This window comes from Platalea leucorodia (assembly GCF_965183815.1).
Source record: "Platalea leucorodia genome assembly, chromosome: Z".
NCBI lineage: Eukaryota > Metazoa > Chordata > Aves > Pelecaniformes > Threskiornithidae > Platalea > Platalea leucorodia.
Window position 1 is genome coordinate 50,742,172 of NC_138858.1, and position 72,089 is coordinate 50,814,260.

General features: G+C 40.0%; 2 protein-coding genes across 5 annotated transcripts; one reads left to right on the plus strand and one right to left on the minus strand.

Moving 5' to 3' along the window:
- Positions 1-206: 206 nt before the first annotated feature.
- LYRM7 (LYR motif containing 7) lies at positions 207-24,219 on the minus strand. 4 transcript variants are annotated; one of them, XM_082337094.1, is made up of 6 exons: positions 24,169-24,219; positions 20,942-21,014; positions 20,472-20,542; positions 11,091-11,193; positions 8,014-8,101; positions 207-225 (listed from the first exon to the last, which is right to left on the minus strand). In XM_082337094.1, exons 1-5 carry the CDS (start codon positions 24,184-24,186, stop codon positions 8,016-8,018), a joined length of 351 nt encoding a protein of 116 aa, XP_082193220.1. In that variant the 5' UTR covers positions 24,187-24,219; the 3' UTR covers positions 207-225; positions 8,014-8,015. The 4 variants fall into 4 exon arrangements, with proteins under 4 accessions (XP_082193220.1, XP_082193222.1, XP_082193221.1 ...); XM_082337096.1 differs by lacking the exon at positions 207-225 and adding an exon at positions 17,866-17,947 and having other exon boundaries at positions 8,024-8,101; XM_082337095.1 differs by lacking the exons at positions 207-225; positions 8,014-8,101 and adding an exon at positions 17,866-17,947 and having other exon boundaries at positions 10,607-11,193.
- A 3,480-nt stretch (positions 24,220-27,699) lies between these two features.
- On the plus strand, positions 27,700-32,153 carry HINT1 (histidine triad nucleotide binding protein 1). Its single transcript, XM_082335887.1, has 3 exons — positions 27,700-27,886; positions 30,935-31,039; positions 31,813-32,153. Exons 1-3 carry the CDS (start codon positions 27,776-27,778, stop codon positions 31,975-31,977), a joined length of 381 nt encoding a protein of 126 aa, XP_082192013.1. The 5' UTR covers positions 27,700-27,775; the 3' UTR covers positions 31,978-32,153.
- Positions 32,154-72,089: the final 39,936 nt, after the last annotated feature.

The following is a 72,089-nucleotide window of genomic DNA, read 5'->3' on the forward strand; positions in this document are numbered from 1 at the left end:
AAACACTTGACGCAGCGTGTAACTTGGCTTTTTGAAGCAGCATGTTCACAGTTCCACAGCTGTGCAAGCATTCAGTAGTGTGAGCCTTTGTTGAGTTTCCTTGACAATTTTGTTGCTCCCTACCAAAATGCCATGTGCAAGTGCAGGTTAGACGGTTTGAAGAAGGCTTTGCTGGTGCTCTCTGCAGCTTGTTCTGTGACTGTATCTTTCTTGACGGTTACCATCCTATACACACACGTACACACACACACACACACATAGTTAACTGTACTAGATACACTTCTTAGATAACAGCCACGTTGTCAGTAGAGATAGAACATGCAAGATATGAGCCACAAAGCTACTTTCTTTGAAAAGAAATCAATCACCATGGTGAAGATCTATATGGATATTCTCCAGGGTAAAAATTTAAAATGGCTCCAGAAATTAAATGAGTGGTTACACATTCTTTCTATTGATTTCTGTATTGGTTTTAGGCTACTACTTACTGACAGGCACCCAATGTGAACAAGAGCTTGGCACACTTTGAAGGTTATGCCACATCCTGCTTGCTTTACGCACAGAGGCGAATTCAATGAGATTGCTTCTGTGCACAAGGCAGGAAATATTTGCTCCCAAGTTCCTTATTTCCTTGGCAAACTCGTTATAAAACATGCTGCCAGTTCTGCAAGCATTTAAGCACTGCATTTAATTGGGCTGTTTATATAAGCAGGAATACATATTTGCTCAAATGCTGACCAGATCAAATTCTATGCCATAGCTGGAATTTTCATACAAAGTTATGCTTTAAAGAGGTAAGACACTCCTTACTGAAAGTCCTGTCCCATTGCTGCAGCAGTAATGGTGTGGGTGAGAGCTACACACCCAGGGGTTTTAAACCTGTATTTCCATACAGCACCTTTCTACTTCCTTGTTGTGAGATTGATGGTTAAAGATAAGCCAACAAGAAGCGCTGGCCTTTCTGGTTTTAATGGACTCAGGATATCCACAATGATTTACATGTTGCTTATTCAGCTATCTGGCACAGAACAGGCTGCTGTTAACTCTTCTTGCAGGTCAGCAGGGGCAGAAAAAAACATCAACCTCTCAAAAAGAATCATCTGAGATATTTTGCACATGCTTAGCATCAGTCCCTGTATATTGACAAAAAGGGAGCATTATGGTTCCAGACAGCAAGAGAATGACAAAAGACTTGAGGGAAGAAGACCAAGACAGACGGTGGCCAACAGAATGAAAAGATAAGAGAAAAAAGACATTCTTCTGTACCTAGTCTAAGACTGCTCTGATTATTGTACTCAAGCCAGTGTTTGCTGTGGGCCAACACTACATAGGTAAGCAGAACCAGAACTTCAGACTTACCAGAAACCCTCTCACAACCCTGGAACAGCTGTTAAATGAACCCAAAACATGCAGAGTGCTTCCACTGATTCAAGTAGGATTGAGTTTCCTCACATTTAACTTAGTGGAAATATCAGCAGAGTCCCAGCAAATGATTTCTAGCTGATTTTTTTCGGGGGTAGAATATTCAGAATCCATCTGCTGGGTAAGGATTAAATAACCCATGCTAATACAGTGTTAACAGTTAGTACTTGACAACATCTGTGAAATTGGCTCTGCACAGAGTTCCTGAAGGGCACGGGTAGGAGAAGTCAAATGCGCAATGTTCATACATAAACTATTGAGGCAATAGAAGACTAGCAGCTCGCACAATTTTCATCTTAAGTCACCTGGCAAGAAGACTTCCTGCTGTAAAGACCATGAGCTACAGAAGGTTATTACAGCAGGTGTACTCCCACCGAACCCAGTGCAGCACATCTTTTTTTGTACTTTCTCTGCCCTTGTCTCCTAATTTTCTGGTAAGCAATGATGGAGGCGTAAGAATCTCCTTCCCTTTGAGCTTCTGCTGCCTTCGGTGTGGTTGAGAACATTGCTTCTAAATTACTTTAACATACATATAATATAGCTGGTACAATTCATTATTCTCCCAGCACCCAGCTGAGTCCTCATTCCTACTCATTCTAATGTGTCTACTGCATATGCTTTAGTATTGTGGGAGGTGAGACTTCAAACATCCTAACAAAAAGGGTGTCCGCTTTCCGGAGGCAATACTTTACTAAGAGAAGGTACTGTGCAGAGTCTGACTGACATCAGTGAGAACCGTACTTCATGCTTTTCTTGATATTCAGCCTATATTCTCCCTACTTCCTCTTAGCCCCGGTTATAGGCTGTCAAACCATCCCAGCCTCACCTTACCTTCTGAGGGCATACATTTGAAGGGTAGTCAAATTGCAAAAGTATGCTATTTTACACCAGTCAGAACTATAGCTTATTCCTCTTCATTTCCTTATGTATATGGATACTTTCTTGGAGAGTACTGTTTAGCTAATCTTAGCTTATTCCTAACTTCACTTTGGAATGGATGTAAAACATTCTTTCTTGATATGTTTCAATAAATATTGTGGTAGCTTTTTGCACCTCTGTTTAGTAACCCTTAGCCATTTCCAAATATGAAACAGTCCTCTAAATAATTTGTGAAATAACAAATTTCTTAATATGTCTTTTCTTCTTGCTAAAATTTACAGAGTCCCATTACTTCCACAGAGGTTGTTTTTCTAGGATTCAATAGGATTTTAGTTACAAAACTGTGCCAGATGTTACAGGCAGTTCAGTTCAGATGCTTTTGTGCTTTTTTGTTTCTTTATAATTTCAGCTTTCCCTATTTATTTTCTTTCTTTGACATGGAGTAGAGGAAATGGCACTTGAGAAATCCCTTAGAGATCACCTGACTTACCTTCTGTGGTTTGAGTTACTGTATATTTGAATAAATTACTTAGGTAACTACTTCATCTGCTAGAAAATTAAGTTTTAAATAAATGGAACTGTACAAGAACAAGGTGATGAAATCTGCAGCAAGCTTTACTGGATGTCTTGATCACAGAAACAATGTTGTGTACTTTGTTACCTGGTTTTGGGGGTTTTTTTTGCACTCCTTTTCTCTTGCGTATTTGGGGTCTTCTGCTCTGAAATGATGATGGAATGCATGTGCCAGAATTTGCATGCTTTTTCTCCATTTTAAGTATTTGTAGTTTCAGACATTCATTGAAACATGGTTAAAAAATAGTGAAAGAAATCTCAACATGCATCTTAAAGCAGAATTTCAAACTATGAAATCTGTTGTAGGGGAATGGGAAGTAGGTCAAACAGCAGGCTGTGAAGTGTGATTCATCATTTGATGTAACTGGTGCATCATAATATACATTTCCCACCTGACAAAGGCAGGTAATGCACCTTTACCTGTCCCAGGTCTTTTGTCCTTGGAGTCACAAATCCCCTAAATTTTTTCTTTCACACAGTAGCTAAAGCAAAGCAGTACTGAGGAGCATACCTGCCACAGTTCTGCCTGCCTGAAGCCTTTCTCCATGGCTTCTTCTCTAAACACACATTAGAAGCATTGCAAAGTCAACCTCACAATTTCTAGAGTCCCTCCCCCTCCTCTCCCCCTCCCCTCTCTTTTCCTCTTTCCTCTTTTCTTCTTTTCTCTCTTCTTTTCTTCTTTTCTTTTCTTTTCTTTTCTTTTCTTTTCTTTTCTTTTCTTTTCTTTTCTTTTCTTTTCTTTTCTTTTCTTTTCTTTTCTTTTCTTTTCTTTTCTCTTTTCTTTTCTTCTTTTCTTTCTTTTTTCTTTTCTTTTCTTTTCTTTTCTTTTCTTTTCTTTTCTTTTCTTTTCTTTTCTTTTCTTTTCTTTTCTTTTCTTTTCTTTTCTTTTCTTTTCTTTTCTTTTTTCTTTTTTCTCGTCTTTAAGTATTTGCTTTGTTTGTCTGACATTAAGTTGCCATGTTTCATTTTCTCATACCTAACATGCTTATAATCTGTTTAATTCCTTATTTTGATGAAATTGTGAGAAGCTATAAGCTTACTACCTAAAGTGTGCATATCTATGATGTTACCAGAAAGTACTATGGGTACATTTGAAGTTCTTACATGATCCTCCTCATTATAACATTGAAGAGTTTTACAGTTGCCTTATAGGAGAAATTCTCTTCCTTCATTCTCCATAAGGAATAAAAATACAGGCAGAAGTCTCTGCAAGTCATTGCAGCTGAGTATTTATTTATCTAAATCCCACTGAATGCAACTGAAATAAAGTGAAAACTTAGGCAAAATTGTACAGAAAAATGGCTGCAAAACAGATAATTGACCCTAAGTCTTTCTGTTCAAACAAGTTACTTTCTGCACATGCTCAGTCCTAGTTACGACTGCAATGAAGCATAATCAAGTCCAAATTAAATAAATTCTTTGCCTTTATTATTTCTCTGTCCAATCCTCTGTTCCTCTTCAGTCCACATATAATCAGTCTTCCTTTCACCTCCAGTCTGCACTGCAGACTATAATTAAGCAAAGAAAATCTGACATTTATTTATAGTGGAAAAGTGTTTAAAGAACCATTTAGTACATTGACACTTTCGTTCCACTAGTGCAAAAGTTGTCCTTAATATTCCCTTTTTCCATTTGCTCTTCCTTCTATGAATTTTAATGCTCTCATCCTTGTTCATACACTCATTCATTTCGCATTTCATTTATTGGTTTGACAGGAGCCAACCTCACCTCAGCTACTATTGGACAACACTGCAGGGTCCAGTGAGACCACTTGTCTGCTTCTATTTCCACAAAGCATATTCAGAGGAAATTTACTGAGGAAACCACATGCATAATTAAATACTAGTGACCAAAAAAATCTGGCATGTTCTTGACATTAAAAGGAAATTCCTTCAGGGACTATTTCCAGCTAGGTAAGAATTCCTTCTTTGCACTTTCTCAGTATTATGTTGTTATACAGATCTGTTCCTTGCTGATCCAGTGTGACATGTTGGCCAAACTGCTACAGAAAGTTTGCTATATATGTAGCCTTTGAAATCACATTGAAAGGCATTACAGCCTGAAAGCCATACTCCGTGTTGTGACATAGCTAGACACAGCTAAGCGTGAAAAGTGGAGGTTTGTTCCTTCTCCGTCAGAATTTGTGCTGAGTCTCCAAAAATCCTCCAAGAAACTGACTTCGGGCTATACCTCTGTGTCAGGAGGAAATCTGAAGCAGAGGACAGCAGCCCTCGCAAACAGAAAATGTATGAATGGGCTGATAAAGAGCTACACAGAAACATCAGTGCTGGCTCAGCTGCAGGTGGACAGCAACAGACCAAAGATTATTATCTTAAATACACACTTAGAAAAGGAAGGAAGCACTGTGATGACCTTTTCATTTTTTCCTTTACAAACTGACTGGAAAAAGTGCAGAGTATTGTACGGGTCACTGCCTGCTTGTTTTCACTACCACGGTTTTGCTGCACAGAGAGCAGAATGACAAAATTCCCATGCTCAGCTACGGAGATGTCTTTCAGCTGGAAAGGGCAGTTCGGGGGCACATGAATCAACCTTCACACATAGCCACTGACCTCAGAGGACAGGGCTGCTACTACTACAGCAGCAGGTGAAACAGTAGAACTGTTGCCATTTTTATGGCCTGCCCTGTTTTCAGCTGGGATAGAGTTAATTTTGTTCCTAGTAGCTGGTATAGTGCTGTGTTTTGGATTTAGGATGAGAATAATGTTGATAACACACTGATGTTTTAGTTGTTGTTAAGTAGTGCTTACACTGGTCAAGGGCTTTGCAGCTTCCCATGCTCTGCCCGGTGCACAAGAAGCTGGGAGGGGGCACAGCCAGGACCACTGACCCAGACTGGCCAAAGGGCTATGCCATACCGTATGGCGTCATGCCCAGTGTATAAACTGGGGGAGTTGGCCGGTGGGCAGTGATCGCTGCTTGGGGACAGGCTGGGCATCGGTCAGCAGATGGTGAACAACTGTACAGTGTATCACTTGCTTTGTATATTATTATTGTATTATTATTATTATTATTGTTATTATTGTTATTATTGTTATTGTTATTACTACTACTTTTACTACTATTCTATTTTATTTTTACTTCAATTATTAAACTGTTCTTATCTCAACCCATGAGTTTTCTCCCTTTTACCCTTCCGATTCTCTCCCCCATCCCACCGGGGAGGGGGAGTGAGTGAGCGGCTGCATGGTGCTCAGTGGCTGGCTGGGGTTAAACCGTGACATGGCCTAATGCAGAGAATGCCATCCTCCCTCCCAGCTTCTACAGACTGTAGTTTCACTGGCTGTTTACCTAATCCTGACTAATCCTGTTCTCAAACCATAGCCTTTCAGGTAGATGAGATGGAAAGCCAGAGCACATACTGTGAGAAAAAGAAAAGCATAATTTGAAAAGTAGATGCTTTTACTCCTCCATCTGATGCAAACCGGATCACTGAAGTGCTAACTAAATGGAAATAGTTATGAACAGAGCAAATTACTTAAACTTATTGCTCTTTATCAAAGTATAAAGATGTGCCCTTCCTCTCTTTTCCTCTCCCCAGAGAAGAGGCACAAAAAAAAGTCTCAGGAAAGCTAAACTTTTTAAAAAAATTAATAAAGCTATAACAAAAGCTTCACTAGGGAAGTCTTTCAACAGAATTAGAGAGATCTGGATATTTACACCACAGATTTACTCCATACAAGAAACACATACTTTACACTCAAGATGACTGGATTTCTACTAGAGTTAGCAAAACATCAGACCTTTGTAGCTCTAAAATACCAGTCTTAATACTGAATTCATGCAATTACTGCTTTGTGTTAAGTAATTAATTTCACGTAAAGCTAAAGATCAAAGATTTCACAGCCCACCAAACTCCAGAGTTTAGGATTAAATTGTTGTAAGTAGTTTGGAAAGAGTTATCTAAGGCAGGGAAGTACTAGGACTCAGCTCTTCCTGTAAGTTGGTCAGCCTTTATTTTTAGTTTTCAATTGTCAATTTTTTTTTTCCCTTTTGTAAAGGAAGTGTAAAGAACTGCCAGTACTTTATTACTTTATTTACAGGTCCAGTACAATACAAACAGGACTGATGATGCTATGTGGCATTCAGACTAGTTCAGCTCCTTCAGCTGGCAAGACCTCTAAGAAAAAGAATAAATGCTAATGCTAGATTTAGTCACTGAAGTTGTCACAGGTTTGTTGATCTCGTATTACCTGAAATACTGCCCAAGAACTCAGCACCCTGGGGAAGGTACAAGCCACTTTTCCAGATTAAACTTTTAATGCTACTTCCAGATCACCTCTTTATGGGGTCACTTTGTGGTGTACAACAGCACTCCCTGTAAAAATAGCAACTAAATGCTTCCTTTACCAAAGTGCACAGGAACAGAGAAGGGGATTAATTTGGCCCTGCTAAATTATAAAAGCCACCTTGTTTCATCTGAAGACCATAAAGACTTCAACACAAATCCTACCCATGCAAACAAAATCAATTCATAGATTAAATCTATCACCTGTGTTTTATGAACGTCAGGCTATATGGCTGATCCCTATCCTGAGCTACGGCTTGCAGAAAAAAACCTGAAGAAACCTTGTATTTTGAAACTGTTAAATAAAGGCAAGGGAAAGGTGGCAAGAACAAAACCAAAACTTAATATTTAAACAGGAAATATTCCTTGGCTGTATTTAATGCTTTCATTAAAGCTACAGCGTACACAAAGTCAACACTTCATGAAAGAGAACACCAGGGCAGAAGGCTCTAACAGGCACATCTCTGGTAGACGATGTCAAAAGCTGAAGTGCTCAGAATTTTCTTAGGTGTAATCACTGAGGCAACATCTGTTCTACCAAACTCTGTGTAAGCATGGCACTACCTCGAGCACACCTGAAACTCGCCTTTAAAACACCAGGTCCTGCTGTGCAGCACCGCTAGTGTATCTGCACAGGTCACGAAGGCACCTCCAGACAGCAACAGCCCGTGGTTAGGCCACACGGACCTCTTGGCTATAGCAGCTGAACTGTAGCAGATCTGAACAAGCAGCAGGCCCTTTTCAACAGAATCTCCTGCCTGCCTGCAAACGATCTCTACAGACTTTTTTGATATAAGACATAGTTAAACTACAGTTTGAAGAACTATTACCTTTAAGGCTTTTCTTTTAAGACTGATGATGCATACTCTGGAAGAAAGGCACACACATCTGCTGTAAAATTCTGTGGTTTCAGTAAACCTGAAAAAGTTTAATGTGATTGAATCGTGTTATCATGAGCCGATTAAATTACAGTTTCTGTTGTAAAGAATCAACTTTTTCCCCTCCCAAGTCATTAAGTGAAAGCCCCTGTCATGTTTTAAACAGTTTCAGCTAACACTTCAAACTTTGCAGAGGGAATGCAACAATACTTCTGTCTTAACATTACTTATTATTGATATTAATTAAGGAAAATAAAGATACATATGAACACAAGGCCAGCAGCATCAAGAACAGATTCACACCCAGAGTGAAATGAAAACGGAAACAGAAGCTGGGGAGATGACTGGGTACTGGAACATGAACCAACAGGTAAGCATGGAGTAAGGGGAAGAGGAACAGCCACTACCACCAACTAGCACAGAAAAGCCTTTAATTACCAGCTGCTCGTTAAGCAGGTTTGTGAGAGTCTTTCAAGGTTGGAAAGTTAAATTTTCAGAAAGCAAACACCTGCTGGGCCCAGACAGTGACCAACTCTGAGATACTTCTAGGCTCAATGCCTTATTTGGATTGCTGTTTATCCTGGTCTGGATATCCCCTGTATTCCTATTTAAGATCACATTGAAACAAGAGCAACAAATAGGACTGTCAGTCTCTTACATTTGTAGTCTTTTGCCTATCAACTTGATTTTCCTCATCTCAGCACTGCAAAATTCAGTTTGTGTTTGCTGCCCAGGAATGCACAAGGACAGCAGGAACATGGAATGTTAATGCACAGACCATAAACATACTGCACAGGACTGTAAGGAGAATTGTTCTGAAGGCAGTTAAATTCTACCAACTTTTTTTTATCGTGTCCTTTATTTTCAGCATTTGTGTATGTTATTCAGGTGATTCATTCTGTATTTTTATTGCGAGTATTCAAGATGTAGGTAAGATGAAGCACACAAATGCCTGTTGAATCCCAGGCCTGATCCTGTAAGCTGACATTTCCACACTATCTTTCTATCAATGTGTTAATTCTTGCCAAAAATAAAAACTTAAAACACATGACAGCAGAACAATACCGAAGCAATAGTCACATGGGAAGTTTATCCACTTGCAGTTTCCTCAAACATCATACAAAAGACCGCCATCTGCTGTTGACATCGCCAAGTCTCTGAGTACATATTTTGCATGGCAACAGGCAATACTATTTTACATCACTACCAAAAGAGTGAAGACCTACCAGGTCTCATTTCTATGAAATCAGTCTGAAGGATAAAATCACAAATAAAATCACTCCCATAGCCTAAAGCAGTGGGTCTACGAGAGATGAATTCCCCCAATTCCAGCGTGTCATGGGATGTATACCTTAATGGTTGTGTAATCTGTCATTCTTGCCAGGCCCCTGTTTAACTGTTTCTGCTTAAAAATTAGTCATTTCGCCTCAGCTAATCTTCTGTTTTGTTTTCTCTTTACAGCTGCAACTACCCTCTATTTTCTCTCCCTTGCATACCCCTCTCATGCTCCTTATGGGAAAAAAAAAAAGTCAACATAGGCAGGCTGTAGAGGGATGGGAAACCAGACAACAGAATATGCCTTGTCCTTACGGAAGTAAACAGCAAAAGAGGCCTAGAACAGCACATCCCCTACAGACCAAGATAATCTGTTTTGTAGCGGAGCCACTAGACTCCAACAAATACCAAGAACGGCACCCATTTCATTCTGTCTCCCATCATTTGCCTGCTGCCTCGTAGCTACAACGCAGGGAGTATCAGTGCAATTGAAAGAAGGTTACTGACAACATATTCGCTGCTGGCTGCCCTGCCCGTGGCAGCCAGAGGCAACAGTTTTAAAGAAAGGAGTACTTATCGCACTGGTGTGCTGTGTGAGGAAAAGAGACTGGATGCAGGCACTAGTTTTCTGTCTTACTCAGTCAGTGAAGTCATGTCAGAACCACACAGATATACAATATTGACATCTTGGAGGCTTATTAAAAATAAACAGTATCACTGGGACCTGAAATAGAGCTGAGAGGTACTACTGGGCTATCTCACTCCTGTGTAAGGTATTTAGATCCTAGTATGGTGCCTGTTACCGATTTCACACAGAGAAGATTCTATATAACACTGTAGTTGTATTTAATCTATCCAATTAAAATGGAAGTGAACACATCATTGTGATGAATACCACAAGAAGCAAATAAGTCTCCTTTAAAAAAATGGCAGTGATAAGGGCTTAGTAAATAAACTCACCATAAATTCACTCTAGGCACATCAGATTACTTGTGACTAAGCAACAAACCTCTTTTCTTTGCAAATTGCTTCAGTAAGTCACTCTATAATCACAAGATAAAATGAAAACCTTAAATTCATAAATCATATGATCTAAACCAACATGGTTAGGTTAGGTTGTGGCTGGGTTCTCTTGTTCCGCTGTCATCTAAGAACTCAAACACCACCATTCCTGCTCATTCAAATGTGTGTGGCAGAAGAAAAACACTACACACACTCTCCCATCTGTAAAACCTGAATAATTTATTCAGATCAACCTTAAGAACTCTCTCAAACATCACAATATATTAGTGTACAATTAATGACCTCAGAAATCATGCTTTTGGCGCAAAGCATAAATTTAATGGTAAGTACCACAAGGTGTTTTTTCATTACTTCAAAGCAGCGTATGATTGACAATAAACTTATAAATAAATATTATCAGGATTAAGTGCTGCATTTAATTTGTATTTAGTTTTGAAAAACTCTGGATTGCTAGGAAACAATCTCTGTCTGACAACTGTCATAATTACAAACATTCCTGGCTGAAGTAACACAATGCAGCAGTGTATTTTTAAAGGAACTGTGCGTCTTGAGTTTCTGTGAAAGTATTAGTATCTTCCACACAAGAAGTGCAAGATGATATCACAGCACACAATAAAATCAGTGGTTTCAGTCTCAGTTTTTCTGGTAACAATATTTAATTGTTTTCAAAATTTAGCTTTAAAGCAGGTATCCACTATTGGTTTTCAGAGATGTCATTACAGGATATTAACCTTCTGGTGAAAGGGGCATATTTTCCTCAGGATTCGTGCTTTTTTGTTGGTTTATCAAAGTAAGGAGTGTTGTCTTGTAGCAGATCTTTCCTGGGTATGAGCACTGCAATAGAAAAAAAGCCTATAAGAATATAATCTTATGGAAAATAATATTTAAAATTCCTAAAGTTGTTTTTATATTTATAAACAAAAAATCAGGTTACTACACAAAATCAGGTTACTAAAATGAGAATCTGAACTTCTGGTAAGTGTACAAGCAGCATCATGGTATCAAATAAAGACAAAACTATACTAAAATTTTTACCTTCTGCTGGCCTTCCCCTTTTTCCTTTTAAAAGCATGGAAAATATTTTAATAGCATGAAGAATCCATAAAAAATGGTGAAGTGTTGCAGTAACTTTTAGCAGAGAAAGAACAGCAATTTTATCATGCGTGAGTCAGATTATGTTTACTTCAACAGGTCCAAAAATGAATACTAAATTTGACTTAGCCCTCTCCCTCAATGTCCTGGAATCTGATCTGTAATATTCATCTTGTCACAGGAGACCAACAGGAAAAGAAAGCATCAAATGAAAATTACGGCCACTGTATCATCACAGAAATGCACTGTGTTAGGGTTTGTCTAATTATACACCATTTTAACCTCTTCCCGACTCTTAAGTTCTTGCCATCTAGCTCTTCAGAAATCAGTTTGTCCTTTCTTCATGAAGGGAAGGAGCTGTGTCATGTCAGATTTGCTCCAGCAGCAAAAACTAAAGCACAAACACCTGAAATCATAATGCTGTACTTTGACTAGGTCAGACAGTTGCGAAAGGTACAGTAAACTTGTAAAACTGTGTGTTTGTGTGCATGTGTGTGTAGTGAGTCCCATTCTGTCCAAAGTGCACTGATATCCCATATCTTATAAGAAAGAAAACTGATTTTACTGAAGGTATGTTTCTTTTGCACACGTGTACTGATACTGATGCATTTAATAAGTTTCTAAGAGCTTTAAGTAAAATTTCAATTGCATTTCTCTTAGATAAAATATATGTAAGTTTATGACAAAACATGTTGATCTACACACCTAGAATAGGCACATGAAACAGAAATACAAAAGAAAAACAGAATTGGATAGAGAGTATTGAAAAACACAAGTCCAAATAAATAAAGATTGAAAGATTAATTTTTACCCTTTCTTTTCAAAGCTGAGTTTAGAACGTACACTGCCAACACACCAAATCAAAATCATCAGAACATACTGCATGTGTGGTATATTACTAAAATGTAAGTTCTACTTGTATCAGCTTAATCTGAAATTAAAGTGAAATGAGTAGAACCGAGACAGTTGTATACTGCTGAGTAGCATAACTCAGACCAAACCATTTAAAAAAAAAATCAGAAAAATTGTCTAATATGACTAACAAGCTCCTAATTAAAACTGTGTTCTCTTTAGTAAGAAAACCTCAGCCTAATTTCTTTTCTTTCTTTTTTTTAAAGATTTACCAGTGAACCCCAACATGAATATACACCACTGCATCTCAAATTCTTTTTAAAGAATAACATTGCCCTGTGCACTGTTTCTATGACAGCACAGAATAATTTCATTTGATTAGGGAACATGTTTCCCTTGCCAATATTTGTTCTCACTAAGACAAGTCTTTGGCTTTTTCTTTTCAGTTATTAAATAGCTATTTTAGAGACGCAGGATTGAAAAAAAAGAAAAACACCAGGTGTAGCTAAAATGTATCTTGTCAGCTATAATACAAAAAGTTAGAGACAAAAGATTCTGACAGTAACTCACTTAACGAAACCAGCTGCAGCAATAGGTTTCTGAAACATTTTACCTAGTTTCCCCCCCTCCCCTCACCCCCCCCCCCCCCTTTCATACAACATAGCAACTGATCACTTCAATCTTTTTTTGGCCAAGAGGGGTGATGGCATGGGATGAAGCAAGGACAAAATACTAATTTAAATACAGCCGAAATGTAAGTATTTTACAACATTTTATTTTTTTCCAAATAGGCCAATATACTTTCTATTACAGCAAAGTAAACCTTCACCTACAAAGTTTCCAAAACGAACATGTAGCACCTAAGATGAAGCACTATGAAAAGTAAACTTTTCAACTGAGGTTGCTTATTTTTATTTGCCAACAAACAGCAACTCAAGCAGCCACCTTAGGGTTGTACTTCCACTTTTTTTTTTTTTTTTTGGTTAATAAATCTGTCCCAAGCCTCTCATTTAATACAAGATGATATCACAAAAGCAACAAGGGAGCTAACTGTAATTCTGTTGGCACTATAAAAGTTATCACAGAGCATAAAGATTAAGGATCAAAAAGGTTGATTTTGTTCTGTTAAAACTTCCTTAATCAAAGCTGTATTGGAATTGAATACCCGTTCAATGTGCTACCTAAGCAGACTCATATACCTACACAAGCATTTCCTACAACAAACTTCCCACCAGAACCTGGATCCTAGGTGCCAAAAAGCAAAGGAAATTGAGAAGATCCACTTGATATTTTCATTATATACATGCACAAGATATCTGGAGGGGACACAGCCAGGACAGCTGACCCCAACTGACTAAAGGGATATTCCATACCATTTGACATTGTGCAAAGTACTGAACTCCTTGTTTTGCTTTGCTTGCATAGGCAGCTTTTGCTTTTCCTATTAAACTGCCTGTATCTCAACCCATGAGTTTTCTCACTTTAACCCTTCCAATTATCTCCCCCATCCCAATGGGGGGGAGTGAGCAAGCAGCTGTGTGGGGCTCAGCTGCCAGCTGGGGTTAAACCACAACACCACCTAGCCATAGATTCAACTGGAAGTTGAAGTCCTACTTCCAACTTTTTTCCTCTTTTTAATTACATGCAACTTTTCTTTACAAACAAGAAAGGATGGAAACAGTAGGGCAAGATATTCAATAAAATGGAGCAGCAGTGGAAACCACACCCATTTACAGGTATTATTTCACACAGTGCACTGACCATGCTATTCAGCACAAACTACTATCAAAATATGGTGACAATTACCTCAACTCCCTAAAAATTCTCCACTTCTGGTTTCACAAATTTTCTAATGACATACTCTGTGCTACCAGTGATATTAATAATATAATAAGAGCTATACCAGAATTGCCTAGTTCAGAGTGCTATCTGATTAATTACAGCTGGATTCTTAAGAAAGATGCAAACACGCTAGAAGCCTGCTCAAAGAATGGCACTTAGGAATAATGTTCTGTTACTGACCAATTTACCATGGTATAGATATCTGTGTACTCCTTCTGCAAGATTTGCTTTTACTCTTTCACTACAGTATCAAGCTAGGCATCAAGTTTGATCTTCTGCTTTTTTGTATTTTGAGTAATACCTTGCTCTTGGCCACAAAGATTTTTCATTGCCATGCCCTTTAAGAATTATTTATTTTGTAAAATAAAAATGCATTTTTTTTGTACTAGCTTTGAATGTAAATTCCAACTTCACTGAATGCTCTTTATATCAGGACAAGAAAGAATATCTATCCATTCTATACATTCTTTCATACTGTTCATTCTTATTCTGTGAACTTCTATCATGATGCTCTGGATTTCTTTTCTAAGCATTCCTGATCTTTTAATTGGCGATTCACTACATTATCAAGACTAAATACTTCTCCCTTCAATATATATTCCAAACACACACAAAATAGACAGCTTTCAAATTGTGATGGCTGTTTCAAGATTATTGTTTTGTTCTTACTGCAGTAAGATCAATTTCAGAGCGAGAAGCAAAGCTTAGACCTATCCAAAACAGATACAGAGGAAAAAAAACGGGCAAGAAACTGCATAATGACATCCTTTGCATTCATAAGCAGGTCAAATACACCCTGTGTACAGATGCACTCCAGATTTTTTGCTGCAGGACAACGTCTTCCTGGCCAGTACTAGACTCTGGAACACCTCCTTCCACACAAACCTCATTGCCACCATTTCTCTAAGAAGTCTGTAAAATTAGGCAGGGGCAATTCTATCACTTTTTGTTTACAGATATTTTAAAGGAGACAGCATTAAAGCACTGCTACAGTCAAAACAATCACCACTATTCTCCCCTTGTCTGCTGAGTCAAGTCATTTCACTGTAAAAGGGTATCACATTGGCCAGAGAAGATCTCCCCTTTGTAAATCCGTGCTGACTACTCCCAGTTCCCATTCTCTGCTTAGAACATTTGGAAACAGCTTCCAGGATTGGCTCAACCACCTTCCCAGGGATCAAGGTGAGGCGGAGCAGTTTCCCAGATCCCCCCTCTTGCCCTTCTTGAAAAGAGGAGTGATACTTGCTTTCTTCCAGTCTTCAGGCAACTCCCCTAATCACCATGACCTTTCAAAGATGATTGAGAGTGGCCTCACAATGACATCAGCCAGCTCCCTCACCACTCATGGGTGCATCACATCAGGTGCCATGGATTTGTGTACGCCCCATCTGTTCAAACGTTCCCTAGCCTTTTCCTCCTCTACCAAAATTACGTCATCCTTGCTCCAGACATTCCCAATGGTCTGAGGGCTGTGATTCCTGAAGGCAAACCTTAGCAGTAAAGACTGAGGTGAAGAAGGTCCTGAGCACATCAGTCTCTTCCGTGTCCTTTGTTACCAAGTCCCCTGCCCTATTCAGCTGTGGGCCCACATATTCCCTCCTCTTCCTTCTGCTGCTGATACACCTGTAGAAGCTGTTCTTGCTGTCCTTCACATTCCTTGCCAAGATCAACTCCAGGTGGGCTCTAGCTATCCTAACCCCATCCCTACACACTCAGACAGTGTTAGAATATAAATTAGTATTTGAACATGAATTCATGTCGCTTTTGCAAGGCATATTCTGCCTTACAGCCCCTACTGGAGTTCTCTGAACAGCTCTTGGTGGGCTGCCACAACATGCTTGGATTCCCAAAAGTCCCTCAGCCAACGCTTTTAAGAAAACAGCAGCCTTATTATGACAGAAGGTCTTGCATGGATAAGTCACTGGCTAAACTGTAAGAAGCGAACAATAAATGAAGAGATCTCCCAGTGGAGGGGTGTCAAAAGTGGAGTTCTACAGGTATTTTTGTTGGCATCTGTGCTGTTCAACATATTTGTAAGAACGGGTTTTAATGATACCATCCTGAATAAGTTATTTAAGAAAATGGCTTACTGTGAAGAATTGCAGGACAAGCTTAAGACTTAGCTGAATAACCAGTAAAATGACAGAACAAATTACCTGTAGAGAATGAACACAGGTCAAAAAAACCCCTAACTTCATAAGGAAAGTGATAGGTTGAAAACTGACTATGACCATTCAGACGAGTTTAATGAATACAAGATAATTTTGTAAAAATAAATAAATATATGTATGCACAGCAGCCAAAAAAGAAATTTAGAATTAGGAATGACTAGGAAACCAATTGAGAATGAAAGAGAAAACATCATTGTGCCATTATGTGAATAAATGCCTGGTTTGCCCATAGCTTGATGACTGTGCTCAGCTGTGATTGAGAGACAGCGCTCTTAATCATCTTAAGAGAGATATAGTAGAATTGAAAAGGGAGCAGAGAATAGCAACAGAATGATCACGGGCGTTCACCTGCTGTTTCACAGAGAAGCTGTTTCATAGGGGGGGAAAATATAAAAGGGAGGCAATAAGGTGCTTAAAACCTCATGAACAGCTTGGTGAAAATGGTCAGTAATTGAAGAGTAGGACCAGATTCAAAACTACAAGTGATTTTTCTTAAGAAACAGAATAAATTCTTTGTCAAAGGTTCTTGGATGCAAGAAATTTGCATACGTTGATAGGAACAAGTTCATGAGAGAGAAACCCAGTGAGTGTAACTAGAACAAAAACCATCCCTGGCTCAGGAAGTGCTGCCAGGTGTAAACAGCTGGAAGATGTGAAAGTTCGCTTGCCCTGTTCCTGCTCTGCTCTTGTCATCTGCCTTAGACCACTGTGGAAGACTCTACACTGGTCTAGACATATCTTTGGCCTCGATCATAATGGCTGTTCTAAAGATAAATGCTTTACCAAATCTAAAACTGAAAGTAGCTACAAAGCTTTACAGACACCACTAAACAGAAGCGAAAGGAAACAATGTACACAGCTGAAGATTTCTCCTATCCTCTACCACGCAGTTGTATGTGGAACCTACTTCTCTTGTGTCTGACCGTAAGATAAACGAACTTCTAAACCAGGAACCAAAATTTCAGAATTGGATAGGCTTTGCATCAAGGCCATCATTGTGTCACAAATCTTCCAAGGCATAATCTGAAACTTAAATTGTCAGAACAAGGTTTTGGAAAAGAACGCTCAATCCTCAAAGAAAAGCCATTCTATGGACAGTATACATACTGCATTTGCTAATTCTCTTCAGGCAGCTTCCACCTATTTGGTAGAGCAAGCACCTACAGATACTGTGGCTACTACATTTAGACATACACTGACTGACTAGCCAGTACATGCCTGCTGACTTGCTACCTCATTGCTGCCACTTCTAATAGTTAAGGTACCAAGTTATAACTTCTCTCAATGAGGGCATTATATGCAGTCACTGCCTCTTTTCTACCAGCCTCCATATTTCAAAATATTTCTGTAGAAACTTTGTACCTTTGAAACCTCCACCTGTCCTAGGTAGTGGTATTAGTCAACAGGCTTAAATTAAGGGTTTGGGCAGAGAAATGACAGATAGAGTGACTCCTGCCCTCTCTATCCTATTACTTAATTTTCAAGTTTTATATTTATTTACTGAACTACAACATTTTTCAACATCTTTTTAGCATGCAGCTTTACTCACATATTTTGTCGGAATCTGTGTGAACTGCCTGAATAACAGAAGTTCTGAGAATCACTTCAACATCTGAAGCTATTTTCAGAAGCTAGTAAAAGGGAAAAACAAACAAACAAACAAACAAACACAAAGTAATTTAAATTATATGTAATTATTCCTGAAGGTATTTTCCATACTAGACAGATATTAAAATAATAAAGACAGTCAATTCTATTATACAGTTAGTTATGCACTATCTATACATAGGTTTTACTTTGGGGATCTTGGAATAACTTACAGGTTGATATATAAGCTACCTTGACGTACAGCACGAGAGGAAGGAAACTTCTGCTCAATAACATACAGCAGTATAAAATCCAAATACCTAATTAAAACTGCAAATGAATAAGGTAGAATGCAACTACTGAAACAGGTAACTAGTTTCCAATGATCAAAGACATTGGTGAATGCCTCAGTAACATTTGACTACCCCTAGTGAAAGGGCAATCTGGTTCTTTTAACATTTCTGCTCTTGAATTAAGGAGACAAAAATAAGGGCAAAACATGACAAGAATTAAGAATACTGAGGTTTCACAGAAAAGCAGTGCAGGAACAAGGCACTACTTAAAGATTATCAGAAGCATTAATATTTGGCAAAACACCTAGAATTTCTTCCCTTATTAAGAGGACAAGCAGAAGCACCCTTGCTAGTTTTGCTGGGTGATTAAGAGAAGCCTAATACTTGTTTGCATGATACCTGTGTCAGAAATAAATGAAATTGCACAAGTGAGACACTTTGGGAGACATGCTTACACTAGGAAGTAGTGTGTACCAACAGAAGTGGATCTTTGCAAGAGTTAGAGCTCAAGACTTGACATCTACCCTGAATTTCTCCTCCTCCCTTTCCCTTTCAAGGGTTTGGACTAGGTATCCTCCAGTTCCTCCTGCTGAATGCCCATTAGCAGCTAGGCTGCATGCTCATGAAGCACACCTTCCACTTCAGATTCGTCTTAAAGGAATTCTGCCATTTGCTCTGAGACTGCTTCATGAAAACGAGCCAAATCACAGGAAGTGGAGATAACCCAGGTAACTTCAGAAGTGCACTCCTGATCTGAACTAAAATGCTGCAATAGATTCAGCTGCCGCATCTCACATTCTAATACTACAGATAGTTACTCCTACCTCCTTGGTCACTACATAGCTAAGTATTTGATGTCATATTAGAAGACATTGCAGCTTTCTATTCTGGCAAAGTAATGTACATTTGGTTGGTCAATATTCTGTTTTTTTTAGCTCATATCCAAAGCAGAACACCAACACCCCTGTGTTTATGCAAACAAGTGCTCATATTCTCACAAGTCCTGTATACCATTTGATTCGGTTCCTCTGCATCCAAGTCTATTCAGTATATATATATGTATATATAATAAATATGACAGCTTCTATGATGTTCTAGGATTCTCTAGTTGTGGTGAAAGTCTAGAACTTCTCCCACTGACACATTTAATCAAGGTACCAGTTAACCCATATTAAAAAGTTACATATGTGCATTTTGTAGGTTGCCATTCCTAACAAATATAGATTTAAAAATTACAGCAAGTATTTTTCCTGTACATCTATAACAAAAAGAACATACAATTTAACAGATCAGACACCGGAAACACAAACACAGAAGTATTACTATAGGGGCCTGATAACAAGCAGAAATGCTAGAAAGCCCTAACTAAATGCTCAGAACTATTTATGTTACTGTCCAGTGGCTGGTATGATGTAAAGGTTTAGATTTACTTCGGCAAAGGACAGATGGAGGCACTTTCTTCCAACTAGTGTCCAACAACAATGTAAATACATTCTGTTAAAAGGTTTAATGACAAGAGCTAAATTATTCACTCTGTATGGATGTTAAGAACTAAAAATATCTAAAATACAGACGTTTCATTTCAGGACTAAGTTTTAGCAAAATGACTCAGTAAAAAGTGTTAAGAGAACAACTGAGCAAAGGTAACTTACATAGTGAGTTAACAGAATGTTCTACTCATTCTAATGTACCATGAAGAAAGAAGAAGCAAAAAAAACCCAGCAGTACAATTAATACCTCTATACTACAACAGCTGTGATAATTTGGCTGTTTTTTGCCTCCCGCAAAAGATGCTGCCTCATTTGTGATCAGGAATCAAAATAACTTCTCATGTCTGCCAGTACCTGAGCAGATTATTTAGTTTCTCTGTATCTTTCTGTGCTTGCCTGTACAACAAAGACCAGGAAAACTTAAGTGACCACAGCTCAAATATATATTATGAGCAAAGTATACAAAATATTTACATGAAAATAGCAACATAAAACATTTTTTCCACATTTTTATTATAAGGTTCAAACTATGCATATTTAACTACCAGAAGACACTTTCTCCTTATGTATTTTCGTATGTGCAAAATTCTATAACTTACTATTAATACCAATGGAGGTATCAATATATTTATAAACAAAGATCCATGTAAAAGCCTTTTCAAACTCATCTGACTCTCACAATGTCTCAATAAAGAATTACATTGGTTCAGAGATCCTTTAAGTAAAAAGCTCCTATGTAAGTATTCTTATGCAAAGTGGAAAAAAACAATGAAAACAAGAAGTACCTCATTTATCTTCTGTTCAGATGTCTCATCTTGGTTATTTCTGAATTCTTCATTTATCTTTTGTCTTGCAGCTAAATAAAAGTAAATAAAAAAACTAAAGTGTGAGCAAGAAATTCTACCTTGTGTTTGTCACTGCCTCAAAGCTCAGAATCCTAAGTGCTTTATAGCACCTTCCTGGTGCACTCTGCCTGAAGTATTTTAATATAAGATTTCCATGGAATTCAGGTGATGTCATATTTTAAGTTGACTGGCATAGGAATAAAATATGACTGCCTATCTAGCATTCTGAGCTTTAAAAATAACTAACATACAGAAGCCACTACTAAAAGTTGGTTCACTAAAAAAGCAGTATTTATCCCCTGAGGAGCAACTGTACATAAAGAGAATCAACTCAGCTGCTTAGTACAGTTAAACATGCTTTGGCTGGACGTAGATACGTAAGCATCGACCCCACAAAAAAAGTATCTCACCTTCAAGGGCTCTGGTATCATTTTTAAAAACTTCTTGCCGGGTTCTGTGTAATAACTTAAAAAGCTTCAGAACCTGTGAATACAATATCAATAAAATTAGCTTGTTTGCTAGCAGGATTCTTAGTTAAAATTAATATGCTGCAATTCAGAGTGTTCTAGCTGATCTTTCATGTTCTTTCCATTTAGTACAGAATTTGGTATGGAATCAGTATCTAAGACATTTTACCTCAATTCCTGATCAAATAATTTGCAACCAAAGCAGATGTGAGGAAATGAAAACCCTAGACAGTTCTAGATGTTTCGAATTAATCAAAGATGCTAGACTGTACTAGCACTACATTCCTAATAGTCATTTGGCATGACAGGAATATAATCCTGAAAATACATCAACGCAAACATATTTATTTTGCCAGTATCAAATAAACCCAACAGAATCTGAATAACTCTAAAAGTCAAGTCACCGGAAGCGACTATCAAGGGTACATCACTGGGTATTCTCCAATTACGAAAAAAAGATAGAAATATAAATGGCTAAAGTATTCTCACACTTACAAGCCAATGTGAGAAAAGTGATTTCAAAAGGATCTCGAAGTGTACATTAACTAATGCAACAATTATTTTTCATGTCTCTCTATAATACCAGGGCATAACCTTCTACAGGTGATGTGGCAAAACGAACACAAAGCAAAGTCCTACCCTAAACACAACTGCCAGATCTGCAAATAAAAACTTCAGTAAAAGCAAACACTCAAAAAATTAGGATTTACAATGTAGAGACGACACACATCAGTATGTACATAAACCAAAACTCCCGAGAATCACAGCTCACAGTCACGTGGTTTTGGCTGTTTATTCACACAGACTGTAATGAATTACAGAAATCCTCAAGTCCTTATCAGACTTTTTTGGTGTTTGTCAGATTGACAGGAATCTTTAACAAGCACAAAAAAACAAAACAAAACAAAACAAAACAAAAACAAATCTTGATAACAGGATACCTTTTGAAGTTATTTCTAGTACTTCCTAGTGTGTTTTGGCATGTCTAGAAGACACAATTCCAGGTACTTCATGATAATCTTAACTTTTTTTCTCACAATTAATATTCCAAAAATGTCTTAGAAGGACGCAGAGGAAACACAGAGCTGTAACTGAGATATGACTGTTTGTCTTTATCAGCATGCTCTGTATCTGTGAGTTGGAGATGCAAACAAGACTGTCCCCTAAAAGGCCAATAAAAACATCCTGACAAGGCCCTGAAAAAAAGTGTTGCCTCTGCTTTAAATCTGCCAACAACAGAGAGAGAAACGGCAAGCTTCTCTGAAAGTTACTACTTCCAACAGATGTCAACACGTTTTTAGATTTTGGGCTAAGTTCTCACCCTCCACTCAGCTGTCATTCGGCTACACCTTGAGATAATTCATCCAGAAGTGTACACACACAAAAAGACAGTTTTTAAGGAAGAGGAAGAAGACATAAAACATAAGAACAACGAACTTTCCAGTTCAGTACTGCTTCTTTAACGTAACACTACCACAACTTTAGTGCTATTAAGGGACAACTTAGAAATAGGAACAAATTCAAATCTTGCTTCACCACGTGGATTAGACCATTAGTCGTAATTTTTACTGTAATTTATGACTTAATATCCTGTTGAGTATATGCTACTGCATTACAGATCTTTCTGGAAGGACGACAAACTAGTGCATTCTCAACTGCATAAGAGCCTCACGAATGTTTAAGTAAAAAACTTTTGTCACAAGAATTACTATGAGACTTGATAATTAGTTAAATCAATCTGAGCAGAGCCGTATAAAAGAGAACATGGACTCTGCTAACTCCTTTTTGGCATCTGTGTCCTTAATAATTAGCAACTGAACAGAACCATGTTGCCTTTAATTGCAGTGTTCCCTAGATGGCTGAATCTGTGGAAAGTAAACCGACAGAATTAAAAGCCAGCAAATAAATTTCTTGTTCCGTAGATATATCTTAAGAGATTTTACTAAATTATTTGGACAGGACATCCTCTAAATATTTCTACCCCACAGTATTTTTGCCATTTTTGCAAATAGTAAAGTTAATATTACAAATGGTTTTGAGTGAAAGACATGTATGGTGAAACCTGAAGAAGTGTTTTATGGTTATTCTGAACTCTTTGATCAATAATTTTCAGGCATCTTCCTCTGCTATTTCCCTATTTCTGGGAAGTTCTTCACCACACCAACCACAGAGTGGTTCTATTAGATGACTTTGAAGCCAGATATATTAATGCACAGACTCCTTTGAGCTCTACAGTCACCTAATGAAACCCAGAACTCCCCTAATACCTCAGTGTATTACTGCCCCAATAGTAGGCTTCAGGACACTTCTGAAACAGGAGCTCAACTTCCCCCAGAAGTACTCTGTAAGGATGAAAGGTTTAAACAATTCTTGTCTTTGCTTTTCTTCATCTTCCCATCACAATTCATTCTCTTGATGTATTTTAACCTTGATTGTCATCCCTCGTTTCCTTTTTCCACAACGGCCTTTGCATGCAAAACCCTACTGTCTGTTACCTAGCTTTGCGTCCTTCTTTGCCCTGAGGGCCTCTGCCCGTTGATGCTAGGAATGGCTAGGAAAAAAGTTCCTACCCTCCAACGACATACAAGGAGCACACCCCACACCCCCCCCCAAGGATATAATTTGCGCTTAGTGACTGTTTGCAGCCCGAGGTCGCTCATTCCAGGGGGCACACAGCACGCTTCCTCGGCGCTGCCTGCCCCGGCACCAACTCCAAGCACGCCGGGCACCAAGCAGGGTCGGCGGGACAGGCCCCCCGAGGCGGCCGGCGCACGGCGGCAATGGCCCGCCGGCCGCGGCCCGCTCCCCGCTGCCTGGCACCCCGGAGCACGAGTGACCCGCGGCCTCACGCCGGGCGCAGGCCACACGGGGACGGGCAGGGTCGACCCCGCGGCCGCTGAGAGACGGCGACGGAGGGAGGGGGAGCGCCGGCAGCCTCCGCCGCCGCCTCGCACGGGGCCGACCCTGCCCGGGCCCTCCCCGCCCCTTCGCCACCGGCCCCGATTCACTCCAGGCGATCCCCGAGTACCGGGGAGGCCCCAGTGCCCCCGCCGCCAGCCTCAGGAGGCGCGGCCAGGCCGGGCCCTCACCGACACAGGCCAAGCACCCGCGGGGGGCAGCAGCGGCCGCCGCCGCCGCCCGCTCCCGCCGCGCATGCGCGCGGCGCTCACCTGCCCGCGGCTCGCCATGGCGACCGCCGTCCTTTTCCGGTCCCGGGGCAGCGGCGGGGGCGGAAGTGACGATCGAACACGGTCCGCGCCCTCCCCCCGCCGGCGTGCTGCCGGGTGCCCCCGCCAATGCCGCCCCGCCGAGCGCGGCTCGCCGTCGCCCTGGTTCCGGGCCGCCGTCGCCCAGCGATGCCTGCCGCGCAGCCAGCCTCGGGGAAAAACAGAGGCGATGCTTTAGGTGGCCTGAAGCGGAATTACAGCTTTTGACCAAAACATCACCGCTAGCAGGTGTACCTACGATTAATAAAGCAAATACCTATCTGTCTCAAGCTATTACAAACTACTATCAGCAACCAATAACAGCCGCAATCAATTGTATAGCAACAAGCAACGTTACAGCAGCAACCCATGACAGCAACAACCAAGCAGGTATTTATTATTGCAGCTTACTACAAACTTACCATTAGGGAAGCAACTTATCAGCCATACAACGGCAGATATCTTAGGATAGATTACTTGTGTGGACCTGTAATAGCAGTATCAAGTGACTGAGGTTTCAGAAGGGGCCAAGCCATCCTCCGGAGAGGAGGCGGCGGCGATGGCGGAGGTGGGAGGACAGGCCGAGCCGACCCCAGCAGCGGTCCCAGCGGGGGACCGGGACGTAGCAGAGCCCCACGTCAAAGGCGATCCCACCGCACCGAGTCTGGAGTCAGCCAGGCGTCCCCGGTGGGAGCCCGAGATCTGATAGAAAGTTTCTGCAGAGAATCCAGCCTGTTCAGGAAAGGACAAGTACATGCAGCACGGGAGGTTCTCGGAGAGAGAGGCTCTGTTTTGGAAAAAAATTAAGTCATTTTTAGATCATAGAGACATAAGAAGGCGTAGGACACTACCCCTGTGAGCAGCCAATGGGTGCTGTTAATTTCTGTTTTCCACCTGGAACAGCCAATAGATGATGTTTCCTCTTCTTCCAGATCAATTTTTATGTTGCCAGACTGTTTTCCTGCTCTTGCAGTTAGAACAGCTGGTCACCAATTCTTACTTTCTCTGGCTGTCTTCCCCTTTCCCAGACTATTTTTCACCTTTTCAGATGAAAAGTTGCCATTATAGTTCCTTGTTTCTGCACTTATTGATGGTATCTCGGGATGTGTCCGGTTTCTCGATACCCAGCCGTACTTGGAAGAGGCCAGCTGCATTTCTCAAGGATGCTTCTGGTTCCCAGGCTCACAGCTCCCAGGCTGGCAGGCATTTTCTCTGCCAGTGTTTTTCAACAGACATCTTCTCTTGTTTGGTCATTTTCCCTTTCTAGCCAGATCACCTTTTTGGCTGCTCACATCAAGCTCCCCACAGCCCTGCTTTGCCTTGCCCATGGCCTGATTGAGCAGCCCAGCCTCGGCCCGGCCACACAGGGCTGTGTCTGGTACTTTAAAACTCGATTGCCATTCTCTAGAAAACCAAACAAACAAGCTTATACTTCAATAACGCATCACCCAGCATTAGCTAAAGGCAGCGTAACGATTTTAAATGTAATTAGCTTTACTGCTTTGCTAGACCTCTAGCTTCAATATATAGTCTATTTAATTGTTTAATTGCAATTACATTCAAAGCTAACTGAAGTGTGGGAACACAAAACTATTACTAAATATTTTTAATATTTCAAATTTCCTAAATGCTCTTATTTTGGACTATGATGCTCGTAAAGAAACTCAATCCATTAGCAGGAGAAATGATCTTTATTCATAGATCTATTTGCACGAATAATTATTGCAGCTGTGAATGAATGAATGAAATCCTTTGAAAAGGCCTTATTATATTCAAAATAATACAAAATTTGCCATTTACATGGTGAGACAAAAATATATGTTGAAGTCAACTACATTAAAAAAACGCCTTTGCCTGTTCAGAGAAGCTTCTTAAATTGTCTCTTTATGTCTTCTCTAACATAGAAATATGCTTTCTAGACTGACTCCACAGCAGCCCACGGAACTACTTAAAGCACACTAACATGTACAAATGGATCCTGAATAAGTATTTGTATGTTAAACTGTTCCTGAGTCTGTCTACCTAGTAATATCAACTCTTCTATTCTTTCACAAAATATGTTTAATTCCTGAGAAAATAGGGGAATAAAATTATTCATATCTTTGCTTAATAACCACGGTTAGGCAACAATAGAAGGCAAAGAAATTTGCCCCTGAAGCACCAGTTCCATCCTTGCTTTAGCCATCATACTCCAATACTATCCACAGGACATACACATGTCGAAATACTTTAATTCAGTACCATCAAGTGAGGAACAGAGTATTATCCCAGTGTTTAATGTGCTTCATCAGAGCTCTGTTTAGGCTATCTCAAAATATATAATTTCAGAGTTATTACCAGATGTGTATGACAAATTCTGCTCTTTTTGTAACAAGTTCAGGTAATCGGATGTGGAACCATTTTAGGTTTAAACCAGGTAGCAGTATTTATTCCCTGCCTCCCTCCAGAATTATCTTTCCTGCGAGACTTTTGTCACCAGGCAAATATATATAAATGTCTATATTAAAATCTTCCTAGACAAAGCTTGAGGGAAATCCGATTCAATCTATTTTAACTGTGAAGTTTAGAAAATGAAGCTTTGTTGTTACTCTTAGTTTTTTAGCCGGCGTGGTGGTGTCTGCTTTTTCATTTCTCCTATTTCATGACTCGTGTCATACATATAAAAAAAGCATTTATGACTAGATGCGGAGCTGTGTAACACTGCGTTGCCCTCAGTGAATTACTGCCTGGTCATATTGATTGGTCCATTTTAGAGTTAGGAAGTGGCTTATGCGTCGAAGGGCTGACACATTAAACTGCCTGTCATTTCCCCTCTGCAAGAGCCATCCCTCTGCCAGGCAGCACCCAACACCTCAAACTGAACCCTGTGTATTTGATGACTTTACCCTCCAAGCTTTGGGGGCGGTGATGATGTTTATAAAAGCCGCCCTACCTGGCTCAGCCCAAGCCCTACCCTGACGGGCCCCTGCGGCCCTGAAAGGCCTTGAGACCCTGGTGCTGCCTGTTCGCCCTGTGCCAGGGGCCACACCGCTTTCATCTCGGAAAGCTCTGCCCAGGCAGCAGGGCCTCCAGAGCAGGGCTCACAGCAGTTTGTGTTTCTCTCGCAAACTTGTATGGAAAAGCAAAGGGCAGCCCTGCCAGAAGCAGTCATTTGGTTGCGGGGCGCAGTCCCAAGGAGTCACGCAGATACCTGGGTGGGATTTTGATGCGGCAATAAACACTCTTTCTGCCTGCAACAGCCTCACCTACGACGCCACTGCCTCCCCTGGGACTCCACTACCTCACCCTCGACGCGGCACTTCACAGCGTTGATCCCTCCGCGGAGCGGCCAACCGCCTGCCCCCCCCCCCAACTCGGATCCCTCCGCGCCTCCCGGAGCCCCATCACTCCGGCTCAGCGAGGGCGGGCCGGGACAGCGGGCGGGGACAAGCGAAAAAGGCAGGCGAAAGTACCAATCGCGAGGTGCGCGCGGCAGGCCGTGATCTGTCGACCCAATGAGCGCCGCGGGGGGCGTGGCTGCGGGAGGAAGAGCGGGGCGACGGGTGGCGGTCGCGGCGCGGTGACGGTCGCCATGGCTGACGAGATCAGCAAGGCGCAGGCCGCCCGCCCCGGCGGCGACACCATCTTCGGGAAGATCATCCGCAAGGAGATCCCCGCCAATATCATCTATGAGGACGAGCAGGTGGGGGCGGTGCGCGGCCGCTCTCGCTCGCAGCCGCTCGGGCCTGGGGGGTGCCGCTGAGGTGATCGGGAGGGCGGCGCGGCGCGGCGGGCGGGACGGACGGGGCCTCTCCGCACCCTCTTGCAGCTTCCCTAAAGCATCGGGTTCCTTCGGTGCGCGGCCCGGCCCGGCCCGGCCCGGGGGTTGCCTGCGCGGGTGCAGGGCTGCAGGTGCTGCCCGGCCCCCTCGGCCCCGGCGCGCTGTGTCACCGGCCTGTGTCCGGAGGAGGGCCTCTGGCGCTAAGGCAGCTGCTGGCGTTGGCCGTATCGCAGTCCTACGGCATTGGCAGGCCGTGGAGGCTTTACTGCCAAGGATCGGGTGTTCTCACACCTGGTGTAGCAGGTTAGTCGTGAAACCTTAGATTAACCACTCGCAGGCAATCTCCTCGGGATTCCGAGTGTATGTCTAAACCGTGCACCATAATTAGCTGCATTTGCACGTCAGAAACGCAGGTCTTGATGTGCCTCTCAATAGCATTATGGAGATTATACAGCTGTGCCTGCCAGGCTTTGGTTATGAACATCTGAGAGGGATTATTAAAGTAAGGTATTATAGCAAATTACAGCTTTTTCTGCTCTTCACAAAAGTCTGGAACTGGTCATCCTGCAGGCTGCAAAAATCGGTTTCTGTGGTGAGGTGAGACTGGTAGCATTCAGTGATGCTGGTGCACCGCAGCATGCTAGGAGCCAAGTGAAATAGTTAGCTTACAAAAACGTATGGTTTTTATCTCCAAGACGTAAACTAGACTAGTATCCAGTATAAGCCCTTTTTTTTTCTAATTGAAATACTGAACATTAACGGAGGTTTTTCCTTTTGAAATAAAGGATTAGCTGCAATGTAGAATACAGACTCATTAAAGATGCTGTTTGTCTGATTTGTGTGCTTAAAAGTTATGCATAGCTTGGAACAATGTTTTCTGAATAGATACAGAAGTGTTGCAGCTGCCATCTGCTCTCAAGAATATTGGAAATTTTTACTGCTTTCCGAAAATCATGCTTATGTTACTGCTCTGTGTTTATGCAAGGGTGTGCATCCTTTCTCTACCCAGGTCAAAGCTGCATGACGTTTTTCCTTGGCTGTAATGGCTACTGCAGTGTAACCCGAGCACTGCACTTGATTGAGAATCAGACCATTGACTTTGATAAGTGACTTGAGAGCATATAACCTACTCTGTCATTAGTGCAGAATATTTTCTGGAAGAGTAGTTACCTGCAGTATCTCAGTTGATTTTTACCTTAAACTACACAGAAATGTAGAACTGCTTTTAGAGTTTAGTTGACTATAGTGGATGATCTTTAATTCATTTTGTTGACTCTATGAAGGTCTTTTTAGAGGTGACTGGAAATGTTACAAGGGGAAACGTAAGGAAGGTTTTTAATGATTAATTGATGTGCAGAGGAAATGAGATATTAAAAAGAGCAAAGTCTCTGGAATTAAGCCTTATCACTGTTGTTTTAGTTGAATCTAAACTTGCTGAAATTAAGGTTGGTTTACTGTGCACTCATGGGCCTTCTGTGATTGTGCTTTTATTCAATACTACCTCTGCCCTCTGTCCCATTATTTGCTACCAGTCTTCTGCTCATTAAATTCTTTGATTCAGTTTGACCACTTGCATTCTGCCTCTGTGGACCCTGTAGAAAAACTGCTTATGAAATTATCAATTCAAAGTAAGATTTATTTAATTAGGTGCAAATTAGTTTTATTCACCCATTCTTTGCTTACCACCCTTCTCTGTTTGGGAGAAACAAGCAGTTCATCAGAGATTTAAAATTGGAAATTATCTTCTGAAAGATAGTTTAAAATAGGACAGATTGGAGGTGTACAAGATAAGGCATTGATAATGTAATTAAAGTTCAGGCTTTTTACAACCTTTACTCTTGGTAAAGGCCACAATTCCTCTCAGTAGAATTAAAAAGCAGTATAGTCTCATAGAAAACTCCCTTTATTGATTCACAAGTAACTGAAAGCATCTAAGAAAGACATATTTTGAAGCCTGGAAGGTGTGTATTTATAAGTATGCACTCTTTGTGGCATAACTCAACTAGTAACTACCAGATGTTTTGCTGTTAAATATGATGGGTAAGTCAGAGATGCCCTTTGGTTAGCAATGGCAGAGTGCATGCTCAGTGTGGGCACCTGCAGATTGTGGTGGTTGCAGTAGCAAGTCCTGGTTCTGTGGTTGGCCATTCACAAAAAGAGGCATAGCTTCCTTTTCTTTCTTTGCTTTCTCTTCTGTTTCTCTTATCTATTGGAAGTTCCTAATTTGAGACTTATTTGATGTAGTTAGGTGCTGCGTGCAGTTTCTGATTGATAGTAATTTTGGTACTTGCATAAAATTAGTTGGGAATCAACTACTTACTAGAGATAGTTGTTTGTATTTCAAAAGTGATGCCTCTCCCACAATTTGAGAATGTCTGAAGTAGAGCCAGCCTTAATACAGTATTTTGAAATAATCTTTTTCTGAAATACTTGGTGCTATTGAGAACAGAAATGTAATATGGCCTCAATCACATAATTTCAGGTTCTCTGAAATTGCCTTGTTATCTTTGACCAAGGCAATATTCAGACGTAACTGGAAGATGATTTGCAACTGTTTTCTATTTGTTTTTTTATTAACACCCTGTTTAATAAAGTGAAATAAGGATAGATATACTTTTTATAGGCATGCATGCCATCAGGTTTGTTAGTTGTTATGCATATGTGGAAATAATAAGTCATGAACCTAATTGCATATTAACTTCCTGAGAAGACTATAGCTTTTAAATAATACTTTACACAGAATAATGATTATTTTTTTTCATACCATCAGGTCTTGGTAAGTAGGTGTTTTGTGTTCAGGAATTAGAGGACTTTGAATAATATATCACTCCAGAAAAATCAAAATTTCTGCTTATGTTTGGAGTATCTGATAATCTGCTTAAGTATATGTTTAGTGGGGCATATTGATTTACTTAAACTCTTGCCTTTCTCTGAAGCAAATTATATTTTAACTGTTTGCTCTTCCTCCAGTGCCTTGCGTTCCACGATATTTCACCCCAAGCTCCAACACATTTCCTAGTGATTCCTAAGAAGCCAATTGTCAGGTTATCTGAAGCGGAAGATTCTGATGAATCTGTAAGTACTCTAGAAGCTTTCTGTACACCAAACTGTACCTCTAATTCCTTCATAATTTACTAGACTCTCTCCCTTTTCCTCTTGACATTTCGAAGAGGCAAAGTAGTTTTCTGATACTACAATCCTTTTCCTCTAGCTTAGAATGGGAGTGGAGTTAATGTTTTCCAGTAAAAGTAGTGATATAAAGCAAAATGTATCTCTGGGTATGTATTTGCAGTGCAAAATGCATTGTTATTTTGGAGTACAGTCTTGATATCTGTTTTCATGGTTTGCAGGCAGTAGTACTTACTCTAATGTGGGTTTGGGGTTTTTGGCAGGTCAGAGATGAAGAAAGGGAAGGTTACCTGAGAGGTGCTGAATATTTCATTTGTAAATTTAAACATCAAGTTCAAAGATTTTGTAAACCTTTAGATGATAAGATGAAGGCTATTTTCTACCAGAATTATGTATGTTGCCTGAAGAAGTAATGGGGGCTTTAACTATGAGATAAATTCAGCTTCTGTGACACTTCTGTAGTCTGTTACTGTCTAGCTTGAAAAAAATCTATAGCTCTTTTTTCCCCCCTATATTATGCGTAGTCAGTCTTTATAGCTTTTCTTGGAAAGTGTCAGTTGCAGGCAGACAACAATTTGAACAGCAGTGGCTGAATTTCTAAGAATTAGCTTACTGACTTATCTGATTGGTTCTCTGCTCTCATTCCTTCCCTTCCTACCCTCTCCCCTTTTTGTGTGTTTTCTGTTTGTTTTGTTTTTCTTTTTTTTTTTTCCTTCCAGCTTCTTGGGCATTTAATGATTGTTGGCAAGAAGTGTGCTGCTAACCTGGGCCTGACCAATGGATTCCGGATGGTTGTGAATGAAGGGCCTGAGGGTGGGCAGTCTGTGTATCATGTACATCTCCATGTTCTGGGTGGTCGTCAGTTGGGCTGGCCTCCTGGCTAAGATTTTTACACCACAAGAGTTAACTGCATGCATACAAATTACCACCAAATAGATTTAATATGTTGCCCATCAATCTAGCCACTGTTAATGTATTTTTTTTTTTAATATGTGTATACAAAGGGTAATAAATGCTCTGAACAACATTCGCACAATAAAGATTTAGCATGTGGGAATCATCTCTGTCTGGTGTGCCTTACTGATGGAAACAATTCTGCAAGTTAAAATGGTATTCTCTGGAATTTAAGTGTATAGCATGTTTCAGTCTGCTGTTAACAATCTTCTGTAAATAGTGATTTGCTGAGGCATTTGAAACCTGAAGGTGCAACTGCTTAGCAGTCTTTCATGTCTTTTGGGAAGAAAACTTACAAGGTTTTTGAATGTAGTATATAAATATTCATAAAGCCAGTGTAGGCTGCTGCTAAAACTTTTTTTTTTTTTTAAAGTGTCTTGTGTGAAATTCCGAACATGCCGTGCAAGGGTTGTGTCAGTACAGTGCAATGTGTTGGAAACATGCAGCTCCTGGTGGATCCCTCTGTGAATGGCTCCTTTGTAAGGTCCTATCTTTCTGATGAGAAGGGGTAAAACAATAGTCTTAATGGCAGCTGCGATAGTTCCATAGCACACTGATATTTACTTCTACATCGTGATTTTGTTGGAGTTGAGGACTTTAAATGAAAACATTGAACTGTGTCTGTAGGGCCTTATAAAATGCTCAAGGCATTTCATCTTGGCACATAAGCAGCATGAGGTAGTATGTATACATTTTAGATTCCAGATTTTGTTGGGCGGACTTTGCCCTTCAGTGAATAGTAGTTTCTCTGTGTTGCTGCCTACAGTTGTTTACGCAACACTGTCATCGAATCTCCAAGACAATGAATCTTCCTGAAGTTAGAGTTACAGATGTGTCTGCTAGTGTAAATATAAAGCAACTGTTCTTTCTGTTAAAATTGAGAAGTCCTAGCTAACCAGTTTTTATGATAGAAGATACTTGGAAACCTTTAGGCAGATGCCTTAAGAAAAACTGGGGTATTTGTGAGCACCGCTTCTCCAGAGTACAATGTTAACACGAAAGGTGTTAAAGAAATGTTGGAGTGTAGAAGGTGGACAGGTAAAGGCTGTGAGTTGTGATTTCTATTGAGATAAAAACTTTTAAGTTTGGTAAAGGCATTTGAATTCATTCAACTTGCAAGTATCCTGTAAGTACTTCTGAAGGTTCTGAACCTTCAGAGTTTTTACCCTAAGACATGACTTCAACTGGGAAAATCATCTAGCGCTTCTGAAGGTGGCTGGTCTATAGTTGAGTTAGGAATAAAAAGGTGGTGCTGCAGTGGTAGCCTGACAGCTGTTCTGGATGTCCTGCACACAAGTGAAGAAGAAAACCACCCAGCCCTCAGAGGTGCAGCATCCCTGAGCAGACAGCTGAATGTGTATCACAAGAATAAGGTATCACTAGCAGTGGGGTTACAGTAAAGGTTTATGGCTGGGAAACTTGCTATTGGAACAAGTTCGTAAAAGTCACTTAAGGATATTGAGATTAACCATCAGCACCCAAATGTGAGAAAGGGCGTGTGATGTGTGTACTACTTTCTGTTCTCCTATGTGTATGCTTTGTGCCAACATTTGTGAATTAAAGCATGACTGGTGAAGTTAATTGCATCACTGCTGGACCCTGTATGAAAGTAACCCAGTAAAGCTTTTGTTGCTTTACTTGGAATGTGGCTCGCAGATACACATGTTTCAGGAAGGTAGGAAAACTTATAAGTGAGGGCAGAACGATGGAGTTGTTGCAAGGGTAGCCATGAGGTGAGCTTGCTAACCAGTTTAGTTGTGCTTCAGTTTGAGGTGAGTGTGTTCTGCAGTACCTTGAAAACAAAAGATTGATGCTCAAATGATGAGTAGTACTGAGCTTAAGACACCTGTTGGACAATGGTGAACCCAATGTGGGAAAAATGTAGTTGAAGGAAAACTTTCTTTTCCCTAATTTGTGGCTGTTAAGAGGTCACTGAACCTTCAGGAAATGGGAGAACTGGGCATTAGTCACCCTCTTCTAGCTCTTAAAAGCACCCGTCAGTTTGTTGCTAAAAGACAGACATCAGCCTCCCTGCCATCAATTTCCTTCTGCTTGAGTTTCAGTCTGTTACTTCTGTGGCTAGGTAATCAGCTCTGGTACAGCTGCTCTATCCTATAATTTCTAAGGCCAGTTATGAAGTGTGATACGTTAACTGCACTGCAAACTGTATTAAAAAAAACAGGGAGACAGACATGGGAAAGCAGGGTTATCCTACATAGCCCTTCAGCTCTACATTAGCGAGGGATTTGAGACACCACTGGAAGATGTCCTGGTCTCTTCTATTTCTCCAAATGTAGTTAGATGCCAAAAGCCTGTAAACAACTGAAAAATTTCGCCTTTATTTAATCTTCATGGGCAGAAGGTAGAAATGGTTTACCTGAAGTAGACAGAAGCTGATGCATGGTCTGAAATTGAATTGATGTAGTGTTTGTGTCCACTTAACTGAATGATTGAGCTAGGCAACATCTACTGTTATGTCTCTGTAAACTCCCTGAGGTATCTGGAAGGTGTTCCTGCTTTTCAGAGCTACAGGTGGAATGGGGAGTGTGTCAGGAAGTAATAGGGGGCATTTTGCAGAAGCTAGATATGGCTTATAAATTCATGAAGACTGGATTATTACTCTAAGTTTTAGTGGTCTCTGGTGGAATTTGTCTCATCTTGCAGATAATACCACTGTTACTGCTTCAAATCAGAGACAACAAATAGATATTAAGCAATAATCCACTGAAAAAGAGCTTGGCATGGAGAATTACTGGTAGAGAAAGCTTATGGATTGTGCATTTATTTGTTCCATTTTTAAGGACTTAAAAAACAGTGATCAAGAGGTATGTATACTTCAGTATTTTAGTTTGGATCAAAACTGTTCTTTCAAAGTGAATTTGGCTGTGTTTTAGTTTGTGTTTTTGGAGTGGTCTTGGGCTGCGTGGATTGGATTCTTCTTGAATGAACTGGAAGATACATGCCAGGACAGCCCAAATATACTCCAGCCACAAACAGGCATTTGGTCTGTCTGTCCAAACTAGAACTTGACAAAAGAACAAAAACCAAAATGCTGAAATTTATGTAGGATGGATGTTAGATTCTCACATTAGCTTTACAGCTTGACTCTTACTGATCTGTTCTGCTTGTTGATGTAGTATTTCTAGTAAAGGTGGCATCCATGGGGATGGTGATAAAGGTATGCAAAAGAGACAGAGCTTTTGCAAGAAGTCTATGTGGAGAGTGGCTCCTACAAAAAGTATATTCTTCAGTAACAAATATAAAATATGTCGCAACAAAAACACTTTCTGTAAATCTCCATGATGGTTATTTATTACTTGGTGTATGGAAACAAACATTCCATTAAATGAATGCAATAATGTTAATCTGATTTTTCCCCCTAATTCCACAACTTTTAGAGTTAACAGAAGAACCTACTGAACAGACAAGTTATTTCCAGGTTTAGACACAGGTCTTAAAAAGGACACTTAAACCATCAGGTACACTGTAATTGAGATAAAGTTCCTCTTTCAGATTTATAGAAATGAGAAGTAGCTACATCAGATTCTGCGTTCCCTCAGTATCATTATTTTAAATTCCAACTCTTCTGGAGATTTACAGCTGCTCCAAGTTCCTTAAGAATTGAACTAGGCAAAAAGGCTAATACCTTCAGAAATGAAGGAACAGGGATGCGTTTGAAAGAGCTATGGAAGACTTTGAAGGGTCCACGCTAGCTCCAGGTTGCTGTGGAGCTTCAAGAGAGTTTCTTTTTCTTTAAAGCCAGTGACCATACTTAAACTGTTCCAGTTCTGGGACTTAAAGTTACACAAAGACCCAAGTAACTCTCTGATGAGTGTCTGAGAAAGCGAGCTAAACTATGTATGTGACATCTATGTCAGTTTTTAAAATGTCAGGCACCGAATTCAAACTTAACGCCTCCCAGGTATGCAATTTTGCATCCTTTTAGGTATTGAGCTGTCCAGTCTTGTTGAGCCAAGCTAACCACAGGTATGCACGCAGTTCTTGAAAATCCCATGACAGTTAACTGTTGCAGATTTGGCCAGGCCATCCTGACTTAGGCTACAGTTGTCTTATTTTCTCCTTTTTGTTTGTTATTTTCTCGTGTGTTGGAACTAATTTCTCTGGACCAGATTGAATTTCTCTCAAGAGCACTGTGTTAATCTTTATCTCATTATGGCTGTATTTGCTATGGATTTAAATACAGAGTTCTCTCTTCATTCTGTCTGTTTCTTCTTCAGTTTTGGGGGAAGAAACAGCCATGGCAACAATTTCCTTTAAACAGATAGGGAATGTCTGTAATAAACTTGACAGAATGTAATCTTGTTTTATTGTTATTTCCAGTTATGAATTTCTGTCCTTTTGGCAAACTGTAATGGTGTACTCTAGCCAATCCGTAGAGCTTGAAGAAACGGGAGAAAAATCAAAACCTAGGCTAATACTGTTGGGCAGAGCTGTCTGCCAGGGTTGGACACCAGGTATATGCCCTATACCGGTCATGAAGGAGTTGAAGAGGAGATGTGGGCTTTATTTGACTGTAATGTGCTTACACCCAACACTTGGGCTAGTTAAAAATTCTGTTACTGTGAAGAGGATAGCAAATTCTCTAGAAACTTGGTAAGTATGTTAGTTGAAAGATGGAAACTAGATGTGGAAAAGCCCCACCCTGCTATCTCATAGTGAGGAGGAGGGAGAGTGTTCTGCCTTGCCTGTGGCTTACATTTTGTTTAAAGCTCTCAGACATCTTGGAGTTGTATCCTCTTGCAAAACAGGAATGGTTCTGTCAATTCATTTGTCAAATGTACATCTGTGCTGCAGGTACTTCTTTTTTCTGCTCCAAGAGTAGTCAGTCTCTAAATGCTGTTTTACATAAGCAAGGAGGTATGATCAGTGTTTGAGACCACGGCAGCTAGCACTTACTGAAGCAGCTGGTTGGGGCCACAGTGTTTTAGTGTCTTAGAAGGTCATTTACCCTTGAAAGAGTTGAGATAATGCTATTTATCCCTATGCCTCTGTTTTATTGTTATAGTAAGATCTAGACTACAGTGTGGGTGCAATAACAATTCCAGAAGCTTCATTTCAGGAAGGAGATGTCTGTGGTGAAAGGGAGAGGTGAGGGGAAAAAAACCACAGAGTAAACTGGATGTGGTGATTGAATGGGGTGATGCTGCAGTGAAAATCCATGCCAGTGAAAATCCATGCCTGTTTGTGTTGTGTTAGGGCAGGAAGGGGGATTATTCTCATGAATGGCCCCTTCTGCTTTCTTACGTGGCACTGGGAACTTGTGTATTCCTAGCGTTGTTCTCTCTGGGTCCTTTGCTCAGTGCACATGTGTAGAAATAGGGAGGCGAAGTTGTGTAGCTCCAGAGTGGTCGCTCCTCTCTGATTCAGCTCCATGCTAGGGGTCTGTCTCTGTCAAATAACCCAGTGCAAGCCAAGGGAGGCTCAGCGCCTTCATTTGCATCAGAGGGGAGGTGCCAATAAGCTGTGGTGACAAACTTAACATCACAGTACTTGCATAGGTCGTCCTTTGTGTAGTCCATTGATTGGAATGCATTCAATGGTTAGGTTGCAAATGACACTGCTTCTTATTGATAGAGTTCGTTCTTTTTTCTTTAAAATAATTTCTGCAAAAGGATTTAACTTGATTTAATTTTTAGTCCCAAAACTTTACCCCATAAATTGTGTCTGGATCTCAATTTAGCGAGTTAACACTTGATTTTACGCTTGATGGAATTAATCAGCTCCTCACCGTCTGTTTTGTAGTTAGAAGAACCTCATTTAATTCTTAATATTGTGTCTTTTTTATCATTTAAGAGCTCAGCAGTGTCCACGAAATTACTTCTGCTTTTATTCACAGTAGAGCAAACGACATGCGTTTTCTTTTCCAGCTGTGACATAGAAACATTCAAGTTTTAAATCAAAAGATGTGAAGTAAGTGGGAGGCATGGTACAGTTTGCTTTTTGCTCTGAGGCACCTGTCTGGATTGCATGTCAGTCTCCCTGGAGACTGGTTATCATTAAGTCATAAGCTCGCCTAGGGCCTCTGTTATTTCTACGCAAACAGATGCATCATGACTGTAGTCCAGTGGTTAGGATGCTTATTTTTATCCTGTGAAGCTTAGCTTAGAGAATTGTGGAAAGCACTGTCATCCTGGTCCCAGAAGAGCTGTTGAACACTAGCATGAGCGTCAGACTGATGTGGCCATTTCAGAGAGGAAGCTGGGAACGAGCAACGACATATCTGTGTCATCTTTGGTATCGTTATCTTCAGAGTTGAATGAGAGGCCATGTGTGTTACAGAAACCATCTGCATAATTAGAAGCACGTGCTATTGCAGAGAAATGAAAAATTATGAAACTGAGACCTTTACACAGGTGCATTTACCTTTGTAAGAGGTTTTGGTTTAGACTGTACTTACGATTAGTAGTAGCACTTCTTCATCAGTATATTAAGAAAGTGATTTCCTGAGTTCATCCCATGTATTACTGCAGGAAAAGAGGAAGTGAGTAGCAGAACAATGACCCTTGTCTTGAGAAGAATGGCCTTCAGCTTCTTGAGTGAGCTTGTAGATGAGATCCCCTGGGAGGCAGCTGTGGAGAGTAAAGAGGCCCAAGACAGCTTTTTGGTTGTCAAGAATAGCCTCCTTCAGGCATAGGAACTGCATGTTTTGAAGTTCACTGGCTGAGGGGGTGTGGCAGGAGGTCCACGTGGCTGAATAGGGAGCTTTGACTGAACTCAAGTGCAGAAGGCGCTTGTACGTAGGTGGAAGTGAGGATGGGCTACATGAAAAAAGTAAATGTTACTCAGATGGAGTAGAACAGCCAAGCTCAGCTGGAACTGAAATTTGTGGTGGATGAGAAGGGCAACAAGAAGGGCTGTTACAGCTGCCTAAGCAGCAAGAGTGGGCTAAGGAACATGTAGACCTGCTGAAGAATGGGGTGGTGGGCCTAGTGACAAAGGAAGTAGAAAAGGCTGCTTCAACAGCTTTTTTGCTCTCTCTTTACTGGTGAGGTCTGCTGTCAGGTCTCCTAGATCTGTGTGCCTAGAGGTCAAGTTTGAGCCATGGTAAAGGAATATTAAGTTAAGGACGACTTAAGCAATCTAGACATACACAGAAGTTCATGGGACTGAGTGGGATGCATCCAATGCTGCTGAGGGAACTAGTCAATGTCATTGCGAAGCCACTCTCTGTGATGTTCAAAAAGGCATGATGATTCGGTGAAGTATGTTATGACTGGAAGAAAGCAAGCATCACAGCTGTCTTCAGAAAGATAAGGTGGATTTGGGGAACTTAAGCCAGGCAGCCTAATTGAAGTCCCCAGGAAGAGCCAGTCTTCTGGAAGCCATTTCCAGGCGCATCAGGAGAAGGTGATTGGGAGTAGAAAGCACAGATTTACCTGGGCAAATTGTGCCTGACCAACCTGATTGCCTAATACAATGTTGTGATTAGCAGTGGGGAGAGCAAAACTTTTGACACAGCGTGTTTGTATCCGAAGTGGAGAAACATGCACTGGATTGGCAGATTACCAGGCAAGTGCAAAACTGGCTGCACCAGTGGGCTCAAAGAGTAGGAGTTCATATAGTGGCTGGTTAGGCATGGCATTCCTCAGGGGTTTATATTAGGGATGCTAATAGTTAATGTCTTCATCAGTCACCTAGAAAATGGGATGGAGTACACCCTTCGGAAGTTCACAGATGACACCAAATTGGGGAGGGGAATCACTGATAAGCTGGAGGTCAGGGCTGGTATTCAGAGGTGCTTCAACAGGCTGGAGAAGCAGGCTGATGGGGACTGTTGTGGTTTAACCCCAGCTGGCAACTAAGCACCACACAGCCGCTCACTCACTCCCCCTATCCCAATGGGATGAGGGAGAGAATTGGAAGGGTGAAAGTCAGAAAACTCGTGGGTTGATGTAAGAACAGTTTAATAATTGAAGTAAAATGAAACAGAATTCTAGTAGTAGTAATAATAATAATGATATAATAAAATAAGAATATACAAAACAAGTGATACATGATACAGTTGCTCACCACCCGCTGAATGATGCCCAGCCCGTTCCTGAGCAGCGATCGCTGCCCCCTGGCCAGCTCCCCCCAGTTTATATACTGAGCATGACATCATACGGTATGGCATAGCCCTTTGGCCAGTCTGGGTCAGCGGTCCTGGCTGTGCCCCCTTCCAGCTTCTTGTGCACCGGGCAGAGCATGGGAAGCTAAAAGGTCCTTGACTGGTGTAAGCACTACTTAGCAACAACTAAAACATCAGTGTGTTATCAACATTATTCTCATCCTAAATCCAAAACACAGCACTATACCAGCTACTAGGAAAAAAAAATCAACTCTATCCCAGCTGAAACCAGGACAGGGACGTTTTGAAGTTCAGCAGAGTCAGGTGCAGAGTCCTACACTTGAAAGGGACCAGCCTCATGCAACAGGTACACTGGGTATTGACTTGTTAGAAAGCTGCCTTGCAAAGAAGGATCTGGGAATTTTGGTGAACAAGAGGTTGAACACAAATCAGCAGCATGCTCTTGCAGCAGTGAAGGTCAGGATTAGCAGGAGCTTAATTGATGCCACCCTTGGCAGGATTAGCGTCACCTTAATTGAGGGAATTCATTAATGCCATCAATTCAGCACTTGGGAGATGGTGTCTGGAGTGCTGTGTGCAGTTTTGGGCTCACAAGTACAGGTAAGATGCAGACATACTGGAGGAAATCTAGTAGCGGTCAACTGAGATGGAGGCTGCAGCCCATGATGTACAAAGAGAGTCTGAGAAACTGCGTTGTTTTGACTAGAAGAATTAATGGCTTGGAGTTTTCTGTTTCTGTTCCATCTGAGTTGGATGGTTTCTGTTTTCAACTATCTAATAGGTGGTTGTAGAGAAGACAGGCTCCTGGAGGTGCAGAGAGAAAGCATGAGAAGCAATGGGCTGATGTTGCAGCAGGAGAAATTCTGAATAGATACTAAGAAAAAAATCTGTACAGTGAGGAAGGTCGAATGCTGGAGCAGGTTGTTCAGAGAGGCTGTGGCATCTTCATTCTTGGACATTCTCAAAGCTTGATTAGAGAAGGCCCTGAGCAATGTAGATCTGACTTCAAAGTTGGCTCTCATCTGAGCAGGAAAGTGGACTAGACAGTCTCCAAAGGTCCCTTCCACCATCGTTCTGTGGTTCCATTAACAGCAGGATAAATGTCTTCAAAGAAGATTCAAAATAAAGTGATGGAAACAACAAGAAAGCCACAAGGCAAAAAAGTGAAAAGCCAAAATTGTGGAACTGAAATAAAAAGCATGTGAGAGAGAAGAGTCAGTTGTATTTGAAATCCTGTGATTTTGGTAAAGTATAAATTTGTATTTATAAGACTTTATATGTTTGTATAAAATTTATGACATTGCTTACTCCTTTTGTTTTGAGAGTGGGAGAAATGCCATATTAAGCTGCTCATTGTTAGCCACAGTTAATTAGAAATCAGTGGCTGGAAACTATTAATCAGAATGTGGAACACTTTTCTTTCGAACACCAAAGGAAAATAATTGGAACAAAAGAGAATCAGAGCTGTTGTGAACAGACTGAATTTTCTGTCTTGAAAAATGAATGATTGTTTCTTGCTTTACAGGACATAAATGGTAAGAGAAGTGTCGATAATGTCCCCTGCCCCCTTTTCATCCCCTGATGGACTGCAGATGTTTGGCTATGTCAGTCAGCCACTGTTAATTCCCATGTGAACTCAGACAATAATGCAATTTTCAACCTTGTTACCTAGAAATGAGCTTGCTGTCATTTTCTCGGCTCATAGACCTTGATATGTGAAACTATGCTGACACTGGTAATGTTGATGGGCTCAGATAATTAGTGATGGTGACTTGAAAAAACAAAGCCCAAACCTAAAATGGTGCAACTTGTAGTCTACCTAAAATTTTCATTTTATAAAAAGATTGAGTTGTGTGAGCTGGTGTCCATCGCAGATGCTTGCTTCACTTAAAATGTATGCGTAAAATGTACATGTGGTACTTGGTTTAAAAAGTAAAGCAGAATGTAATGTATATGAGTTCTTGTTTGCTTTAACACAGTAGTGTCTGGAATTTCCACTGCTGCACAGCAATTCCAGCTGACTGCTGTTTGGATAGCAAGAGGCCAGTTCTGTGCTGCCTGCCAGATTGCCCACAGCGAAGAGAACCTCAACATTTCTGCTGCCAAGTCGGGTCAAAATTTCTGGCTGACAAGAGAAGCAGATCTTGAAAGAAAAGCTTTTTGTCAGATTTATGTGTTTGAGTTTTAAGATGTTCTGCCTGGTGTTCTTGTTTTTTTTTTCCAGCCTCTGTTGTTTTATATAGCTGTATAGATTTTAATATTATGACTTACCAAAATGGTAAATTTTTAATTGGAAAAAATGATGAGTGAATGGCTACATGTGGTTAAAAGGGTAGATTCTTATATAGTTTTGTTTCACAATACCTTTATAATAAAATTCTATAAAACATGCATGATGAAGTGTCAGTACGTGTACTTAATTTGCCTGTTAAAAGATACAAACCAGATTAATTTGATGTTGTATTAATGATAAGCTGCCTGGGAGTGGTTACAGCCAAACAAAAAGCTGTTCTATTAGTATGGTAGTCTGAAACTCCAATCCCCAAAGTTCAGGTTGAATCTTAGTCCTCTTGTATCTTCTTGTATCTAGAATATTTAGAAAAGCTAGCTCCTGTTTTGCTTATATTTAGGAAAAAAATGGAAACAAGGGTGTACACATGAAGTAAATATACGTGCCAATATTGTAAACTGCTGCAAAGATTTACAAGGTTAATTTGGTTACTTGGTATTGTGATGTAACCAAACAGGAAAAATTACTATTTCCCCTGTCACTTGGATTTTTCTGTCTTTTGAACTTCTAATTCAAGAGGCCATGTAGTTTGTCTGGATTAAGGAATTGAAAAATGACAGTATTTGGTGGGCACAGGTGTTTAAAACTTTCTTCACTGCCCTGAAGGAACCGACCTGTGGCAATTCCCTGACTAATCTAGACACTTGTGGCCAGCCATTAAAATTAATCTTTTCTTGCCCCAAACAAAATAAGTTATTGCTGGCTAGCACTACATTTTTCTGACTCATTGTGATCAGTCTGAACTTTCTTGCATTTCCCATTTTGAAAAACACCGGGGTAGATTTAAAAACAAAATAACTTTTAATCAGTCTTTCACAAGGAAATATTTTATTAGTTGTTTATCTTCAGCTGCTAAAACTTATGAATGAACTGCATCTGATGTGTTTCAAAGGTAATGTGACAAAATGAGGTAAAAAAATTTACATTACAAAAAATTAATACATTGTAAATGGAACAATGTATAACTGAACAAAATAGAATAAGAAAGACTAAGACAATCAAGAATCTAATTATGTAGTGCAATGAAAAGGAAGAAGGTGAATTTCAAGAAAGATAACAGGATGATGGGCAATTGAGATTGAGAGATAGGAGATTAAATAAATATATCTTACTGAACGTGACTTCCAGTCCAGATGTTAGAGTGTTGCAGTAAGTATAATTTTTATGTATATTTTATTGAAGTATTTTTCAAATGCTCTTAACAAATTTTTGCCTTTGAAACTTACACTGGTTTGAGCGGGAACCACATTCAGCCCTCCCTGAGGACTTCTAAAAATTCCTTATATCCTGTCTGGCCACACCATGGCATATTAAAATATAAAATTCTTGTGGTATTAAAAAACATATCACTACCCAGTGAAGGACATCCTGATTCTAGTGTGTGTTCTATAACTGAAATAATGTGTACTTTGATAAGTGGGTAAAATGAAAAAGGCCACACCCAAGTATCCACAGTGAAATGTCCTTGTTTCTCTGTTACAAATCGTCATGCTGTCTTTTCAATGAAATAATCATCCCTTAAAACGGCAGATAAAATTTCTGAGCCAGTTTTCCTAAATGTACTTCCTAGGCCAGGCCACTTGAGGGCAGAGTAAGACTATTGTTAAATTCAACCTCTGGCGTTTCAAGAGGGGCCTTGAGCGTCTTGGCTTTTCACTTCACTGTAACAAAATGTGAATGCTAATATCAAAAGTTGTAAAAATAAGTGATTTAACTTTTTAAATGGCTTCTTCTCTGATGCACAAAATTTCTTGTTTGCAGAACAGCATGTATCCGTTCAGCATGGTTGATAAGGATAGATAGCCTTTTTCAGAGTTTTAGCTTTTAATTAGCTTGATACAATCTTAAGAGCTGCTGTGGGATAGTTCAGAAAAAAATCTTTCTGGTGTCCTTGTGCATCATGCATTGATTGTCCTTGAGAATTCGTCACATACACTTGTGTTTATATGAAGTTGATGTCTTCTGGAGTGTCCTTTCCAAGAATTATCAATGTGAATGCTACCAAAATTATATTTAGTTTCATGTTTTGGAGGTGGAATGTGTCAAAACTTATCTTTACATCTAATAAATTGTCACTGCAGGCACCTAAAACATAGGTGGCTACATAGCACTTTCCTATAGCAATCCTGCCATTGCAGTGTCATTATTCAGACAAGTACTGGATTATTGCAGTGTATCATTACATGTTCTGTATTCAGAACATTCAGAGGAAAAGGACTCTTAAAAAAAATCTGTGATTAATAACTAGAAGTAGACTAACAACCACTTAACTGTAGTTTTCTTCGTAACTGTAATTGTATATCAATGTAATCTTTCAGAAATGCTTTGGATTTATGCACGATATTATTAAAAACACTACTGAATAATGCTGTCAGTTGCTTAACATTGCTCAATTATTTTCAGATCACTCTTTAGATGGAGGGTTGCATTTCAGTCAGGAGGAGCATTAAAATACAAAATGAGGGACTGAATGGCCCATGTCAAGGGTATTCTGAATCTCACTGGCTCTAATTCCCCCGCCACACACACACCATAAGTGGGCTTCTCATATCTGATTCACTAGCTCCGTCCATATGTTTTGATGTGAACTGCTGGTGGTGCCCTGGATGCCTCGGAACCTCACTGAAGCAGGAACCAATCCTGTGTATTTCACGGGCAAACACTGCAACTAACCAAGGGAAGAAGTCATTTGACTTACAGTATCTGCTAAGCAGTGATGATTGTATGCAAAGGTCTTGGGGTACAAGGATCGAACAACAAGAAAGCAAGCTTTAGAAAGCTGCAGTGTGAAAGCAGTTTTGATTTTGAGAGAGAATGAGAAAGTGAAAACAAATAAATGTTGTAGCCTAAAGCAGGATTAGGAATATGAATCCAGAACCAGATGAGAGTCAGGTTTGACTGGAATTCCTGTTATTTTGTCATATTACTAGGGTTTAGTAACTTTCAAATAAGCAGAGACTACTTTATCCCTTAAGAAGTCTCATTGTCTTGGGGGACTACCGCTTAGAGTAAAAAGGACCATATTCTGGCTCTTTGCTTCTAAAGTTACACTATAACTAACTAACTTTCTAAGATCTAAATGATAAAAAAAATAGTTCGCTGAACTCTGCTGGGCCTTAACTTCTGTGAATGGGAGAAACATCTGCCTGAATACTGTCAGATCCTATCTGACCCAGCACGGTAGGAACTTTATTGTGACTATTAGTGGTGATCACTTGCTACCTACCTACCTGTCACTGGACAGTGAAGTTCTGGAGCTGGCAGCCTGATCTTCTCCGTAAGTTTCATGTTTGCATTGAGATTTGCAAGTATGGGGCGGCTTGCAAGATGAGGTCCTCGAGTTGTATATTCTTCTAAGCAGAGGAGCCTGTTTGTTTACCAGATCATCGTAAGTATATGTGGTGCTAAATAAACTATTCCAGATTAAGGGGAAAAAAAAAATGCAGAACTGCTCTCTTTAGGTTAGCTGTAGACCTGTGTTTTGAGTAGAAAGCACAATAGTGTGTTGTAATTCTGAAGTTGAAAGCTGTAGCAGCAAGTAATGAAAACTAATGAAAGATTTGTATTTCAGGCTACACTGCTTCATCATCTGTAAATATCCTTCTCAGTCTATAAGAAGAACATACTCTGTTTTCTTTGTGCTTTTTCCTCGTTGCTGCATATGTGTGCATGTCTGTACACTGCTGTTGTTAAAACAGCAAAAACAACAACGTAAGACTTATTAATGGAGTCATAAACTGGATGAGACTTTTAACACAATGTGTATCTCATTTCTGGCTTTAGGATGCCAATGATTTGAAAAGGTAAAAATTAAGTAGAGAAGGATATGTTTTCTGAATCTTAATACCCAATTCAAAATACCTCAGGAATACTCCTTTCAAGAGGTAAATTGTTTTAAAGAATCTTCATACTCGATTCAAAATACCTCATGAGCACTTCTTTCAAGATGTACATTGTTTTAAGGCTTTTTTTATTAAAAAAAAAAAAGAAAATGTAGTGAAACCTGATAGGTACAGTTTGGCTCTATAAAATCAGGAATGACTTCTCCTGTGGCTTCCCCTCCTTCGTTGTGGCAATCTGTTGACTCCTTGCAACTTTTTCAGAGACCTGATTTGCAGAGGTCTTCAGGGCTTGCTGTTTGCTGTATACGTGTGTCTTGCACTCAACAAAGCTCCTAACAGTTTGAAAGAAAATGCATTGCTTTAAATACCCTAATGCACTGGACAAGATCTTCTGCAGGTGCTTTCAGAATGTCACAAAGTGATAGATGACAAGCAAGGAAGACTTGGGAAATAGGTGAAACTGCAAGGCGTTTAATTTTGAGGTGTAACAGCAGCTCAGGAAAAATATTTTCTGGTTAGTTTTTGTAATCCTTGTAAACCATTAAAAGTTGCTGCTGGTAAAGCTCATGTCTGAGTGTACTTGTATTTCCTACTTGTGCATGATTGGTGCAGTAGGAACTAAAGGTGAAATCTTAATTATATTTAGGCCTCAAAGTAAGATCTTACAATTTTAATTTTAGCCAGCTTCTTCAAAAATAGCCTGTGTCTCTTTACAAAGTAGTGTAGTTAATAAGATGAGTTGTAGGGAGATTTTAGTATTTAATTAAAGCAGCTGATATGGGAAAGAAACAGACCAGCTTTTGTTCTCAGAAACTCTCTTCATGTTTGGTGTAAAAGGTGTAGAAGTGTTTGTGAAAGTGTGTTCTACTATATGATTACTTGCATTAACAACCTAACCCAGATGACAGAAAGCCCAACCAGAGGAGGTGCATTACTGCACCTGTTGCTCACCAACACAGAGGATCTTATTGCAGGGGTCTAGGCTGGTGGTAGCCTGAGTTGCAGTGGTCATGCCCTGGTGGAATTCATGATCTCGAGCCAGGGGAAAAGTATAGTCAGGAACCTAAACCTTAGAAAAGTGGACTTTCAGTTGTTTAAGGAACTAGTGGCTGCGACACCCTGAGAAACTGCCCTCAGGGATAAAGAAGCCGAATAGAGCTGGCACTTATTTAAAGATGTTTTTCTTAGAGCACAAGAACTCTCGATTCCTATGTGCAAGAAATCAGGCAAGGAAGGCAGGAGACCATCATGGCTGACTAAGGACGTCCTGGTCAAACTGAAACATGAGGGAAATGCATAGGCAGTGGAAGCAGGAACACACATCCTAGGAAGAATACAGGGATACCCCTGGGAGTGTAGGGGTGGCATCAGGAAAGCTAAGGCACAGCTGGAGCCGGATTTGGCAAGGAATGTGAAGAATAATAAGGGCTTCTACTGGTACTTTAGTCCGAAAAGAAAGATAAAAGAAATTGTAAGCTACACCTCCCACTCCCCAATAAATGAGACAGGAGATCTCACGACAACTGACATGGAGGAGGCTGAGGTGTTCAACAACTTCTTTGCCTGAGTTTTCACTGGCAATTGCTCTTCCCACAGCTCTCAAGTCCCTGCATGTCAAGGCAGTGACTAGGGCAATGAAGTCCCACCGACTGTGGGAGAAGATCAGGCTCAAGACCATCTGAGGAAACTGAACATATACGAGTCCATAGGACCCAATGAGATGCATCCAGGGTCCTGAGGGAACTGGCAGATGTAGTCGCTAATTCAATGGCTCAATGTCCAAATGGAAACAAGTAACAAGTGATGTCCCTCAGGGGTCCATATTGGGACCAGTACTGTTCAGTACCTTTATTAATAATATAGACAGTGGGATTGAGTGCACCCTCAGCAAGTTTGCACATGACGTCAAGCTGAGTGGTGCAGTTGATATCCTAGAGGGAAGGGATGCTGTCCAGAAGGACCTTGATAGGCTGGAGAAGTGGGCCAGTGTGAACCTCGTGAAGTTCAACAAGACCAGGTGCAAGGTCCTGCACCTGGGTCGGGGCAATCACCAGTATCAGTACAGGTTGAGTGGTGAATGGGTTGAGGGCAGCCCTGCAGAGAAAGACTTGGGGATGTTGGTAGATGAAAAATTAGATATGAGCTAGCAATGTGCACTTGCAGCCCAGAAAGTTAATCATATCCTGGGCTGCATCAAAAGTTGGCCAGCAGATTGAGGGAGGCGATTTTCCCCCTCTACTCTGCTCTCATGAGACCCCCACCTGCAGTACTGCATCCAGATCTGGGGTCCCCAGTACAAGAAAGACATGGACCTGTTGGAGCGGGTCCAGAGGAGGGCCATGAAAATGATCAGAGGGATGGAACACCTCTCCTATGAGGACAGGCTGAGAGAGTTGGGGTTGTTCAGCCTGGAGAAGAGAAGGCTCTGGGGAGACCTTATTGCAGCCTTTCAATATATAAAGGGAGCAACTTACCAGAAAGACATGAGAAAGACTTTCTGAAACTGAAAGAGGGTACATTTTGATTGGATATAAGGAAGACTTTTTTTTTACAATGAAAGTGGTGAGACACTGGAACAGGTTACTCAAAAGAATTGGATGCCCCATCCGTAGAAGTATTCAAGGTCAGGTTGGATGGGGCTTTGAGCAACCTGATCTAGTGAAAGATGTCCCTGCCGAGGGAAGGGGGGGTTGGACTAGATGATCTTTTAAGGTTCCTTCTAACACAACCCATTCTGCGATGCTGCGTTATTTGCTGGGAGCAACTCCAGTTTCCTACCTGTACTTTGTGATTGGCCAGCTGAAAAGGTGCAGTATTGTGCTTGCTTTTTCTGGTTGGAATATGCAAGCTGGTGACTGGGCTTCAGTAGATAAATGCAGTTTTTTCACAGGTTAAGAAGCTTCTTGATTTTGTCTTACCCATACACCAAAGATCTGCCTTCTATAAGCATTTGTGGGAGTGGAGTTTAATCCTTGAATTAATATATGTGAAAAGTAAACATGACAGAATAGAACATGAGTCAGTATTAGCAAAAATGTTAACAGAGCCATATTCCCACCATTTTGCTCAGTACATCTGGGCTGTGATTGCCTTAGCTGGAACAGTGTAAACTCTGAGGTTTTCTCAGCTTTGTAACCGCACTAGCAGGAAGTGAATGTATTTTAAGTACTGTCTGCGACTATGACTAAAGAACATATTTCGTAATAAATTGTTTGATGAACCACAAATATAAAATGGTTGTATTTTCTTCTTTAGATTTCTACTTTAGATTGATTAAATGCAAGCTGCATAACAAAAAAACCCACTGGTTTAACTTTGACACTTTTGACCATTATAATAGGGAAAATTAGTGTTCGTCTGCAGCTGAGTTTATTTTCATATTTTCACAGAGAAGATATAGGATGAGAGATGGAAAGCAGAAAATGAACTTGGGAACAGTCACTTTTCATTTACCTAGAACCTCTAAATACATTATGAAGGCACTGGACCCCTAGGGAAATATGATGCAGTCTTGAGATAGCTGGCAATCCACAAAAGAGGAGAGTTGTGAGAGGCGGTACCTCTGTATGCTGACCTGAAGAAGAATTGATCAAAATTCTGGCTTCTCTCCCATGAACATTTCAGTCAGGAAGCCACAGCTCTATTTCACATCTTTCTGGTATGTGTGAGTTTCCACATTGTTGCTCATTTCTGTCTCATTTTTGAAAAGCACTGACTTTGCCTATGTTACAGCAGTTTCAAGTGTTCATATCTAAATATTTAAAGATACTGGGCTCCCTTTTCTTCCCCCAGTGATGTGGACCTGAGCCAGACTGCTGCCACTGCTTGCTGTTCTTTTAGATATGCTCTGAATCAAACAGAAACTTGGACTGTACCAAGCCTTACTCTCTTATAGAAAATGGGTTTTGGAGTAGCCCAGCTAACTAAAATTATTTTATAGTGGAGCTATTTTTGGTGAGCTCTTATCACTGACTGACATATTCAGCAATCGGTTTTTCACTAGGCAGCCTTTGGATGGTCTTTGCATTCAGTTTGTCTTTTAAAATAGAAAATACTTTTTCTTATCCTCACTTGAGGTAATTTTGATACTAAGGTATTAGCTGATTCATAAGTTTTGTATTCGGATAGAGTAGAGTGCCTCTGTGGCAGAACAGGATTCATTCCTCCTCCATATCCTGTTGCCAGCTTTCATGAGGCTACATTTGTAGGAGTGTCCAAAAAAACTGTGCACTTACAGGTAAGAAAGAAGTGATTTGAGCTTACAAGAATTCTTTTTAAGATATTCAGAACTCAGCTCTGCTAATAAATGAAAATAACTAGCACCCTATTAACACTAGATCCTGGCAGGGAAATGAGCAGACCACTACTTGAGATCAGATATGAGACAGACAATTACCTTAATAAGAGCTTTGTCTTGCTTCTAAGTGGAAGTTGGAGCACTTGCAATAAAGAGGCTGTTAGCAGGGCTAAGAGCATTTCGCATATTACAGCTATTGCTGCTTTTTCCAGAAAACAGCAGATAGCTATTGTAAATAGGACTCTTACACACACATGAAAGCTATGGTTTATTTTCTATTTATTTTTATGCTGCTTTTAATCTGAGCGTGGATGTATCCATATCTACCAAAGTATCGGATACTATTATGAAGCTGGGCGTGTGATTTAATACTAGGTGCTTAATTTCTGTTTATGTAATCAATCAGAATTAGTTTGGGGTATTTCAAAGATACTGACCAGAATGCTGAGCCTACTGAAAGATTTTGGTTAGCTTATATTTAATGAGGTATATTAGTGTAGGCTTCCCTATGCTGCTTCCCAACATACCTGAGCATTAGAGTGAATAGTTAACGAATGCTTCAGTTCTTGACCTGTCTGCCACCACTGGCAATGTAGTGTCAGTGATAAAGTTTGCCAGTCTGTTTGATATAGGTGAATTATTTTTGGCCATCTGTTCAGGGATGTAGTCACTAAAAAAGTGCGGAAAGAAGGAGTAAATTCCTCTGGGCTTGAATGTGCTGATTGGAAGGCTCAGGGCAGCATGAAGGAGCCTGTGTCAGACTGTCAAGTGTCCTTGTAAGGCAGTTTATGGGGGGACCCCATCTATTAATGTTTGGGGTGAGCCAGAGTTGGGGTTGGGAGTTGGGAATGTATGTCAAAAGCAGGCTCCACTCTGATCTGACGACCTGCAGTTAGAGCAGCGTGGGGGTGCTGCTGTAATTTTTGAGAACAAGGACTAATTTACGAAAAGTCCTTGTTAGTCCCTAGAGAACAGCAGAGAATCAGAAGGTTGCAAAATGCTCTCAAGTCATTTTAATGTCCTTTCCCAGGGTATTTGTTGCTTTTGGGCAGCTCGTTCTGCATGATGCCTAATAAAGGAGCTATGCTGCATCTTGCTCAGTTTCTAAGGCCACCCTGTATCTGCCTGTGTTATCACCACTTGTTTTGACAAGAACTTTCTGATAGCAAGTTTCTGTAAATGAAGCCCAGTGATAGTGAGGAAAGAGACTGTGACTAAGACTAATGGCAACTACGTTTTCTAATCTGGGAAAGAATTTATCCCCTTGTTTTGCTGGTAAAAATGAAGGAATTTTGTAATTTAGGGAAATATTCTTTCTTCCAATCTGTATGACAGACAGATGCTTTCCTACAGACACAAGTGAAAGCACTAGGCAAGGGTGATGAATAAAACATTGAAGCTAAGATTTACTGTATGATTCTGATATGAAAATTTGCTTGTAGTATTTCCTGAAAATTAATTAATACACAGGAAGCACAGCTGATTCCTGATTGCTCATACATAGTGCAATCGTCAAGGTGGAAATAAGCAAAATAATTATACAAGCTTCAGTGTTACGGAAATGAGACTAACATTTGTTTATCAGTATTTTAGCTATACTCCTACCATCCTGTGACTGAAATTCACTGTTAAACAAAAGCTGGTCTCATCCCTCTAACATGGTATTTGACTGGGGTGTGCTGTGAGCCTCAAATAGTTCCTAACATATGGGCTCCATGGACCACAGTGTCTGTACTGAACCCACTGTAATGAACTGCCTTGTTTTTGTGATCCAGTGCTGCAAACAATATATATCGGACTTCTCCAAATATTTTTTGGTATTGTTTCCTTCTGTTGGTTAAGCTGTTGAAGCAGTCCACCTGGCTTGCAATGTAAGAAAGAATTGTGTTTATTGTGCAAAATATGATTGATGCGCCAGCTATTGTTTTGTTAGCTCTGAACTATTGCGCCTTAGTAAGGCTGAGTATCATTATCTCAACACTAGAAATAGAGACAGCCTCCACTGACAGAAGATAATTTCAGCTCCCATCCTAGCTTTCCTCTAAGGAAAATTTTGCATCCTTTCTAGACAAGTGATAACCTTAAGCTGAGTTCTGTAATTAGTTTGTGCCTTTAAACTGAGTATTTGTAAAATGGGAACAAGTGGTTAGGATAGGTACAATTTAATTGAGTTTATAAGCATCTTGCCAAGGGGCTAAATGTTATCATGATTCACGTATCAGAACCGTCACATCTTCCTTTCAGTGCATTATTCTTATTATAAATATTAATTTAACTTTATTGTATTTTTCACATCTCTATTTTACTTCTGTGAAGACAATTTTTTGCTCTCTATTAGGAGACCAAGTCCAAAAGTAAATTCTTTTTTTTGGCCACTGTTGTTGCTATTTTTTGACACCATGTAGTGATCCAACAGATGGTGACACTTATTTTAAATAGTTTGAAATCCTCTTAACATGGAAGACCCTAAAACAGGAATAAATAATAGAACATCTTACTAAGATTTGAATGTGTCTCCTCTACTTATGCATAAACTGAGTTCTAAATGTGTGTTTAGAATTTTTTTAAAAAAATAAATTCTTTTAATGTAAATGGTTCCACTTTTTTCAGATTTAGGAAAAATTGGTTTTTCCTGACAAGTTGCGTGATATCCAATTAAGTAACACAAAATTTAAATCAGAGTCTTTTAAGCAAGAGAATTATGCATAAGAAAGTAAGGGATGTTGGATAATTGTGTTGAGGGGTGATTCTTCTTAACATTAACCCAGTTCTACTCAAATTCATGAGATTTTGAGGTGCATCTTTAATATCCAGCAGCTTTTTCACACGTGCAGAAATGAATACTCACTCAGAACACAATCACGTTAGGAATCACTGTATGTGTTACTCTTCCACATCTATGCAATGAGCCTACCTCTGCTCTGTGATCCTGCAGTCAAATATAAGGGTGTGACTTATTTTTGGGAAACATCAGTCAGAAAAGTGAGGAATTCAGGCAAGGAGTGATGTTCATGCTTATGCTGACATAGTGTTGCGACACAGAAAATGGCATGGTAAGGTTGGCTTTCTGCAAAAGGAGTGGTAGAATACTAGGGCTTTCTGTGCTTTGTTTTCATTACTGGAGGCCAAAAAAGCTTTCGCTGTAGCCTTACTCAGGATACCATTCATCCCTTCAAAGAGAATGAAACTGCAGCTTGTGTTTTAAATGTTCCTGTAGACAAATATTCTTTAAGAGGGAGCTAAAACATTGTCCAGTCAGATCCTCTAAGAAAGTTGAAGAAAGATGTTGGGCATCTTCATGTGATTCAGGAAACTCAATGGAGCACACTTCAGAATTCAGTTTGTAATACTGCAGTTGTTGGAAGCATTCTATTTGCTTCCTAATTTTCAATCCTACAATCATATATGCTTCTTCAGGTATTGTCCAAGGCAGCAATGCTTGTGTTCCATTAACACTATTTCTTTGTGTATCTGTCTTGTCCATAGTCCACTGACATTTTCAGTGTGTAACTTAGTGTCTGGAGTAGCACTGATGTATGCATTAGTCTTTTAAGCAAGAGAATCACACAGAAGAAAGTAAGGGATGTTTGGGGTTTGGGGTGGTTTTTTTTTAAAAAAAAGGTGTAATGAGGAAGTGTCTAGGCACGGGGAAGTCCATTCTCACTTTAGCTCAGATTTTCTATGTTACTTGAGGAAAATCACAGGACCTCTAGAGGTGCAGCTGTGGAATTTGTTGGCCAAAACCAGCAGTTCATGTGCCCCATGCCAGTCACCTTCTCAGTTGTGCTGATACAGATGAGAGTACAAGTCCAGAGCAGTTTAAGCCTGTCCGTGTCTGGGCTGTCATGTTTCTCACCTGCCCCTCTGTGCTTTTTAGCCCCTCTTCTTGTGCCAGTACCCACACTGGTTCCATTGCATGATGAACTGAGAGGTGACTGGGCTAAAAAATTTTACTACTGCCACCACTAAAATACATATATTTTTCCCAGGTTTGCTTCCTGCACTGGCTTACCACACAGAGCCAGTGCAGAAGAGGAAGTCAGAAGATGGGCCAGGAGGGGAGTGCAGGACCATTGCTTCCAGGATTTAAAATGCCTGGGGCTGCCATGGTGCCATACTCCTACCTTTGTCTGAGGAGTAGGCAATCAACAAAACATGTCATACAAGCCTGCGTAATTTCCTCTTCCTGTAAAAACTGGAAATACTGGAGTATGATACGAGCACAAGACCCACTAAATGACGTGTTATCGGTAAAGCAAAGTGCAGATGACAAATTGTAGCCTCTCATTTTTCTTCTGTTCTCTAGTTGTTCATGAACAGATTTTACTGTTTTGAATCTATAATGTTTTCATTATGCCAGATGCACTGTGGATAGTGGTGCTATTCATAAACCGCAGGTTCCTCACAGACTCTTTTTTCATTTTGTATACTTATTGTCACTTTGTTTGTCATCATTGAATGAGTTCTCTTTTGGGTGATGGCAGCAGGGGAGGGGGAAAAATGACATCAAGTTCCTGGTTCCTTGTTTTTTTTCTCAAGAAAGTGAAAACTTTGATCTGAAAAGAGCCAGGACAGAGGCACTGTTGTCTGATGGGACAGGGCACGTGGCTGGGTAAACTAGAATTAACCCAATACTCTCCTTTTGTTTTCTATGTGATTTTGAGTCATTTGCACCATCCTTTTTGTAGACCACATTGAGGTTCTTATCTCCGTGTTCGCAGGGGCTGTCTCTCTTCAGCAGTGTAATGGTATCTATCTGTACACGTTGCCATAATTAATACCTGATTGTTTCCTGGAAACTCAGCCAGTATCTGGCTAGATGACTACTGGTAAAGTAGTGCTAGTGTTCAGGTTAGATTGAAGCCTTAATCCCTTGCAAAATATTTTTATGCAAGACCAGTCATAGGGAGTGCATCTGTGTAGTTCTCTAGCTTACTTAATTTACTTTTTCAGTTAAATTACTTTGGTTATCTAACTTTGATTTTTCTCAAATCCCATCTGCTCTTACTTCCCTTATTTAAGATGAAAGTTCTTTAATTGATCTTTCTCTTTCTGAGATCTGGAAAAACTTGTGAACTCTGCTTTCTGTTGAGGACAACTGCAGTGAGGTTTCAGCTGGCTGTGCCTTGTGGCATCAGTGTGCAGGTACTGATCCAACTAAGCATGTACTTACTTCCTAAGTTGAGGGTAGCCTTTAGGTGAACTGCACTTAAAATGAAACACATGCCTTACTGGATTGAAGTTTTAAATGTCAGAGTGATTTTACCTCAGAAACCCTTATGCTTAAAAAAGAAAAAGATAATTTTATCTTCCAAAGAAGATCTCTAGGAACTTCTGCGTAGATCTGTAGTGCTAACACTATGCAGATATCTTTGGTTAGCTCAGTCCTTGCAAATATTTTTTGCTAGCATTTTGGCAGTATGTAAGAATGTGTCGCTTGGCCTTTTTTCCTTCTTTGCCTTGGGGAGCAATAATGTAATATACTGTACATCTTGAGGTTATGTCTTGCCTGTCAGAATTTGTTCTAGATCACTAGTTTGCCTGATTATGATGGGGTGAAATCACAAATAAGTGAAAAGTGTCTCAGCTGCCAGCTGCAGTAATAAAGTTAAAGTTCAATAGGAAAGAAAGGTGTTAAATCAAGCTTCATTCTTATTATTTTTATAGCTCATTGGGGCTAATCTCTGAATGAAGACAAACCTTTTTAAAAGTGTATTACATAAAAGAATAATTCTAATTTTCATTTGACACATGGAGCAACTTTAAAATTAGGTCTTGTACCCTCAACTGTTTGAAACAATCAGGGTGTCTGTCATAGTTGTCCCTATCAGTCAACTGCAGAGGGAAATACAGAAACCAAAATTTTTAGGGGCTGGGAAGGAGGGAAATGAAGTTAAAAGATTTCTTAAAGCATAGTGCTGGAGATGTACTTGTGCTTGCTGTAGTTCCTCACTGAAGGTGAGAGTTGCTGGATATGTGTAAGGAAGGCCTGATTCTTCTTTCTGGCTTCTGGACAGAGTGCAGAGATAATCTGATCTGCACAATATCTCCACACCTGTGGAAAAATTTGACCTTCAGAGAAGTGTTTTTGCATGGACAAGGTTAAAGCAAATGTTGAAGAGAGTGAGTGATTCGCTGATTTCTGATTGAGAACTAATGTCTGCCCCTTGAAGTGATATCGTCATGTTTTCTTTCAAATATGTTAATAAAGGCACACAAGAGAAAGGTCATCTTCTAGGATTTTGTTTCCAGAACTGATAATGAACACATCTTACATGCATTTGTGAAGTGAAGGAAATACAGTATTTGTGTTACATATAGGTGGAGCAATACACCTTGTGTTGAAGCTAATAGTGCTTTCATGTGTACCATAGCTGCATTTGTGGACAAATGGTCACCTGCAAATTTTAATTATAATTTTTCTCTTCCTAGTGATATACTATATTGTTACTATTCTTGACATCCAACTATAAAAATAGGGCTGTAAAAGTCACAGTAATTTGCACAGCTCTGCAAGGTGTCAGTAGTACTGCATAATATCCATTATAGTTTATCTAGGAAGATATAAATTCAACCCAATGCTCTGCAGCTTCTTTTGGGACCAGATCAATAGGAGACAGGGAATATATTAGAGGTTTGCCTCTCCACAGAGGGAATTGGACTGGGAGAGAACTGCAGTGGATCTGCCTGCTTTCTGTTGAAGGCAGTTCTGGCTCACTAATGAATCATCCAATTACTGACTCCTGTGTGTTGACAGAAATGCAAAATGAGGGAGAATAAGATGCATGTTACCTCTCCTCTCTGCCCTCGTGGAATAGGCAAGACTTTTTGTGGGCAGGGACAAAGGGTGTTGCTTTTACAGGGGGTAGATTATCTGGGCTTTGTTTCTCTGGACATGTCTGTATGGTGATGCTGGCTTGCAGCTTAGGGTGGCGTGCCCTCCTCGTCCACACTGCTGATGTGCTGGCATACATACTGACTGCTCTGCAGCCAGCAAGTCACATCGGAGTGCACTTCAAGTAAGAAATGAAGTTCAAGTCTTTTGTCCTGATCTTAGGCTTGTTATCCAGAAATTTTGGGTAGTAAAACAAATACACGGGATTATTACAACCCTGTCATTACCAGGTTCTGATGTTAATTGGCATGATGGCACTTACAAACCCATTTAAGCTGCTGCTCAATGTTATGACACTCAATAGTTCAATGCCCTTAGCTAGCTAATAAGACTTAACTTCTGCAAGTGTTGCAACAAATAACTGTGAATTCTAGATGCCCAGAAAAAAACAATTAATAGTCTTGAAGGGGACTGAATCCTGTAGGGAGTCTAGCAGGCATTAAAGAGAAAAGAACAGTGACAAAAAAAAAATTAACTGTTCTGATCCGTGTGTGTTGTGCCTGTTTTTCTGAAAGGATGCTTCACAAGTACAGATTTGTATATGTACACAACTCATCATTATTCTTATGAAAATATGTGAATAAAACCAACTTGACCTCAGTGCTCTGAAGCCCCTGACTTAAATATGAACCAGACTGTGTGTGCCTTGCTTTATTTTCAAATAGACAATTTGTGATCTCATCAACAGTTTTCTGCTGCTCACTCCTATATATTTTTTCTTTGAATATTTCAGCAGCTCTTCAGAGTGTCTTCTATCCAACAATCTTGCCCAACTTTTTGGAAACTGCATTAATTAACCTTTTTTAAACAAGCTGTCTAAGTATCCTGAATGAATCTAAGAACCCAGTGTGTAAGGTCATCATTCTTCCATCTTCCATGAGATTTTTCTTTTCTAGTGCCATTTCTTCACCCAAGCAGACTGTAAAACTTTTCAAGATACATTTATAGTTTCAATTATTCGAATAGACTGTTACTCAGCTGCCTATGTACTCTGTTGCTGAAAGTGACCCATGCTTATGAAAAAGTTAAGAAAGGTAGGGAGGAGTGTGGTAATACTTCCTCAATATGCTTTTCCAGCAGTCCAAGGCTTAAAGGCTTTCTGGTCTAGAAGTAGTATGGTTTGGGGCTATTTGACTCTGTTTAAACATTTTAATTTTTTACCAATGGACTTGTCCAATTTCTTTTTGGATTTTAATACACATTTGTTATCCACAACATTTTGCAGCAGTGAATTCTTCAGTCTACTGTAACTCTGTTAGGTAGGTGGTAACATACCTCCAATAAACAATTAAAAAAACCTTTTAAAACCTGACACTTTGTAGTTTAATTTGATGCCTTTAGGGTTCTGTATTATGTGGAATAGGGAATATTCACCTTTTTTATGGTGACTCATTCTTTTACTGGCCTCTCTCTTATCCCCACCAGGTTTTTACTTTCTTCTTGTACAGAAGCAAGTCTGTGCCTTTGTTCATCATTGATGACTTTTTTTTAAGTTGTTCAAATGTTCCTCTCATCTGAACTGCACACGGGATTCATGATATGGAGTCATGATGCAATTATACATAGACATAGTGGTTTTTGTGGTGTTCCCAACTAGAAATTAGAGAAGTAATATTCTATTTTTTATTTTTTTAATACTACTGAACAATAAACTGACATCTCCAATACAGAGAGAGAGAATATAAGTTCAGGAAAAAACTGCATTACTTAGAAAATAGGAGGAAAGGAGAGGTGGGGAGATAAATGCATTGCTTAATATAAGTGTAGTTAAGAAGATCTACAATATCTCTGAATAGACATTAAATTCTGTAAGCCAAAATGTCTTAATTCAAATTTATAGGCTAGATTTGCAAGTGGAATTTAGGCATCGTAATATCCAGCTCATAGATGGCTGCTGCCCAGTCTCTTTTATGTTCCTTTTATGTCATACATAGGGAGCATTCATAGCCTAAAAAAAGAGCTTTATGGAAATCAATACATTGATTCAATCTGCTGCTAAAATCTGTTGGAAGGAGGTGCCAGGAAAGGAATGAGACTCTAATCCTGTTTGGAAAGAAATGTTAAAGGTCTAACCATAGACTAGATAGAGGTAGTGTCTTCTGTTTGGGATTCACGGCTGCAAATCCATGTGTCTGTGACACGCTGGATGGTCTCTTTTCTTTCAAGAAGAAGAGAGAGAATGTTCTTGGTGTGTAACCATGGATTACCCAGGGCAGTGAAGGAAATCACGAGCAATTTAAAATCTGTGTATTGCAGATGTCAGAAGTGAAATAAGACAAAAGCTCTAGCTGGGGCATTCAGTTAAACAGGGGATGAGAAAGCAGCTGAATATGGGCTTTGTGAATACCAGTGCTGCTGATCTAGTAGATTTGAGGTAGACATCTGTATCCTGCTGCCCTTGTAGTCTGAGCCTAAAGATCTAGCAAAAGGACCTCTGGCTCTGATTGATACTTCTTGATACTGCCAGAATATGAATAATAAATCTCAGTAAGCATACACTACAAGTATCAGCCCTTTTCAAACACTCCTAATTTTTCTTCCTCCCCAGAGGAGGGAGGCAATAAACTTCTATCTTTGTATCTTGACTTTGGGAGAGGTTAAGAAACAAATAAAAGGCTATAAATTAGCATGGCACCACTTCCGATCACATAGACTTTTACATTCAAGAATTGCAGAAGACTGAAGCAACAATTAAGTAAGGCTTTGCAAGCATTCAAACGCAGCAGTCAAACTTTGGAAGCAGCTTTAGGAAAGGTCCTGAAGCCTATTACATTTGTGTGAGATTAGCTTTTCCTCTTCTAAATGAAGGAGGTTAAATACTCAATTAAAAGATTTTGTAAAATTCCCAGACCTTCTTGTCCCTGGGGACATTACCACTACTATCTACGCTATATCGCAAAGTTGTTCTTTGGAGTTTGGCCTTTATATGCCTTGTCCATTCATTTCACTGCTTGCAATGAGTCACAGTTTTTCCATCAACTCATTTGCTTTTAGACTTTCCAACTGTGAATTTATAAAGTTGCAATCTGCAGCTGAAAGATAACCATAACTGGTTAGAAAATGTAAAATGTGCCTTAGAGGCACAAAATCCTGGGGTCACTGTAATGCATCATTTTTAGGCAGAAGCTAGGCCAGTTTACATGCAGCCACTGCAGGTTTTAGCACATTCCAGTGCTGCAAATTACTGCTGCAGAAGCCAAAAATTGCCAGTGGACCAGGGCCTTCTTGCTGCAAATCCTTATCCCTAGAAAATTTTACCACAGGAAGAAAGGATAGTGTACACATAAGCTGCTAAATTGTGCTTCCCTCCTGCAGGGGTGGTGGTCCAGTCCTGTGCTTGCTGCTGAGATTGGCTTTAGATCAGCTCTGTGTGTTGGAGATTTTTTCTGTTGTTGTGCAGGTTGTGTGGAAAGAGAAAAAGCAATAAGATAAGTTGCTGCTTTTTCTAATTTCATTTTTTTTAGTCTGTGTGAATGCATTTATTTAGCAGGATCCAACACCTGTAATACCAAAAGTAGATGCTATAATCCTGTGTTCAGTTTTGTTTTGTTAAATGTTAGGTCTTTGGAGTGGAGCCTGTGTTCTCCTGTGTTTTATAAATCCCCATATGCATTCACAGTGATGTAGAAATTCTTATTCTTAATGGAAGAGGAAAGTGTAGAAAAGGGCCATGAGAAGATCTGTGCACCTGGAAGCACTAAATCTAGTGCAAAGATTCCTGAAAGTTCCCAAGTGCATTAGCATTGCTAATGCCTAGAGTTAATGTTCTTACACAACATGGGTTTCAGCTGATACTTTCCAGTGTTCACATTCCAAAATGAATCGTCTTTGGGGGTTTAAAGACAATTTTTTTTGTTTTCAAGCAGGGATCTAAATATCTTGAAAACAATTTTACAGACACAAATAAATCTATTTATAGATGGCTATGGATTAGCTTCATTTTCTCTGTTTTATATATTTCTTACTTTTTGCAACTGCAAAGATGTTGGCCTGCTACAAAGGGACTTGCTTTTTAATGATCTTAAAACATATTCTAATTGTAAACAAGCAGCTGTATACTTTAAAACTCTGTAATTACCTAAAGCTTTACTGTGCTTAACAGGTGCATGTTTGTCTCGTCCAAGGAAGGCTGCCCTTCCCCTCTCCTTGTCTTCCAAGAAAAGGTGTTTCTACTGGAGAAAATAGTCACATCATGTGCTACTGGAGCTAGACATAAAGTATGAAAGACCCATGAACTGTGGAGTCTGCTTTACTGTTGAGTTGATTACCTCTTCCTGTAGATTAGAAGTCCTTCAAAGAGCTTTAGGAAATGCTGTGCAATCTGGTCTTCCAAAGATGGCTTTCTCTCTACCAGAAAAATAATTCTCTTTTGCTTGGGTATGTGGAAGGAGTAAGTTGCCAGCATGCTTGTGCCTTAGACACATGTGGCTGTCTCTGGAATTGACTGTAAACATCTGGGGACGAGAGCCATTTCAAAATAGTAAAGAACAATACTCTTTCAGGTGTACTGAGGGATCTCTATAAAATAGACCAGTCGTCTTTTCCGAGGTATGTAGGTGTGCCACAAAAGTATGTGTAGTAGGTAATAAAATGCTCTGTTGGAAGGCGCTATGTTTTGACACCACTCTGTAGACATAATGCCATATAAGGCAAGACATTTATTTAGGCTGTCTTTGAGCTCATTGGTACTGGTTAGTTGTTTTTTTTTCTGTAGCCAAAGATGAAATATCTTCTAATATATTTTCCAGCTGCATTTAGTCTCTAAACACTGTCTTTCCTCTGGTCCACGTGTACTGAATTTTAAGGCTTACAATCTGCAAAGCAGGAAATTCTCTCTACTGAAAGAATCCCTTATGTAATGGTGAATACAGTGTTGCTAGCATATAATTATATATGCATCCAGCAGCTTTGATGGCAAAACTTTCATTGACTTTAATGTGAGCTAAGTTCATTTGTGATAACTTCAGTAGTGAAGTGTTTTTATGTTGAGCTGGGAGAGCCTTGATTTTTGTTGTTCAGAAATGATGGATGAAACCAGAACCCAGTTGTTGATGGTGAATACCAACTGAGATAATAAAACAAAATGTCTTTAAAAATAACATTAATCAAAACATGAAATTATTTAAAACTGCTATTCTGTATTTGCTCTTCTTGCTTTCAAGTGACAGTGAGTTACCTACTACTGTCTATGAGGCCTAGGATGAGGCTGCAAGTTGAGAGGTCCCTGTGGATCAGTACACGAATCTCAGCCATTGAAGTGTAAATATAAAAATAGTTGGTAGTTCTTTTTCTTGGTAACAGACAGAAGTTTGTATGCATGCTGTGTTACAGCAACAACTTTCCCACTGATTTTATTTATGCTTACAATTTCTCCTGCTTCTGTGGAGCTCAGCAACATATTTGATCAGCATCAGAACTTCTGCAGATCCTGCAGGTGTTCACATTTGGGGTTTTGGTCAAAACTCACCTGTCTTCTCAAGTTATTAATACATTATAGAGCTGCTTGAATTCTTGTTCATTAAGGGATTGCCTTGTTTTCTAGGCACTATCACATATAGGAGACTTGGAAATGGTAAAATATTGCAGCAGGAAGAGCTCCAAATCAGAAGTGACTTCTTGTGTGGGGATCACAGGCAGCACTTCCTTACGTCAGAAAGAGTTCAGCATGTTCTCTGCCTCCTGTTGCTGTGAGAAAGGGATAGCCTCTCTTCTGCTTGTGCATTTTCAACCTCCATAGCTGTCTAGAAACCAGATGGACTCCAGGAAGAAAGCCTTTTCTCCCTTATTGCTCCTTGAGCATCAGATGCTGCCTCTTCACAGTCTTGCTGCAAGTGCTGTTACTACAGTTCTACGGCTCTTTAAATGTTGTGTAGTGATCAGGACAGACAGCACCTACTCCAGTAAGTGATCCTGTAGCTTTAGCTGAGTGCTGCCTTCATCTGGTGTTTTGGTGTAGTTCATAATAAGATCTCCTAAAGGGGACCAGGAGAACATTACATTTTGCATGTATGCTGGACATGTTACCTGCAGTGTATCTGAGAATCATTTGATTTCCATAAGTGAGTGTTGCAACTGATGGCAGATAGTGGTTTCAAGGTAGAAAATGCACTACATATGAGCAGGAAAATGAGACATACGCAGATGTGGAAGTACTTCTCTCTGGGACAAGAGAGAAGCACTGAGAAAGGAACACATCATTCATTGGCATACATGAGAAGTGGTGAGAGGGACTTTTGATGGCGATGCCAATGCATCTTACAAGTGTTTTTTCAGTCTATATGATTGTTTTAGAGAGTTTTCATAAAGGGTTGGTTGCTGAGAGTTTTGCTGAGGGCAGTGCGAACTCTTGCAGTCACCAGTCTTCTTGAAGTACTGGGTCGATGATAAGACAGTGGGCAGTAAAGGGGAGGGGAGGCTGATACTTGTGTGCAGTGCAGGCACTACTTGATGGGGCTTTCCAAGCAAGACTTGGAACAGGGAGTGACTAGAGGCAGCAGAGCCTGCTGCGCAGAAACAATGACAGTCTGAACTTCTCAGAAGGCATCCACTTGGGTTGGGGGACAGGCAGCAAGTTACAGGGAACTGATGTATTGTGAAAGTCATTTGAACTTCTGTTGCTGTGTGGTGTAATGAAAGTCTAGCTACTCAAGGTGAGGACTGAAACAGGTAGTGGGAGAGCATGCAGAATCATAGAATCATAGAACAGAATCATTTAGGTTAGAAAAGACCTTTAAGATCATTAAGTCCAACCGTTAACGTAACACTGCCAAGTCCACCACTAAACGATGTCCCTGAGTGCCACATCTACACATCTTTTAAATACCTCTAGGGATGGGGACTCAACCACTTTCCTGGGCAGCCTGTTCCACTGCTTGACAACCCTTTCAGTGAAGAAATTTTTCCTAATATCCAATCGAAACCTCCCCTAGTGCAACTTGTGGCCAGTTCCTCTTGTCCTATCGCTTGTTACCTGGGAGAAGAGACCGGCCTCCACCTTGCCGCAACCTCCTTCAGGTAGTTGTAGTGAGCGATAAGGTCTCCCCTCAGCCTCCTTTTCTCCAAGCTATACAAGCCCAGTTCCCTCAGCTGCTCCTCATAAGACTTGTGCTCTAGAGCCTTCACCAACTTCGTTGCCCTTCTTTGGACACGCTCCAGCACCTCAATGTCCTTCTTGTAGTGAAGGGCCCAAAACTGAACACAGTACTCAAGGTGCGGCCTCACCAGTGCTGAGTACAGGGGGACGATCACTTCCCTAGTCCTGCTGGCCACACTATTTCTGATACAAGCTAGGATGCTGTTGGCCTTGTTGGCTACCTGAGCATACTGCCGGCTCATATTCAGCTGGCTGTTGACCAATGACCCCAGCTCCTTTTCTGACAGGCAGCTCTCCAGCCACTCTTCCCCAAGCCTGTAGCATCGCATGGGTTTGTTCTGACTCAAGTGCAGGACCTAGCAGTTAGGCTTGTTCAACCTCATACAGTTGGCCTCGGCCCATCGATCCAGCTTGTCCAGATCCCTCTGTAGAGCTTTCCTACCCACAACACTCCTGCCCAACTCGGTGTCGTCTGCGAAAGCAGACGTTAAGCATATCATTGATCCATGCTTGGATCTCAGGTTTACAAGAGACAAACGCTTATGTCCTCTACACTCTGCTCTGTCCTTGCTGCATGGATTTATAAGACACTGTCAATAAGCTTCTGAACTGCTGCAGTGTATACAGCATGATGTTTGTTTCAGGGTAAACTTCACAGATTTTTCTTGCCTTTGAACAGTAGGCTACAAACTGTGTGTTTAGGGGCTGATTGGTGAGCAGTGTGATTGGGACAGAAAGGAAAACATCCTAATCAACTTTCACAGGTTTAAGCAATCTCTGCTGTTAGTCAGAAATGTCACCCTGTGAATACCAACCGAAACTGCATTTCTTGCCTTTTTACATAATAGCATCCCCCATTTCTTCTGCTGGATGAGATGATGTGTAGACTTGCAAATCTGTGCCTTCGTGTGGCTTGGGTTTCTTGATGTCTGAATTTACAGAGGCTGGTAGTGTGGCTAGGAGTGCCCAGAAAGAAACCACGGGCTGGATATTGGAAGTGAGGGGGCTGAGGTGCTTCTTCCCTCACAGTTTGTCATGTGAGAGGGACGTGTTTCTGTGGGGTAAAATGCTTCCCAGAGGAGGATTTCACTTCCTATCCCCAGGCTGTCTGTCCCCACCTCTCCTGGGCAGGTAATCTGCACTACATTTTCACTAGGACTTTCTAACTGTGGTATTCAGGCTTTAGGAACCGGAGAGACCCATGACACTGCAGGGGAGTGAGAGATGAGGGTTGGAGAGACAGTAAGTGGTAAATCTGTCTTTGTATAAATAAGTGAAGGGCACCATTCCCAGAGCTGGAGGAACAGATGAGTGGGAAATGAGTGTGCCAGAAAAAAGATGATTGATTGGCTTCTTCAGGAAGGTGAGAAGCCATACCAGCATGACCAGAATAATCATCCAGCAAAAAAATCCCAGCTCAGATGCCCTCTGTTTTGGGGTGTCTTTTACCACGGTGATTATGACATGAAATAATTTCTCCATGCCAATATGTGCATGAAAACTTGTTCTCTCAAATGCATAGAGAACTGCGGCATGCCTGCACTGAGACAAAGGGAAGGACAAACAATGAAGAGACTGGGCAGCCATCCCAAAAGGGTGAAGGATTGAACTTAGGAGTTTTCTGGCAGGTTTCTTTACCTCACTGTGTCAGACCAGTTGTAGAGAAATTTCTGGTTTGTCCTTAAAGACTATAACTCAATGCAGTCTTGAACAGACAAGTCTATGGATGGGCCTGCTCTGCCAGCCCCGAGTATTTAGGATCTAATGTGACAGAACCAGGAGCTGTAAATGGGCTCAACAACAGAGAAAACCTGTGTGAATGACAGATTACTGGGACTCAGTGATATTTTATCAGTGATACAGTGCTCGTGCTTGTAAACATTTTTCAGGTGACTTTGTATTAAAGAGAAAAATTATAATAGTGACTGTAAACTAAGATTTGTCTGGTAACTAATGATGTACTTTTGCATTAATGTTAGGGGTTTTTTATTGCTGTATTATCTTGGCAGATAGAAAACAAATCTTCCTGAAGTTTACTGGAGTTAGCTACAGATGTCTGGCAAACTTTGGCTGTCTTTAGGCTAATATTTTAATGCCACTTTAATGCTGAGATCACTGCATCAATGCAGTATTGGGCAGTAAAACTACAGACAATACAGATACTTCAAGGGGTATTTAATCTTTGGCTATATCTATTCATTAATTTTAGTAATTTCTTTAAGGTCTGCCACAAGAGGCACAGACCTGGGCTTTGCCTTCAGGTGCTTGTTTCTAGAAGGATAAAGGTCAGATGAAAGCATGCCAAGAGATACAAAAGGTAATGACAACTTAAGGCATTTTAAATAGTTTTTAGAATGAGTACGACATTGTTATTTTGTTATCTGAAATACCCTAAATTTTCCTTTGCACTAAACAAGTAATATTTCATAGATGTAAATTAAATCCATGAAATACAGGTTTCTAATGTCATCTTCATTATGAAATATGACTTTCTCTTCTTGCTGATCATGATAGTTTTCTATATATGTTGGAAAAACAAGGGCATGCATGCTGGTTTTGTTAAGATACCATTTTCTAGAACAAGATTTAGTAAGATAATCGGGTGGATAGCGTTGATTGATCACACAAGCAAATATCAAACCACAGCTACTTTTTATATAGAATGTCATTGCAGGAGAAGTAGCTGTAGGGCAAATTTGCAAGCGTTAAACAAATTTGTGAAATTACCAATATCTTTAAAAGCATATGGAAGTGAAAAAGAATATGTTTCCTCATTGTTTTATGTCACAGTCTGAACAGGTATCAAGCCCAAAGTGAAATTTCACCCACAGACAGTTAAATATGATTTATGATATTTGTCACAAAGTCTTTATATGAGACAGAAGAATTCACACGGTTGTGAGTTAGTTTACCATACAACCTCTTGGTTTATTGGCCTATTATTAAAGTTGGAATATCTCTTTTGTAAATTTAGCCTCTTTCCACATTATATTGGAATGTGCTTAAGACAAGAATCATATTCATGTAGAAATTATGAAAACTTCTGGGAAGGAAGAAATGTGTCACTTACTCTGGCTTGTATTTATCTTGTCTAATTTTAGTTATCTCTTCATATGGATGTCAAGGTACTTCTAAGTAAACTTTGATAACTCTGTGGATCATATTATGTTATGCATCATCATCTCTTTTTTTTAGCAGTCCCACAACAGCCCTGTGCAACTGTGACAACTATTCAGAGAGAACAACGTTAGACTAGTACTTAGTATATTCTTGGCATGCTTAAGTCATGTACTAATTTAGTCTTTTCTGAAAATTATAAGTCTTACTGTATACTTCTTTTCCGTCAAGTGCCTCCACCCATTTGTTTTGGGTTTTACATCTGTTAACAAGGAAAAGAGATAGAATCATGTGATCAGCCAACTCTTTATAGATTAGTAATAAATGTTTGGCCAACGCTTAGTGCTCTACAGAGGAGGACTGACTAGCCTCAAAATATTTTTCTCCAAAAGAAAAGAATTCTGAAGATCCCTAAACTAAAATGTCTCTGAAAAGGAGAAGAGATTGGAGTTTATGGCAATTACTCTTACTTGCCTTTTTTTCTGTAGCCTTCATAATAAAGCCTGCTAAAAACGGGTCATTGGCCACTACTTGTTTTTTAAAAATGCGACATTCCAAATCAAAATTAGAGTTATATTTGGTGAGATAGAAGAAGAAGCTTCACAGCTTCTCTTGGCAGAAGACCTGTAATAAGATGTGAAAACTACATGAACTTATCTTGTGTTTAGTTAGTAGGAAAACAGATGTGCAGGTCATTTCTTTCTGAACAGAGATGATTACCCATTTATTTACAGGAGATCAGTTAAAAAGTCTATTAAAAAATAGGATAAATTTATTATTTAAAGGATTTAAGGATAAATGCATTAAGAAAAGCAAGTGCAGAAGTGTGTCAATGGCTGAAGTTCCAGAATGTGAAAGGTGATTTCTGGAAAAAGTCTACAATCCTTGGAGTCTTGGTCATTGAGCCTACTTCCCAGGGGAATGAAAAACAGAGTAATTGCTGTACTCTGAAAATCCAAAACCCACCTGACCTTGTATCATGCCCTATACGAATCAAACTGGAATGTGTTTTTTTCAAATAGCAAGAGATGCCACGTTATATGCTGTCAGAACATAGCATGAATAACTGATAATGAGGAGTCTACTCTCCATGATGTAACCATCATTGGTAAATGATGATTTGAACTGATTTGTCAATGGAGTTATGAAAAAGACAATGTTTCTGATATTAAAAATTGTTTCTATTTTTGTTTTCTTTTAAGTAAAGGCATGGTTCACTGGTCCATGCTTTAAAAGCTGACATTCTTGTCTGTGTATTGCCAGTCTTGGGTCAGTAAAATGGCAAGTTTTTCTAGTCCATAATTGGGTATCTTGGGAAAGGTACTGCAAAATAGAGAGACCTGTGGCCTCTGTCATGCTGTGGAAGTGCTCGTTGCTACCAAAAGACAGCTAAGAAGAATACAAACTAAAAATAATGGAAATTAAATTGCACTGTAAACATTCTGAAAAATGGTGAAAAAGCTCTTAATGGAAAGAGAACAAATGAAAGAGATTAATAGAAAGCAGATAAATGTGATATCTGTGTTATCTTAGTCAACTCTGAGGGTTTTGTTCTGCTGTGGGTCTAATAAGAAAGAGAAGACAGCCTTGCAGAGACATTTTGTGCTAGGTGGCATAAAAATATCAGGTTCAATGCAAAATTAGTGTATATTCAGCTCTCCAGCACAGCCAAAAATTGGTTAGTTGACCTCCCTTTGAATTAAAGTGGAAAGGTTCCCTTGCATCATTGACACTATTGACAACTCTTCTCCCTTGGCTGATAAATTTCCTGGTTGAGCACTTTCTTCCAATGCATATGTATGTGTAAGCCAGTTTTTGAACAGCACTAAATGTTTTCCTTTTATAAACCTTTAGTTATAAATGAAAACTTTTTTTTTTTTTTTTTTTAAATATGCCTTAGTTTTACTGGGAACATTAAAAAAGCATGGTTCCTGAGCCCTGTAAAATAATTCAGCCCTTTAAGCTGTATGAAAATATCAGCCATAAAGCGTAATTTTGACAAACACAACTGTTCCACAAAGCAATCATAAAATTAAAAATTAAAATTATTCAGAAGAATACACATCTCTGAATGGAGCAGAAGGAGACAAGTCTATTCTTATCCCTCAGACAGCCTCATATTGATGTGGAGAATATATCTTTATGATTATTCTCTATTTGTAATATAAAGATGATTATGAATCACAGTGGTTTCTTCGTCATGCTGTGACAATAGAAACACTGTATGGTGTGTCTCACCTTCACAGTCCAATTGATGATGTTTTTGGAACTTAGTACTTACTGATGATGAAAAAATACGGGCTAAATTCTACCCATCAGGTTCTCCACTGCAAACACAAAGATCCATCTGTAAATGCATGAGTAAGCTTTGGCCATTTTACCTTCTTAGAAGGTTAAATTCATCCTGTTTCTTGATGATCCTATTTTGTACACTATGACAAAATTTTGGAAAATAAGAACATACATGTGTCATCCTAGTCAGCTCATGCATTCTTGAGGAGAAGAATATTTTTATTTGTAGCAATAGTTTCACCTATTTATATCGCGTAGAAAAGGGAAACCTGTCTTTGTCCTTGTATTAATTTTTTTGTTTGTTTTTAGGAGACAATAATTTCAAGTGTTTTGACACGTTATTGTCAAATAAAGAAACCTCATCAACCCATCCTTCAGCTGTATGCCCAAGAATAGACCTCCTGCAGTGAAAGACATTGTGAGGGTCCCCATACGTATGGGAATTCCTGGTCAACAAACCATCACATCCAACTTGTATGTTACAATCAGTCTAACACTGTCATTTGAAAACCCCACAGGAATATTATTGTCTCTTCTGTTTTTTCAGTTTGCATAGTTTCGTCTTAACAAAGCTGACCAAAACAACCAGAGACTTACTTTTTGAATAACTGTATATTTGGTGGGGTAATGATGAAATGGGAAAGATTTATGTGCCTTATGTAGTTATACAGCAATGATGTACCAAACCACTATATTGGGTTTCTTTATCTTTTCTCATCAAACTGCATAAAAATTGAATGACATGGCAAATAGAATCATACTTTCATGTAATCTTGAAATCAAAAAAACAAAGAAAGAGGTTTTGCAGCATTGTCTGAAATCTCACATTTTCTGTAACTTGACTCTTGAGGCACTCCGTTGACTGGCTCATCAAAGAGATTTTCTTCCATCTATATGCTTCCTTTGTAACTACTCATTCACCAGAGAATATTAATGAAAAATGCAGCTGACATTCAATATATAATCATAGGGAAAACCAAGGCTACATTGATTTTGTGTATTGCAAAAGTTGAGAGTCTGTGACTTGAGAACAAACAAAATATTTGTCAGTCAGGCAACAAAATTTCCTGTCCCAGTTTCCTCACACCAAAGTGCCAACCCAATATTCCCAACAGCCTCCCCACCCACTTATAATGCCCACTATCTTACCAAACTAAATTAGGACCTGTCTGTTTCCATTCTCCTCTTTCACACCCTACCTTCATTCCGTTGCAAAGCATCCCCGTGCTTACTGATCACATCTATCCCAGTGGTGGGAAGCACAGAGTCTGATATCCATTCCTGTAAGTGTGGTCATATCAGAGAAAGGCTGAATCAATCTCTGTACCAAACATGACAAAAGCCCACTCCCAGTACCTGTGAGCATGCACTTAACAGGAGCTGGAAGGCAGTTGTAAATATCCCTCCCCCTGTCTTTCAGGTGAGATGTATGACTTTGAAGTTACGGACCCTCCTGAGCTGGAGATAAACTTACAGCGTAACAACTTCCTCACTGTCTCTCATCTGGACTCCTTTTCTTTTCCTTTAAATTTTCTGCTAAGAGTGCTTTCATAGGGGTTATCTTCACACATTTCCAAAGCAGATGTTAAAGGGCAGTAACAGTGTGAACAGGGAAATGCAGCTGAGAGTAAGTAGGGGTCTGAGTGTCTGAAATAGCACTGGCTCAAGAAAGAGAGGAAGTTCTGACTGCAGATGGTAACAGCGCATTTTTCAAGGCAGTAATATTCCCTCTGTGACTGGAAATTCAGTGACCTCCTGGAAATAGACTTTCTTCAAAATGACTGTAAAATGCTGTTTTTTTGCAAGATTTATCATGAAAAACATCTTTGGGGCTCTCGTGGTGGCCACTTGACAGGTGACAGAGCTGCTGCTGGCATTTTTGAACTGATACTTCTTGAACTTATGCTGGTAATGATACAGCAGTGAGCTGTGATCATGATGATACGTAAGTAAGAATAAATTGCCTTTCTGGTTTGTCAGTGAAGTAGCTGATCAGGCCAGCGTGTGTTGTTTTTGAGTGATTTAGAGAGCAGAGATTTCTCAGAGATCTCTCTTCAATGCAAGACCCTGAAAGAATAAAAGGAAATATACTTTACTGCTGAAAATAGCTGAAAATCAGCTTCTGCT

Bases quoted from the DNA above. Each gene is read 5' to 3' on its own strand.
- LYRM7 (XM_082337094.1), bottom strand. The intron at 20,543-20,941 runs GTGAGATACTTT...ACTTTTATTTAG, and splicing joins TGATACCAGAGCCCTTGAAG to CTGCAAGACAAAAGATAAAT. The intron at 11,194-20,471 runs GTACTTCTTGTT...TTTCTATTGCAG, and splicing joins CTGAACAGAAGATAAATGAG to TGCTCATACCCAGGAAAGAT.
- HINT1 (XM_082335887.1), top strand. From the start codon at position 27,776: ATGGCTGACGAGATCAGCAAGGCGCAGGCCGCCCGCCCCGGCGGCGAC. The intron at 27,887-30,934 runs GTGGGGGCGGTG...CTCTTCCTCCAG, and splicing joins TCATCTATGAGGACGAGCAG to TGCCTTGCGTTCCACGATAT. The intron at 31,040-31,812 runs GTAAGTACTCTA...TTTTCCTTCCAG, and splicing joins CGGAAGATTCTGATGAATCT to CTTCTTGGGCATTTAATGAT.